Source organism: Tamandua tetradactyla, chromosome 4 (genome assembly GCF_023851605.1).
Source record: "Tamandua tetradactyla isolate mTamTet1 chromosome 4, mTamTet1.pri, whole genome shotgun sequence".
NCBI lineage: Eukaryota > Metazoa > Chordata > Mammalia > Pilosa > Myrmecophagidae > Tamandua > Tamandua tetradactyla.
Window position 1 is genome coordinate 86,542,220 of NC_135330.1, and position 58,970 is coordinate 86,601,189.

Here is a 58,970-nt window from a genome sequence, read left to right on the forward strand (position 1 = left end):
CCACAATACACTGGTACTACCACAAAGTGGACAGTCACAGCACTATGATCCCTTTCTAGGATGCCCCTGAAGGACAGTGGTGAAGGGAAATCCTTTCAGGGGGTAGAATTTGAGCAGTATACCTGGTTGCTAACTTTGCTTGGAAAGGAAGCTGGCTAAATTTGCAGTTGTATACTGACACATGGGCTGTTGCTAATGGTTTGGCTGGACAGTCAGTGACTTGGAAACAGCATGATTGGAAAATCAGTAACAAAGAATTCTGAAGAAGTGAAATGTGGATAAATGTTTCTAAGTGGTCTAAAAACATTAAGGTATTTGTGTCCCATTTGAATGTGCACCAGATGGTGACTTCAGCAGAGGAAGGTATTAATACTCAGATGGATAAGATGGCCTGTTATGTGGTTACCAGTCAACCTCTTTCCCAAACAACCCCTGTTATTGCTCAAAGGGCTCATGAACAGATTGGTCATGATGATAGGGATTGAGGTTATGTATGGGCTCAGCAAAATAGACTTCCACTCACCATGGCTGACCTGGCTACAGCCTCTGCTGAGTGTCCAACCTAGCAGCAACAGAGACCTACATTCAACCCCAAATATGGCACCACTCTCCAAGGTGACCAGTCAGCTACACAGTGACAGGTTGATTACATTGAACCACTCCCTTCATGAAAATGGCAGCAATTTGTTTTAACTGGATTAGACACATAATTTGCATGAGGATTTTCTTTCCCTGATGCAATCCTTCTGCCAGAACTACCATCTATAGACTTACAGGAAGTCTTGTCTACCAACATGCTCTTCCACACAGTATTGCTTCTGATCAAGGAACACACTTCACAGCAAAGGAAATGTAGGAATGGGGAAATACTCATGGAATTCTCTCATCTTACCATCTTTCTCATCATCCAGAAGCAGCTGGATTGATAGCATGGTGGAATGGCCTTTTGAAAACTCAATTATGGTGCCAAGTACGTGGCAATATCTTTCAGGATTGGGGTGATGTTCTCAGGAGGCTGTGTTGGTTCTAAATAGTGTCCACCATTTGGTGCTGTTTCTCCTATTGCCAAGATCCATGGGTCTAGGAACCAAGGGTTGGAAGTAGAAGTGGCACCACCTACTATTACCCCTAGTGATCAACTAGGATAATTTTTGTTTCCTGTCCTTGTGCCTTTGAGCTCTGTTGGTCTACAGGTTTTAGTTCCAAAAGTAGGAGTGCTTCCACCAGAGAATCAACAACAATTCCATTGAACTGGAATCTAAGACTGCCACCTGGTCATTTTGGGCTTCTCATGACCCTGAATCAAGAAGCCAAGAAGGGAATTACTTTTCTGGCTGGAGTGATTGACCCTGACTGTTGGGTTAAATAAGACTGCAACTACATAATTGAGATAAATAAGAGTTTTCCTGATATGTGGGAGATCCCCTAGGGCATCTTTTAGTACCACCATGCCTTGTGATTAAAATGGAAAACTGCAACAACCCAATCCAGGCAGGTCTATCAATGTGTCTGAAATTTCAGGAATGAATGTTTGGCTCACCACACCATGCAAAGAACCATGGCCAGTTGAAGTACCTTCTGAGAGTAAAGGGAACATGGAATGGGTAGTGGAAGTAGGTAGTGATAAACATGAACTATAACCACCTGATCAGTTACAGTAATGAAGACTGTAATGCTGTTTTGTTCATGTTATAGAATTTAAGTTGTAAGATATCAAGATTAAAAGCAAATATTACCCAAGGACTTGCACCCTATTCCAAAGAGATTTAATGCATTTCTGGTTGTACATGGGACAGTTGAGTATTTTTACGTAAGGAAAAAAATGTGTCTGTTATTGTTTTTTATTTAGAGTTAAGTATCATTTAAGGTTATGTGTATAGCTGCCAAGTTGAGAAAGGGTGGATTGTCCTTGGGGTCATGTGTCATCTTGGCTAGGTGGCAGTGCCTGATCATGTGATCAGGCAAGTGATGGCCTGTATCTTTCTATGAGGACATTTCATGGACTTTAATCATGATTACATTGACTGCATCCACAGCTGATTGCATTTGCAATCAGCTAAGGGGAGCGCCTTTTGCAATGTGATGTTTAATCTAATCACTGGAAAGCTTTTAAGGAGGATTCAGAAGAGATAATCTCTCTTCCAGCTTCAGCCAGTGAGCTCTCTATGGAGTTTGTATAGATCCTTCATCAGAATCAGCATCTTCATTGCCTGGACTTTTCCATTCCTGTAGTTTTCCAACCAGCCTCTTCTGAAAATTCATTGAGGAATGTAATCAGAGTAACCAGCTTGTGGCCTGCCCTACAGACCCTGGAATCTACATTCCTATGATTATGTGAGATAATATTATAAATTTTATATCTATGGATATCTCCTGCTGATTCTGTTTTTCTAGAGAACCCCAGCTAATACAATGTGCATGTCGGTTCTTGATATGATTGGACACTACAGGAAAAGTGCTATTGTTAGGTAGGGCATGAGACAAGCAAACTACTAATTATCTGGGTGTTTTGGCACAATGCTTTATACTGGTGTTGATTTTTCCATACATATAGTAAGTTGAAATTTCCATTTCCTAAATGGAAATTAAGTACAAATAGTGTGGGACACTGTAGAATTGTACCTACAGGAGATCCTTTTTAATCCTTACATTCATTCAGCAGATATTAATTAAGCACCTACTTTTATTCTAGGTGATAAAATTTAACAGTGAACAAATAGAAAGAAATCCACATCTTTATATTTCTTACTTCTAATGCATGTCATTCCTATGGCAGGTAATTATACTGCATAACAATTATGTGAATTATACATACATATACACATCTGTATGTTTACCTGTCCACCTTACCTATCTTTCATTTCTGTCTATCATCTACCTATCTAAATATTTAGTTTATAGGAACTGCAAACATTTTTCACTTCATTAGGCTTAAGAATTTCGCCAAAAATTACAATTGCAAAACTTCCAAGAATCAAGTGAATCTAGTTGACAGCGTGGTATATAATGTAGAGTACTGAGCTCTAGAAGTACATATATATCTGACACACCATCTTACTTAAACTCCTGACTATTAATATTGCCTAAGAATATTGCTGTTCTTCCTAACTTTGTCAGAAGAGAGTTTTGAGTTCTTAATGATATGTCGTTGTAAATATGCAATCATCTCAATTGCTAAGACTTAAAAAATCTTTATTCTTCAATGCAACACATAATGACATATTTTAAAATACAACCAAAAGGCACATCTTATAATGTAGGTCTTCTTCCCATTTATGATCCCTAGAAAACAGCTTCCATCCCCATACTAGAGCTATTAGGTACCCAGTTTTCTTCTGTGCTATTCTACACAAAATCCAGTTGTATAAACATGTGACATAATATGTATTATTTTGTTTTTAATGAAAATTTTACCATTCTAAACATACATTTCTATGCTTTCATTTTTCAGTTTATAATATATTTTAGAGTTCATTGTCTATGTAGCTCTTTTGTTTGTATCAATGTTTGGAGAAAAGAATCATCTCTGACAAATTCAGTCCCTTTTGATGGACATTTAAGTTGTTTCCCATCTTTTAATGTCATGGAAAGAGCTGCAGTGATTGCCTTTGCTCATGAGAGTAAGTGTATCTGTAGGAAAGGGGGTCATTGTTCTGATGTGTATGTGCAGTTGTAATATTACCAACTTAAGGGTTGAACAGCATGCCCTAATAGTCTGCATCCAATTAAACTCTTACAAAAATATATGAAACTGACCATTTCCCACATCTTTGCTGGCATTTCATGTTAACACTCATACATAAAAACATTTTACTAATATAATAGATGAAAAGAATTTATAACTGTGGTTTTTATTTCAATTTGTTTATTTATGAATATAATTTAGTTTCTTTTCAAGTGTGAAATTCTTTTGATAATAAGAAAGGTCTCATAAAATTGTTTTATTTGTTCGTTACTCATTTGTGTTGGCATTTTTAAACACTGATTTGTGAAATTGATTTATATTTTAAAGGATATATTTTGACTATTATACGTGTTGTAAATAAATTTTACCAGTTTCACACATTTTTACTTTTGATTATAGTCTTATTTAAATGAATAAATGTAGTAATATACATAAAACAATTTGTCCAGTTTCTGGCACATAGTTAGATACAAATACATATTAGTTTGCTTTTTCTTTCTGTCTTCTCGTCATTTAAGTCAATGTATGGGACACTCAAAAATACAGATGAAAGACATTCTATTGAAATGCTTCAGCTATGACTTTGAGATTTCAGACCACATTTTTAAAAATCCCTGGTACTTAAGCTGTAAACTGGAAATTTGAAAGACTGTTCTGATTTACGGAAAATGCCCCCTCTCTTTTTTTCTTAACTATAGATAGTCTTAGTGTCTGCTTGTACCTTAGAAAACAATACTGAGAGAACCATAAACTAAAAACTAAGGGGAAGAAATTAAATGTGGACAGCATAGTATGATTAAAAAGTACAAAGTTGAATGAGTGGTTGAATTTAGAACAAGAAACAACTAGCAATATATGAGAGGCAAAGTAAAAAGAAATATACTTACACTTAGGCAATAGGTACAAATAAATATTCATGTTGGACATGACTGACAAGCTTGTCAGATTGTTGCTCATTCATTGTGCTATTTTTCTGTCATTATCACAAAACAACTCTTTGGTAAGGTAAAGTGTTAGGTTTATTGTCTGTCTCTGTGTGTGTGTGCTTGTGTGTGCATGCATGTAGGTTTTATTAAGGATGATGTTATCAAATGTTTAAACCAATACTCACTGAATGTTCAGAATATGACAAGAAGAGTCTTTTATGAATGGATTATCAGTTTCAAGAAATGTGAAAGCTCATTGAATTAAATTATGCATATGTTTTCAATATTTTTATAAAGCATACTCCTAATATTGATAGGTCCTGGCTGAATACTAAGAAAGACATTCAGATCAGAAAACTATCTGCTAATGCCTAATTCACAAAATGAATGTTTAATATATCTGAAGAATCATGTACTTTTTCATTATTTTCCTAAGCACCCTCCTATGCAATCAGGTAAATAATTTGAATAGATATTATGCATTGCTTTACATTAAGAAAAAATCAATACACAGATAGATAAGTGATTACCGAGTTGTAAGGGGAAGTTCCATGATCAAGCATACACTCAAGCTCTAAATATGTTTATTTTATAAAATTATTTATTTTCTCCTTGCAGATTATTGCTTACCATTACTTTCCTCCCAAATTAACTGAAACAATCTAGCAAAATACTAGAATAATTAAATTCATACTGCTAGGATTGATAAATGATCTTATAGGCAGAATGTGGTGTTTTTATTCTTCCTATTTTATTATGCAGGAACTGTGGTGGGGAATTTCCTCATCATTGTGACCCTCAAGTTCAGCTGGACACATGGGAACACCATGTACTTACTCCTATTTTTTTCTTTAGCCAACTTCTGCTTTTCAACTTTCACAGCCCCTTGTCTACATGTGGATGTTCTCTCAGGAAAGAAAATCATATCTTATGATAAGTGCATGACACAAATCTTTGCACTGCATTTATTTGGTTGCAATGGGATCATTCTCATGGCTATTGGCTGATATGTGGCCATCTGTAAGCCCTTATATTACACAACCATCATGAGCTGGCAGGTCTGCATCAACTAGATTATTCTTTCCTGGATAGGGTCTTTCATACAATCTGTGGCTCAGATTGCCCTAGTCTTGAAATTGTCTTTCTGTGTACCCAGTTTTATTGATCATTCCTGCTGTGATTTACAGTCTTTGTTGAAACTTGCCTGCGTGGACACTTATATGATTAACCTACTCTTGGTATCCAATAGTGAGGCCATTTATTTTGGTAGTTTCATGATTCCGATGATCTCACGCTCTGTCATCTTGTATTCTCTGTGAAACCCCAGTGCAAAAGGGAAAAAAATCCCTCTTGACTTGCATATTACACATCACCACAGTCCCGTTATTCTTTGGACCATGTTATTCATGTATATGTATCCCACGGACACTTTGCCATGCACCAGATGGTGACAGTATGTTATAGCATTGGAATACCCTTTTTCAATACATGATGAAAAATGTATTAAAAACTTCCAGACTATTAGAATTACCTTAGAAGTAAAAAGATTACCCATGGGTCCAATGACTCATTCAGTCATTGCTTGCCTAAATCAGTACCTATATCAAATATGACAGCATTGGATTGTGTAAAGAGCATGCACTCATATGTAATGTTATGAGTTGCTACTTTTTTCTAGTTCACAAATAAGATTAATGCCAAGATATCCTGTCAGAGAAAGATGAGTTGCTAAAGGAAGTTCTTTAAAATGATAAAAGAAAGAGCTGTGGGATATCAGAAAAGAAGAAAGAACACAATAACAAAATTATAACTAAATACAATAATCTGCCTTCTCTTTAGTTTTCTAAATTATGTCTCACAGTTAAAACAAAAAATATGTCAACCTTATATGGTTCTAAATGCATATATAGGAAATATTTAAGAAAATTATATTATATAAATGGGGATTATGTGTAAAGGGATATAAAATAAGTTAAGGTTTTCATACATCACCAAAACTTGCAAAATGACCAAACCAGTAGAAAAATTATGTAGATAATAGATAACTTATGTATATATAATGTAATGTATTTAAATATCTCAATGAAGATTGGATTATTAAAAAAACTTACATAAATCTCTAAGTTACAGGAAAAATAACTGATCAAATCTAGTTTAAAATTTTACAGGAAAAAGAGACAGCACAGTAACTATCATTAACAATTTCATTTTCATGAATGGAAGATACATAAATATTTTATTAAAATTAGGATTAATAGTGCCTTTGAAAAGAAATATAGAACCCCATCAGTAATAAAACTTTGTACTGCAAACTACACCATTAAAAAAATGAAAAGCCAGTCCACATTGTGAGAAAAATATTGCAAATCAAATATATAATCATATATATGATAAATGAATTATTTCCAAGATGTATAAAGAATTCTCACCAGTCAATAACTAAAACACAAATATTTCAATTAAGAGTTGATGAAGCATCTGAATAAACATTAAAAAAAAGATGTACAAATGGCTCAAAGAAAATGATAAGATGCTCAACGTCATTATCCATTAGGAAATGCAAATCAATGTCACAGTGACTTGCCATTTCACACATACTAGGATGGCTGTAATAAGAATTTCACAATATATATAGAAAATAACAGGTGTTAAGAATTTCACAATATATATAGAAAATAACAGGTGTTGGTCAGAATGCAGAGAAATTAGGATGAGCATGCATATTTGGTGGGAATGCAAAATGGTGCAGCCACTCTGGAAAATAGCCTTGTAGTTCATAAAAAATAAAACATACAGTTATTATTTGAACCAGCAAATGATATATGCCTCCCCAAAATGAAAACATATGTCCATTCAAAAAGCTATACATGAAAATTTTAACATCATTCTTAATTGTGAAAGCAATCCACATGTTGACTAGCTGATAAGGGAATAATGATCCATAAAATGGAATATTATTCAACACTAAAAGAATTAAGTAATGATTAATTCTACAATATAGATGAACTTTGAATGTTGTCAGTCACGAAAGATCATATATTATGTGACTCCTTTGGTATGCAATGCCATGGTTTGGCAAATCTGAAGAAACAGAAAATAGGTTAGTGTTTACCTAGTAGTGTGGTAGAGAGAGGTAGAAAAGAGGAATGGGGTATGACTGCTAATGGGTATTGAGTTCTTTTAGAGATGAGAAATATGTTCTAAAATTAGTTTGTAGTGATGGTTTCATAACCCTATGAGTGGTTGTACATTTTGTATCAGTGAATTTTATAGCATGTAAATTATATCTCAATAAAACTGTCAAATGAATGCATATTAAATTGGGTGAGCATTTCTGCAGCATAAAGGGCAGAGCAGCAACTGGCATTTAGTATTCCATCCCCATGAATGTAAGGTATGTAAATAGTTTATTAAAATTTAGTAAATAATTGTGCTTTTAATTCCTAATTAACATGATTAATATTTCAAATTGCTTGCATTTATTTGATCATTCAATTCATTTAACTCATACAGAATGAATCATATATTTTATTATGAGAAGTAAATATTATGTAACCAAGGAAGTATCAGCTTACTCTAAACAGAAAATGGCACCACATGGGCTATATAATGGACATCTGCTTCACCAGCCAAATGTGGAGTACAATGTCACCCATCAAGAGCAACCCATTGTGTCAGAGAAGTTCATTTCTCAAGTACCTGAAGACCATGGCAAAAGTGGTCCCAACCACTTCCCTTATAGTAAATGTGAGGGACCATGCATTACAATCAGGGGATCCTGACAGGGTGAATTCCAACTAAACAGTTCCAAATTTAAACCTTTACATATATTAGACATTTTTCTCCATTGAGCTATTGTATTAAATTTTAATTTTCATGCTATCTACAAGATGATACTTAAATAAACCATGTTCAATCTACAAATTAGAGTTCCAGCATTGCTTTGAATGGTGTATGTTTGAGATAAAATAGAGAGATTTCTGTGAGTTACCCTGAAATCTGGACCTTCCAAAATCTCTGAATCTTTAGGCAATAAGTATCAACCCCCTACCCTAGCCCCCAAAGAATATCATGCCTTGGCAGGAGAATGTAAAATGACTTTACCTGAAACAGAAGCCTTGCATAATTGAGGTTTGTGAATCCTCAAATCAAATGACATCACCCCTAATTGCCTCCAGACCAATAAACATCATCAAATCTCAATTTAACACAAGTTAAGATCCTAATCTGAGGGAAGGTAGCCTACACTTGAAGTGAGTTTGCAGTATTTTAAAAATTCATGAACTGTGGCAATGCTTTTTTGGGATGGATCTTGAACATATTAGTCTTAAGGAATGCACAGAATTTAGTTCTGAAGGAGGAAGGATATATTAAATAAGGACTTCTGATTCAGTGCTCTGGTATGGTTATAACAGAAATTTCCTTGATGATTGAACAGGATAATGGGTTACAGCAAATGACATGAGGATATGTAAACTTCCTGTGGGAAAAGAAAGTTTAAAAAAGGGGATCATTTGCTGGAAGAATTATACACTGGGAGAAGGGGACAACTCAGAAATTTTTAGGATTGTTGGATATAAATTCTGGCCTGTCACTGATATGAGAGTTTGAAATACTATCATAATCATCCAGTTAGAGTGGAGGCTTATGAAAACCACATCATGGGTTGAGTTTTGATTCAGGACTGCTTCAGGGTAGGCTGACATCTTGTACCAGGAAGAAATATTTTACCTAGGTTATTATCATTTTGCATTATGCTCTTTAAATAGACCTTCTTAGAAGTAGATAAAAGAACACTTATTGCCAAAGATGTTATGAAATGGCAGATTTCAGTGGGGGACAGAACCAGGATTCTCTCTGACTCCTACCTGCAACTGGATTTCTGGGCACTAACTATTGACAAAGCAATTCTGAAAATTGTCCGGTGCTATTTACAAAGCAATTCCAAAGGTATCTTCCTACTTTATCTTCGTCAGCTGCTCTCAAATAACCTCAGAAGACATAGACAAATGAAGCAAGACTGAAGCCCTGGAACAAACTTGTGAGAATACTTTATTCTTAATCTTTATCTTCCAATCTATATAGAAATTTTGTTGTAAATATATATTCAATTAAATTGCTGTGTTTTCAGCACATGTAATGTATCTGCAAGACTCTGTTCTCAGAAGTAAAAGGAGCAATGGCCCCATATATATCCCAAGGTAATTTGCTCAGTGAATAAAGAAGCATTTGTAAAGTCCCCTTGGGGCATTTGGAAGAAAGGAGGAAATATTCAACTTCCCCATTTGGAGAATTCCTGATATTCTCCTAAGCAGTAGAGACAACCAAATCCATTGGTTGAATCCCCAATATTGGGGTTCACCCCTACGAAGCTTATTCCTACAAAGGAGAAACTAAGCCTACTTATAATTTATGCCTAAGTGTCACCCCCAGAGAACGTCTTTTGCTGTTCATATGTGTTCATAAGCCAACTCAGCAGGTAACCTCACCGCCCCCCTCCCACCTCCTACATGGGACATAACTCCCAAGGGTGTAAACCTCCCTGGAATTGCAGGACAAGACTCCAGGGATGAGTTGAGACCTGGCATCATGTGATTGAGAAAGCCTTCTTGACCAAGAAGAGGAAAAAAGAATGAGACAAAATAAAGTTTCAGTGGTTAAGAGATTTCAAACAGAGTCAAAAGGTTATCATGGAGGTTAGTTTTATGCATTATATAGGTATAACTTTCTAGTTGATGGTGTATCGGTGTGGCCAGAAGGAAGTACCTGAAACTGTTGAGCTGTGTACTATAGCCTTGATTCTTGAAGATAATTGTATCACTATAAAACTTTTACAGTGTGACAGTGTGATTATGAAAATTTTGCATATGATGCTCCTTTAATCCAGGGTATGGACAGATGAGTAAGAAAACTAAGGGAAAATAAATGAATAATAGGGGGGATAAGGGTAAAAAAAAGTGGGGGTGGTTGAAATATTCATCAATGAGAGGACAAGGTAAGGGGTATGGTGTGTATGATTTTTTCTTTTTTATTTCTTTTCCTGCAGTGATGCAAATATTCTAAAGATGATCATGAAATGATAAATACATGACTATGTGGTGATATTATGAGCCATTAATTGTATACTGTGGGTGGTTTGTATGTGCATGAGATTTCTCAATGAGAATATTAAAAAAAAACCTAATGTCACAAAATACATTTTCAAATGTATCTTATAAATATTTATTTTTCAATTAAAAAAAGAAATAAAAGAGAATAAAAAAGAAGATACTAATATGATAATGAAAGGTATCCATTCACAATTCTGAGAATGTATGAATATGAAGAAGAAAATGTCAAACAAATCTTTATCATTTCAAGAGATAGTGAGGCATTATCATATCCTAGAAAAAAGAGGAAGGAATCATTTGAGTTGGATCTTTATTCAAGGAGAAATCAGGGCTTCTCTCCTCTAGGACCTTGTGGTATAGATTATGGTGTCACAATTCAGACCAGTACATAAATGACCAGTGTCAGCTGGAATAAATTAAGTGAAAGAAATCATAGTTGTCAGAAACTGCTATAACTTGAGCTTCCTTAAAATGAAGGGCTTTCTTAATGGGGGAGTATTTGTTTTTTAATTCAGAAGGAAAAGCCATAGGGATTCAGCATGTATGCACAGGGATGTGCTTGTAGCTCAGATTTTGAATTATTATTAGATCATTATGGTTGTTTTTACTTTGCATCACATAAGAGAAGGCACATTGTAATGACTAATTCACCTCACTTTAATTTGTAGACGTGAAAATATGCAGCCATGCCATTTTTACCAAGGTAGAAGTTGAAATTTGTAGGCATAGGGTTGCTGTGAAAAGGGTAGCTGAGAGCACCGAGGTCAGTAATAGCTGTAGGCACTAAATCTGATAGGGTTTGAGGAGCTGTGGCCTCAAGTGGATAAAATTCCTAATGATAACAAAATAAAGGTGTACTCATAGCCTAAAATATAATTAGAGAAATCATTTACCACAATGTCTTCATGTGAGGAAGCACTATGAACTATTTCCACCCAAACATTCCAATGACCCAAATAGAGTACCTGAAATACCACTGCTGAATTTACTTAGGTCCATTTAAATTATCTTTCTATGATGACTCTTCTGGAAATACTTAATTTATCCAAACCTGGTGTTCTAGTTTGCTACCTGCCAGAATGCAACACACCAGAGATGGATTGGCTTTTAATAAAAGGGGATTTATTCTGTTAGTTCTTCAGAGGAAAGGCAGCTAACTTTCAGCTGAGCTACTTTCTTATGTGGTAAGGCACAGGATGGTCTCTGTTGGCCTTCTCTCCAGGCCTGTGGGTTACAACAACTTTCCCCAGAGTGATTTCTTTCTGTATATCCAAAGACCTGGGATGAGCTGCAAGTGCTAAGCTGAGGCATGTTAAGCTGCTTGGGCTGTGCTTCATTGAGTCTCTCATTTAAGCACCAGTCAATTAAATCAAACATCATTCATTGCAGCAGGCACACCTCGTAGCCAACTGCAGATGTAATCAGCAACAGATGAGGTTCATGTACCATTGACTCATGTCCACAGCAACAGAACTAGGTACCTTCACCTGGCCAAGTTGACAACTGATTATAACTACCACACCTGGAGAACTAAAGTAAGCTAGCACAAAACTTGAAAGGTTAGAACAATGAGTGAAGGATTGGTGAAATTTTAATTTTCAGTCAAACAGACAAATAATTGAAAGACCAAGACCCCTAAGGCAAACTAAAGTCTGCAGATTCTCAAACCCTCCTAGTTTAAAGAAGAAATTATGTAAGACTTCACTTTCCCACCTTTCAGATTAAACAGATCTTGCTTTGTCTCCAGCAGCTTTTCAAAAATTGCTTTGTCTTCTCTTACCTTTACATTATTATGAGAATTATGTGGCTATTTCAGGTGTCAAGTGCTTTTATGTGATGGTAGAAATAATTCTTAGAATGACAGAGATGATAATGAAATAAAAACTCTTTCATGGTGCAAATGGGGAAACAGAAGTTCCATGATGTTAAATGATTCAATCAAGATTATAGCCTAGTTAATCAAGTTTGTATAGTTCTGGTTCCCTTTAAAATGTACTCTATCAACTTCTGTCTGTAATAAAAAGCTTTATGGACTAAATTTACCATTAAAAGATATAAATTGGCAGAGTGGATTAAGAAATATAATCCAGCAATATGCTACTTACAAGAGACTTATCTTAGACACAAGGACACAATAGATTGAAAGTGAAAGGATAGAAAAAGATTTTACACACAAGTTGTAACCAAAAGAAAACAGGAGTAGCTATACTAATATCAGATAAAATGGACTTTAAATGTAAAGACATCATAAGAGACAAAGAAGGATACTATATAATAATTAAAGGGTCAAATCACAAAGAAGATATAACAATCTTAAATGTTTATGCTTCCAATCAAAGAGCTCCACAGTACATGCAACAGACATTGATAAATCTGAAGAGAGTGATAGATGTTTCAACAATAATTGTAGGAGAATTCAATACACCACTATCCTCTATAGATAGAACAACCAGATAATCAAAAAGGAAATAGAAAAGTTAAAGAACTTGATAAATGAATTAGACCTAACAGACATATATAGGTCATTGCACTCCAAAACACAAGGATATACATTCTTCTCTAGTGGTCATGGTACATTCTCCAGGATAGGTCATATGCTAAAGCACAAAACAGGTCTTTATACATTTAAAGACATTGAAATTATTCAAAGAACTTTCTCTGATTACAGTGAGATGAAACTGGAGCTCAATAACCACCAAAGAACAATACATGGAAACTAAATAACACACCTTTGAAAAACCAGTGGGTCAAAGAAGAAATACCTAGAGAAACCAGTCGCTATCTGGAGGTGAATGAAAATGAGAATACAACCTATCAGAACTTATAGGATGTGGCAAAGGCTGTGCTGAGAAGGAAATTTATTGTCCTAAATCCCTATATTAAAAAACAAGAAAGAGGAAAAATTGCGGACTTAACAGCACACCTGGAGGAACTTGAGAAAGAACAGCAAACTAGCCCCAAAGCAAATAAAAGAAGAGAAATAGCAAAGATTAAAGTAGAGGTAAATGAATGGGAGAACAAAAGAACAATAGAAAGAATCAATAAAACCAGAGTTGGTTCTTTGAGAAAAACAAAAAATTGATGGGCCATTAAGAAGACTGACAGAGAAAAAGAGAGGGAGGATACATAAAAACAAAATCAGAAATGAGAAGGGGTGCATAATCAGAGAATCTGAAGAAATAAAAGAAATCATAAGAGGATACTTTGAACAACTATATGCCAACAAACTAGACAACTTAGATGAAATGGACAAATTCCTGGAAAAAAGAAAAAGCTACACTGACTCAGGAGAAAATAGAAGATCTCAACAAACCAATCACAAGTAAAGAGATTCAATCATTCATCAAAAATCTTCCTACAAAGAAAAGCCCAGGGCCAGATGACTTCACAGGGGATTTTAACAAACTTTCCAAAAGAACACCAATCCCGACCAAACTTTTCCCAAAAAATGAGGAAAAAGGAACACTTTCTAACTCATTTTATGAAGCAAATATCCTTTTAATGCCAAAACCAGATAAAGATGCTATAAGAGAGGAAAACTATGGAAGAATTATGCACCACAGCCAAGTGGGGTTAATACCAGGAATGCAAAGATGGTTCAACCCAAGAAAATCAATTAATATAATCCAGTACATTAACAAATTGAAAGGGAACAATCTCAGGATCATTTTGATTGATTCTTAAAAAGCATTTGACAAAATTCAACATCCTTTTCTGATAAAAATGTTCCAAAAGATAGGAATCAAGGGTAACTACCTCAATATGATAAAAGAAATGTATGAAAAACTGATAGTCAGCATTGTACTCAATGGAAAGAGACTGAAATCATTTAACATCATGGAATTTCTGTTTCCGCATTTGTACCATGAATGAGGTAAGGATGCCCAGTGTCATCACTATTATACAACATTGTACTAGAGGTTCTAGATAGGGCAATCAGGCAGGACAAAGAAACAAAAGGCATCCAAATCGGAAAGCAAAAAGTAAAACTTTCATTATTTACAAATGACATGATACTATACTTGAAAGATCCTGAGAAATCTACAGCAAAGTTACTTGAGATAATAAACAACTTCAGCAAGGTGGTGGGATAAAGAAAAAAAGTGAGAGAGTTGGGAATCTTAGGTGAGTGACTTGGAGGTTTAGTTTTATCTCTCAGGGCTTTGTTTCTGACTCTGAAGTGAATGAATTGCTATTTGTATGGAGACAAGATGATAAGAATACATGAACTTCAAATTCTTTAAAAGTATTTGTGCCAAGCAGCAGTAAGTGCCTGTTTTCCATTATCCAGTACTGTGAGTATCTGTTTGTTCATCATTAGAAACATCGCTATTAGTCCTTTCATGTTTTTCTTTCAGATAATTGAATTGCCTCTTTGGAATTTGACCTGGTTGATTAATCCCATGGAAAAACAATAGTCAATGGAACTGGAACTGAACTGAACTCATCTTCAATTGCCTTTCTCAGAACCCAGAGATTGAAGTTTGTTTTGTGGTATTTTCTTTCTCCCATACAGTCATTCTTCTGAGAAACCTGATCCTCAGGATAACAGTTTGCACTGGTATCATTTTTAAGACTTGAAATAGTTCATAAGAGTGGCCCTATCAGGTAGAGGGACTGAAAAGTCCTGCCTTTTAGGCAGAAAAAGAGACTGATCACCTCCTAAATCTGGCCTAGTACCCTTCAGACAGAGGAAAAGCTGAAGAAGAAACCTCAGTAGTTACATACACTCTGGTTTAGGAAGGCAACATAACTTGTCAAGTTGTTGAGTGCCTGGTGTCAGAAAAAGTGTGAATGAGACCTGGCTTGGTCTTGAGGCTTCAGCATTGTGTTACCCATGAAATGAATTTTGTGTCCCAATCTGCAGTTCTGTAGGTCCTCATACAGCTTGAACAGTGGCCTTCTCAACAAGACATTCTGGATTGGGAGTATATACCAACACATCTCATGCTAAGAGTGCTCTAAATTGCCATGGGGGATGCAGTCAGAGACAGGAAAAGTGATTGTATTTTGCTTATTCTACTCTTTTGTTGTCTGGTGCCCTGGGAGGAGCACTGAGGGTGGTATTGAAAGCAAAACCCCCTTAGCCTGCCTTCTTAAGAATTTTTTAAAAAGGGTTTCCTGGAGATTATAGAGTGAATCTTAAGCCCCAAGAGTTGCACAAATTTTGCCAATTGGACTGGCCCACTCTTGAAGTTGGATGACCATCTGAGTGGTCATTCAACCCCCACCTGATCTAAGCAGTCTGGCAAGTTGTCATGGGGCAGCCTGGCCACCCTAATCAGTTCCTGTATGTTGATTCCTGGCTCCAATTCATTTGAAATTCACTACCATGGCTAAAAATGTGCATTAAAAACCATGCAAAAGTCCGGTTAGTACATGCTGACATAGGCATTTCATTCCCCAGAGTGGCTGCTGCAAAGCAATTAGCCCGAGCCACCACTAAACATCCAGTCCTGGAGAACACCTTGTAGCTGACAGAAAAAAAAAACTTTTCCCACCCTCAGGCCACCAACATAAAGGAACAAGAGGGCCACCCTCCCCACATTTGATAGAGACTTTACCCCACCCTTGCTAAATCTGCAAACCCAGAAAAACCTCCTGTCCTCCCTGTTGCTGGCAAAGACCTATTATCCCCATCTTACTCAGCTCAAGCTCCCCAAACCCTGCTTCAAAAACTGGCTGAGCTTCTAGAAGCTCCATCAGCTCCCCTGATGCCCTCTACTGGAAACTCCACCTCATCAGGGACTCCTACCAGTTCTCCACTATTACTTCCCATCACTCCTGGTCCCAGTCTGCCTGAACCCCTCCAGAAATCCCCAAAACCTGTAACCTCTGATCCTGAGTTGACAAAATGTACAACATCTCAGGAGCTCTGCAACTCCCCCTGCATGAAACTCTAGGGCCAGTTTACTATGATCCAAACAGCCAGTTTCAGGGATATCAGCCAATATTCACCTACCAGACTTTTTCAACCACTGACCTCATAAACTGGGAAAAACATGCTACTTCCTACACTGAGAAGCCTCAAGCTATGATTGACTTACTCCAGTCAATTATACAGCCCTATTGGCTAATGTGGCAAGATTGCCATCAGTTCTGTATCACCCTCTTTAAGACAGAAGAGCAGAGATGATTTCACAAACCACCCTGAAGTGGTTGAAAGAAAATGCTCCTCTAGGACAATGAATATATCCCAATATGCTCAAAATTCCTTCCCAGCTGTTGACCCAGGATGGATCCCAAACACCGAAGCAGGCAAAAATAAATTTAAAACTCTACCAAACTCTACTCATTCAAGGAATGCAAAAGGGGGCAGAAAGACAGTCAATATGTCAAAAACCACTGAAGTCTTCCAAAGGGTAGATTAAGTCCCTAGCCACTTTCACAAGCACCTCTCGAAGCCTTTAACCTGTATATTCCTTTTGATCCCGAGGTACCAGAAAACCAGAAACTTGTTAACTCCGAATTTGTTGGGCAAGCCCAACCCAACATCCAGAGAAAGCTGCAGAAATTAAAAGGTTTTCTTTAATGAATATATCCCAGTTTCTTGTGGTAGCTACCAAAGTTTACATGAACCAAGACCAGGAGGCATGGAGAGAAGCAGACTGCTGACTAAAGAAAAAAGCAGACCTGCTTGCTGCAGTACTCATGCAGGGCACTAGAAAGCCCCCATCCTCAAAACTCATAACCTTCAAGTGACCAGAGCCAGGAAATAAAGCCCACTTATTGGGGGCTGCGTGGAGAAGGTAGAAGAATATCTCCACTGGAAGGGAATCTGTGTGCTTACTGTAAAGAGGAAGGACACTAGAAGCAAAATGCCTCAACAAAAGATGGGAAAGGGGTGACAAAATACCCAGTAGCCATGAAGAACCCAGAGTTACTAATTTTGTAGGTCTAACAGGTATTGAAGACAACTCAGACTGAAACAGACCAAGCCCCTTCACACTTAGCCCCAAGGAGCCCATGGTCATGATGACAGTAGGGGAACAAAAGATGGATTTTATGGTAGACACAAGTGCAGAACATTCTGTTGTCATGCAACAAATTGGACCAAAAACAAAAAGGCAAATCACCATTATTGGATCCCCTTGTGTCTCGGCTCAGCATCCCTTCTTAACAGCCCATAAGTATCTGCTGGGATTCCATGAAGTTTCCCATTAATTTCTTTACCTTCCTCACTGCCTAGTACCCCTACTGGGGTTAAATCTTCTGGCAAATCTCCAGGCTCAAATAAACTTGAGTGTAGAAGGGGAGTATCTCCTGATGCTAAAGAACCCAGAAAAATTAGCACTGCAACCCTGACAACCTTCAAGATGGAAGAGTGGCACCTCTTTGTTGCCAAGGAAGACTGAAACCGACCTGACTACCGACAGGTGTCAGGAGTTTATCCTTCTGTTTGGGCAGAAAATAGTCCACTGGGGCTAGCAATGAATGCCCCCTCCAGTCCTCATGGAACTCTACCTGGGAGTTGCCTCAGTGTATCTTAAACAATATCCAGTCCCTTGAGAAACCCAGGTGTAAATTCAGGTACACATCAATCGCTTACTTGTCCATGATATACTGCAGGAATGTCAGTCCCCATGGAACACTTCTCTGCCACCAGTATGAAAACCTGGTACCAATGATCATTGTCCCATTTAAGATTTGCAGATAAGGTAAAGTGACTGCTACCTTACATCCCATAGTGCCAAACCCTTATACCCTTTTGAGCTTAATTCCTGCAATAGCATCATTTTTCACATGCCCTGACCTAAAAGACACTTTTTTCTGCGTTTGTCTGGCGCTGGTCAGTCAACCCATTTTTGCCTTTGAATGGGAACATCTGCACATTGGAAGAAAACAATTCACCTGGATGTGCCTGCCTTGAGGGTTCAAAAATTCTCCCACTATATTTAGCCAAACCCTATGGAAGGACTTGCAAGAATTTCAATGTAAAAAGTATAATAGTGTTTTGCTCCAATATGTGGGTAATCTACTCTTAGCCAGCACAACCTCACAGGACTATCTAGAAGGTACAAAGTCACTCCTGGCCCACCTGAATCAAAGAGGCTATAAGGTCTCTGGAAAAAAGGCCCAACTTTGCAAATAAAAATGTACAATTCCTTGGATTTCACATCACCCAAGGCACCCAGCACCTGAAGTTAAAAGAAAACAAACCATTTGTCAAATGCCTACACCCACATCTCTAAAACAAGTCCATAAATTCCTAATGGGCTGCAGGTCTCTGCTGCATTTGGATCCCTAACTTCACCACAGTCACTAAGCCCCTGTATGAAACTATGTGAGGAGCTGAAAATTTACCCCTGACCTGGGGAGATGAACAACAGATAGCCTTTGAAACTCTAAAGAAGGTAGTACTGCTTTTCCTGCTGAATGGATGGTGAAAATCCAAAAATGGTCAATTAGCAATCCCAGAAACACTTAACCCAGCAGTGGTCTCACAAGTTCATGAAAATAGTCACTATTTAAAAACAGCCCTGGAGCAGTTTCTTTAACCATACTTTTACATTTCTCAGCTGCATCAACTTTGCCTGTGAAATGAGTAACTTGTGCTCAAAACAACCCCTGAGAAGGGCCAAAACCTCCCACCCTTGGGGGGGGCATTTGTTGTGGAACAAGTGCCATTTGACAGCACCCAGGTAAACTTCACAGAGCTTCCCTGGGCAAGGGGCTATCACCACTTACTAGTAGGCATCTATACTTTCTTAAGACGGGTGTAAGCCATTCTGACTTGCTCAGAAAAGTCCCAGAAAGTACCTCGGTTCTTGTGTACAGAAATCATCCCATGGTATGACCTGTCAAGCTCCCTGGGCTCTGACAATGCGCCAGCATTTGTGGCCCAAATCATACAAAATCGCAACAAAACCCTCCTCATAAAGTGGAATCTCCACACAGCATATAAGCCACAGGGTTCAAGGAAAGTATAATGAATGAATGGCACCCTGAAATCACATCTGAAGAAACTCTGTCAGAAAGCCAATCTAAAATGAATTAATATTCTCCTTATAACGTTAAGAGTAAGATGCAGTCCCACAAAACAGATTGGATTTTTCCCTTTCAAAGGTTTGTTTGGATGGCCTCCACCACTGATTAAAAAATCCCAAGAAAATATAGCACAGTTCAGAGGACTAACTTTAAGAAAGCAACTGCAGGGCCATTCTGTCTCAACTGCACAACTGGGTAAATGAAAGATTCCCACTACAATTAACATCTCTTGTGCACTCTTTTTCCCCAGGATCATTAGTCTGGGTAAAACATTTTAAAAATCAGGCCTTAATACCCACCTATTTAGGGTTCTATAGGGTCCTTCTTTCTACCCCATAGTTGTTAAAGTTGCCAAGATTGTCCCCTGGATCCACCACTCCCAGTTGAAACCTGGCAATGGCTCAACCTCATCATCAAAGTACCAGACTAACCCAGAAACCCTGCTGCATCTGATCCTGCATAAAAAAACCACTTTCCCTGCCCCAGTCACTCTGGAGCTGGCTGGGTCTATACAAGGCTGAAACTTGAGGAAATCATCAGACTCTGAGCTTTGCTTCAGTCACTGCAAAACTGACTGATCTGGGTGGGCCACGGTGGCTCAACAGGCAAGGACACTTGCCTGCCATGCCAGAGGACTCAGGTTCATTTCCCGGTGCCTGCCCATGTAAAAAAAAAAATCTGACTGATCCACTCATGGCCAAAAATTAAGGAATCAACATATGGGCACCCCAGCTTGTCAGATTTGTGGCCTGACTTTCCTTATCCTCATCTCTGTGTTTGTTTTTCATTTGACTGTATTAGCTCTCCTAGAAGTAGGCCACCTGAAATTCTTCCTGGAAACTAATTTTACTTTAATTTGGTGTCATTATTCATATCCAGGTAACTTCTCCTTTCCTATATAAATCAAAAGATGCTGTTTTTGTCCCCAATTTACATGCTAAACTGAATCATTCAGCTCCAGGCAGTAGCTGAACTAATCACAGATGAAACTCCCTATGCTTTAAATGTGTTGGCACAGCAACAAACCAAATTTAGAATAGCCATCTATCAGAACCAACTGGCTCTTGACTACCTCTTAGCAAAAGAAGGTGGAATATGTGAAAAGTTCAACCTTCCCAACTGTTGCCTGCAGTTAGATGACCAAGGAAAGGTAATAAAGGAAATCACCAATCACATAAAAACCCTAGCTCATGTCCTGGCTCAGACCTGGAATGGCTAGAACCCAAAAAAAACTGTTCAGGGGATGTTTTTCAACATTTGGTGTGTTCAAAACTCTGATTGGAAGTGTTTTAGTGCTGCTTAGTATATGTCTTATTCTCCCCTGCCTCCTTTCTTGTTTACTAAAAAATGTAAGTCAAACTGTAGAAGCCTTAGTAGACAGGAAAACTGCCTCCCACCTACTTCATCTCAGTGGCCTGCACCCCTTGAACCATCATAAATATGAATTAGTTCCCACCAGTGAAAATAGTGCAACATCTATGAACTAAAATATGATGAATGATATAATCAAAGGGGGGAATGAAGTAGTTCATAAGAGTGGTCCCAGTGTTATTGCTGTATTTCTTTACTATAACTGTCTTTATGAATTTGTGTACTCTCAAGAATGTGTGAAAACGTGCTTTCTGTAAGAGGTAGTGAAACAAAACATCTGCTATATCTGGTAAGCATGCCCAGGCCCACCTGCATTCCAGACAAAAGAAATCAGCTATGGCCAGAGCTTACAGCATTGTCTCTGTCCATTCCCATAATAACTCTTTCTCTGCTTACTTTTTAATATAATCTGGATACAAAGGATATTCAGGGCTCAGACTTTGGACAGAAGACTTCTACACCTATGGGCAATAAAAAGCTTGTCCACTTCTCAAAGGCTCTGGTGCTTTCTTGTGTGGTGTTCAGAGTTTTCCCTGCTTCAGACTCATGCATTTTTTTCTCAACTATTTATCTTTTGTGGACATTTGTTACTCCTTCATGACTGTTTCCAAGATGATTGTGGACCAAGAGTAATGCTATCACCTATGTGGGGTGTATGCTGCACCTCTGTGGGGGTACATTTCTTTGGTTTTACTGAGATATTCATTCTTACTGTAATGACCTATAATTGTTATGTGGCCATCTGTAAACCCCTACACTATATGACCATCATGGACAGGAACAGATGTGATAGTAACAGTTGCTTGGGACCTGGATAGGTGGGTCTTACATTCCATTATCCAGGTGGCTTTAGTGGTCCAGCTACACTTTTGTGGATCCAATGAGGTTGACCAACACTTTGGTAATGCTCACCCTGTGCTGAAACTTGCTTGCATACACACATAGGTTGCTGGTGTTGTCATGACAGCCAACAGTGTGACCATTGCTCTGTGGAGTTTTGTTATCTGGCTAATCTCTTATGCTGTCATGCTGTTGTCTCTGAGAAAGCAGACAGCATAGGGCAGGCACAAAGATCTACCTGTTACTCACACATTGCTGTGGTTATTATCTATTGCTTTTCTTGTGTTTCATGTACCTATGCCCAGGTACCACCATTTTAGAAGATAAAAGGTTGCTGTCTTTTATGCTATTATGAACCTTACATCAAACCCCTGATTTATACACTGAGAGATGCATAACTGTAGAATCCAATGGAAAAAAATGTTGGCTAAGAAATTTTTATAGCAGGTTAATAGCAAATAGTTAGGAGGGGTGAGATTGTAAACTGATGACCTTGAAGTTTCTCAGCTTTGGTTACCTCATCTGCACAATGAAGGCAATGACAGTAACCTCACAGGGTCCTTGGAAGGAACAAATGAGACAATAATCCATTTTACAAATGTAAATAATGTTTATCATCATTGTCATTGCATAGATTCTACTATTTAATAATCAGACAATTTTCTGAAATATCCAGGACAGAGACATTTTATTAAACTAGGAATTCATCAAGACCTCATTCAGTATCATTGTTTTTTCCTTCCCATTCTGGCCTGTTTGCTATTTTCTTTAAAGAGTCAAAGTCTGCTGTGAAGTATTTAAGGCTGATTTCTAGCATTTATAACTGTGATTGGGATATTTTAATCTCTCAGTTTGTGTATGTTGCCAGAAAAAAAGAATACATAATAACTAGTGGATCTGAACTAAAGCCTTCTGATATAAGTGCTTTCAAACACAGATTCTGGCAGAAAAACAAACCTACTAAGCTTGAAATGAGAATGTAAGAGTGAGAAGATTATAAAAGAGGAGAAATAAGTTTAAAAGACAAAGACTTGTTATCTTCTGATCTTTGCAAAATCATTTTCCTTCTCTTGGACTTGTTTTCTTTGCCCACACAAGGATGCTGGATAAGTTTGCCTTGAAGATCCCTCTTTTAATTATAACTCTTATGACTATGCTTCTGCTACTTGGACTCTAAACTTTACCTGTACTTTGTAGCCAGAGTCCCTTTTAGAATAAAGTGATTAACTGAAAAAATTGAATAAACTGAATAAAAACTGTCACCTGTGAAGGATAGATGACTGCAACTCAAATCAACAGGGTAAATATATTTCACTGTAATGCATGATTGGGAAACTATACGCCATCCAATGCTTGAATCAAACAGCTTTAATGAATGCAGTGAGCCATTTCTCACTGCTTTCTTGAATTCCCTAACAGAAATCCAGCTGTGAATTCCAGAGAGACTTATTCTGGAAGCAAATTTATGCCTTTCTCATGTGAACTCACACTTGCCTCAGATCTATGTCTTTCCTTCACCAGGAGACACATTCTGAACTTAGGTCCTATAGCAGGTGAATGTATTACTGCAACCCTTCCTCCATTGTCCCATTGCCTTTCCATACATCACATTATCCAGTTATTATGCACGTGTTTATGACTGTGGTGTTAGTGTGGACACGTTTGTGTGTGTGTGTGTAAACTTTACTCACGTTGAGAGTTATGCATAGTTAAGCATTTTAAAACCTGCTTGCCGATGTTGCTTCAAAAGCAAAATAAAAGATTGGAAAGCTCAAAAACAGAAACATGTCTGGGATAGAAGGTATAACCAAGAAGTCAAGATCCTATGCCCTGGAATCACGCAATTAATGATTATTGTCCCAGCATGGGCACATACTCACTGGTGGCTCTGGGCCTCCACTTCCTCAATTTTAAATTGAAGACTTGATTAGTGCCTCTCAAGCTTAGCGGGTGGTTGGAGTCACCTTGAGAGATTTTTTTTAACCAAAAACAGAACCTAGTCCATGTGATTCTGATTCAGTAGACTAGGGTTAAGAAATAAATGTAAATCTATATGTTATCTGTTATGATTTTTATGCAGCCAGTAGTTACTGCTCAGGAAACTTGGACTTGACATCACTGGGGAAAGACTTTGCTGTCCTTAGAGTTTATGAGGTCTGTGAGTCAATAGAATCCAAAGATCCTTACTTTGGATATGTATCCCCGCCTGCTCTGCCTTCTAACAAAAAGAGACCTGAAACTGATTTGACCCAGAAAACAAAATTGAATGCATGTTACAGAATACTGTTTCCTTATGCTTTTGCACTAAGATGTTTGAAAATAAGGGGTTAATATTACTGATCTTGCAGGTCTGAGGTCCTTAAGAAAGTAAAAGCTAGCAGGTTCATGGTTCTCAAAAGCATGTGAAAGGGGAGCATGTGAAATCGTACTCATTTCCTCCAGTGAGTTTATAAACATTTTATCATTAACAAAAGTTTCTCAGAGTCAAGCCTCATCAGAGAAACTTAGAGAGCTGTCTCTTGGTTCTTTATAAGGAGAACTACAATGATGAGAACTCAGACTCTCCCAGTTTCTGGGGAGGAAGTAGAGCCACCAACAGCAATTTATTTCATAGCTGTGTGATTGCAACATTGTCTGCCAGGGATGTGACTTTGCATATAAGTCAAGTCACATTGACTTATAAGCATATACCTTCATAAATGAAAATTAAGGACATCACTTCTCATTTTCCAGATGAATAAATTTATTTCATAATACAAAACATGAAAAGATGCTCCTCTGTATCTTCTAACTAGTGGCTATACTTCTGTCACGTGGAGTATAAAACATTTTAAACACTTGTCCCCAAAATGCTCAATTACAAGTGTTAAAGGTAGATTTCATATTCCATCATATGGAATACCTTTTATTCATTTAAACATATTGAGGAGATTGATATTGCTCATGTGTCAGTGTCACTAGAAGTACACAATTTTTGTAGTGCACAAGTGGATATGTCTCATTTTTTCAGTGCTCTGAAGTGTTCAGTTGCTGCATGGCAACCAGCTTTCAATGCAATATGACCCATAAATAGTAAGATATGACTGCTTTTTTATGCATAAGAAAAGTGAGAGTTACATGGAATATACCTGAATCCAAACTTTGGGCTGTTGGTTAATTACAGCCATGCCCAATTTGCATCAGATGAACCCATAGGCACACGAGCAAGAATTAAATGTTGGTGGAATAAGTCATGAGTTTCAGAATGTCTAGCTGTATAACTAGATTCTGGATTCTATATAATCATTCTGGAATGATTCCAGAATGGCATGGTCAAACTTTCGAAGAGGGGATTTGGAGGTATGTTCTTGAATATATAAATTCTCCTATTTATTTAATGTGAGTTACTTTGCAAGGAAAATTAGGAGAGGGCAAGTTGGAGAGAATGGACATGAAGGATAGCACACTAGTTTGACTACACACTTAAAAGCCAAATTCTAAATATCACAGGATGCAGTGACCCTCCCTTCAGCTTTTTGGTCTATGGATAAAATATGGGAAGACATGGACATAATATTAACCATGCTCGGATAGATTCCCTTTCACCTCTTCTGTGTTAATATGTAATAGAAATTGTAAAAAAGTATAAGTGCAAACTAGATTCATACAGACTCCTGAAGGGCCTGTCTCCTATTCAGAGAAATCAAATAGGGAATTTTTCACAATCAGCTAATTTAATTCATTCTTGGAGAATGTGGTTTTCATATATATCAACAGGCTTCTTAAAATAAATGCCAAATTTAAACACTTTCCCATCTAGCTCTAGACATCTCTGTTGATCTTCACCTTCTTAAATTAAATAATCTCACCAGGAGTTTTTCACAATCAGTGAATTCAATTACATTAATTCAGGAGGTGATCACCACAAAACCAATGTCAAAACTAGAGTCTGACCTGATTCTTTATTATCTTACTTGTCTCACTTTCACTATACTTCATTTCTTGTGTGCCTCCCTTTGGGTTCTAAGTTGCTTGTTTTTTCAAACAGTATACTTGTAGACATTTAGAAAAGGAAAAACTGTTGAAACCTTCATCACCTAGAGTAATTTCTGCAAACCTATTCCTGACCTTAAACATGGCTGCATGTTACACATGGAACAACAATACATTAAATATATATAATTCATTTTCTTAATGGGAGCTGCAGTGTGGAGAAAGAAGCATCAGAATGTATCAGTTGTGGTTATCTCACATTTGCAAACTTAGTGACATTTTACCAATTTTCTGGTCCTCAATTTAATGTCCCCCCATGTGTTGTGGGAGAAGATGACACTAGAAGATCTTGGAGGTCCCTTCTAGTTCACACAGCTTGAGGATTCCTCATAGACCAAAGATTATGTTGGCCTAGGTCCCAGTTTCTTTCAATTTATTAGTCCAATATTATTTATTTCTCCCAAGTATGAGGGTCTTCCTGAGTGGGAAGAAAAGCAGTTTTACATAGTTTGAACGGTGAAAATAAACCTTAAATGATGCAACTTGTATTATGGGCAATTAACATTAACAAGTTGCAACCAGGAACATCTATTTCTTCAGCTATGCACCTTATTAAGCTCAAATGGTGGGAGATTTTCCATGCTGAATGATTCCAAGGATTGTCAACTATATACTCAAGAAGATATTTTAAGTGAGGTTACAATACAGTCATAATAGTACATTTATAGGACTGAAAGAAGTTCATCACCAATCATGAAATTTCCAGTTATTGGAGTATACCATTGATTTGTTACAGAAGGTTATTTACCACATGCATACATTCATATCTTCCAACTTTATAGTCTGAACAGTATGCTTTTATTGCATTGCATTATACACAAGCATAATTTGCTTAATGAAAATAATTAAAATATACAATAATGCTGGTAATGTTTTGGGGCATTGTTTTATTATTATCATCATAATAAAACCTTAAAAATTGGAAGTTGCCCTAGGACCTCCTTTATTATGAGAAGTCCTATCTATTTCCTAAAGCAGGGTATGACTGCCAAAGTATGCAGTCTTTAAAATTTGTCATATAAAAGTTCATTGTTTAGGGTGGTGCAAAAGTGGCTCAGCAGGCAGAGTTCTTGCCTGTCATTCTGGAGACCCTGGGTTGGATTCCTAATGCCTGCCCGTGCAAAAAACAAACAAAAACAAAGTTCATTGTTTTAATTTGTTAAAACTGTCAAAATGCAGTATACCAATAGATGGGCTGGTTTTTAGCAATGCAGATTCATTAGCTTATAAACTTACAATTCTGAGGTCATGAAAATGTCCACATCAAGGCATCACCAAACTATAGCTGAACTTCTCTGTCAGATGGCAAGTAACATGGCATCATATGTTGGTCCCTCCCTTCTCTTCTGTGCTTCATTGCTTTCAGCTTCTTGCTTGAGAGGCTTCCTCTCTGACTCTGTGGCTTCCTCTCTTAGATTCTCAGTCTTTGTCTCTGTTTTCATCTTTGTGTAGAGGAGTCCAGTATGAGGATTAAGATTCACTTTGAATGAGGTGTGTCAAATCTGCAATTAAGGTTTTTCTCACCAGAATGAGTCTACATCCACGGGACTAGTTTAAATTTAAGAACATAATTTTCTGGGGTCCATAAAACCTCCCAACTGTCACAGACATTAATGTCTACTGTGTGTGGGATCAATTAAGGACAAAATACATTCCAAAACTTCAGAACTGGAAGGGATGAGATCATATGACCTGTTGCCTCTGTACACAGGTTCAGAGAAGTAAAAAGGAACAGAAAGAGAGTGGGAGACAGGTCTTCTGTGCTTGTAGTTCATAACTTTAGATGACAGTACACCACCCTTCCTTACCAGCTGTACTTACTGACATTAGTGAGATTTGACAAGGGCTCAAACCCAGAGGCCTCATTTCCCTTCAAACAGCTTATCTTGGCACCACACTTTCTTCATGGCATTCTTCATATCAGCATTTCTCAGTGTGTAGATGAGGGGGTTGAACAAGGGGGCAATCACAGTGTAAAACAAAGCAAACACCTTGTTATTACTGACAGAATCAACCATGGGGACATAGGTGAAGATGAGGGGCAAGAAAAACATGAGCACCACGGTAATGTGTGAGCCACACGTGGAGAGGGCTTTGTGGTGGCTGTCAGATGAGTGGGTCCTCAGGACGGACAAGATGATGATGTAGGAAATCACCAAGGCAAGGAAGGTCAAAATGGATGATACTCCTGTGGTGGTTATAATTGCAATAACCAACAGACTGGTGTCAGTGCAAGCCAGCTTTAGCAAGGGAAATATGTCACAGAAATAGTGGTCTACCTGATTTGGGCCACAGAAGGGAAGTCCTATGACAATCAATACATGCACAATTGAATGGATAAATGCTCCAATACAGGAGGCCATCACCAAGACATAGCACATCTGTTTACTCATGATGATCATGTAATGAAGGGGTCTGCACATGGCTGCATAGTGGTCATAAGCCACGGCCACCAAGGTGAAAATCTCAGTGGCACCAAAGAAGTGAGCAAAAAACATCTGGGCCATGCAGCTGTTGTAGGAGATGGTCTTCCACTGGACCAGTAAGTCTTTGATCAGTTTGGGAGCCACAGTTGAGGTGAAGCAGACATCCATGAAAGACAGAATACTGAGGAAAAAATACATGGGTTGCTCACTGAGATGGCTGCCTCTTATGGTGAGCAGAATGAGCAGGTTTCCAAAAAGAATTGCAAGATAGCAAAGTGAGAACTGAACAAAGCAGGTAGCCTTCACATCCTCATCACTAAAAAGGCCTAAGAGGATAAATTCTGTGACATTTTCATGTCCCATGGTTTCTGTGGAGTTGATAACTTAAAAAGGAGATTAATCTACATGAAATGCTGGAAAATTTGGAGTTGTTAATTAATTAATCAGTTAATTAATTCATTTTGCATGGGCAGGCACCGGGAATCAAACTCGGGTCTCTAGCATGACAGGTGAGAACTCTGTCTGCTGAGCCACCATGGCCTACCCTGTTAATTTATTTTTAAAGTCATTCAGTCATTCAATAAATATGTACTGTCTTTTATTTTGACTCATTCACTGTACTTTTGGTAAGGGTTCAGAAATAAACAAATACATAGATTCTCCACCCACATGTACAGTGTATTTCATTAGTGTGGTCAGATAATATCAATAATAGTTCAAATAATTGCAATTGTAATTAATGTCAAAACTCATGCTCACCACAAATAACAAAGTGAGCATTAAAAGATGAAACATTCTAAAGTCAATTTTATGATGCAATTCAATCTTATGTCCTAAGAAAGGTTTTTAAATTCCAGGCTTCTATAAAGAACAACAAAATTATTTTTCAGAGCCAGGGAAGGTACTGTATTAAACCCTGAAAGTTTAGTAATGTCATTAGACTTCAATGGACTCATTATCTTAAGTATTGAACTCCTGGGTCACAATCTCAGATGGAGACATCAGAACCTCTTCACAGCATTAAAAATAATATGGGGGAGAAGAAGAAAGCAAAAAACAGATCTTTTGGGAAAAGGATTCCTCCACTGTTTGAGCTTCCAGTACAGTTATGGCTTCTTAGAATGTATCTGATCTTTCAGTTCACTTTCCAGCCTAAACTGGAGTTCTCATCATTGTTTTTTCTGTTTGTCCACTTTCTGGCACTTCTTGTCATGGTAGCAGTATTGGAGTGACAAACTGCATCCAGAGATAATCACTTACTTTAATTTGTTTCACCACCTTGTATCTTTGAATAGAACCACTGTTGTTCCTTACTAAGCTCACTGATGCAGTCGTGGGGCCATTTCCTACAATGTTCTAGTTAAAAAGAAAATTTTATTTGGTGCAAATTATTACAATACATCTCTTATTTCCTTTCTGCAATTAGAAGTTACCTGACCTAAAATGTAGAACACTGCTAAATTCAAATCTCAGGTTTATAAAAACTAAATTTTATCCTTTGATTAAAACTCATCAGCCACACTCCCAAAGATTTAAGTCAGCAATTTAACAATGCCATTTACTTTATGTGGGTTACCATGAAATAGTTTTAGAAAAATGAATATTTGCCCTATGCAGAGCTTTTAAGTATGATTTTAGGGAATTCGTGGACTTGTTACTTGAATTCTATCCATGGATGCCAAGTGAATATACTCTGTTTAGTTTCTTGTAAAATCTCTAGAAATATCACTATCACATAATCCAAAGTCCAATTGTAATGGTCCTGAGCTATGTCATAATATTTTCAAATAAAATACTAAAAATTAAAAATATTAAAAACTTTTAAACCTTTGAGTCCTGTCCTTAATAATGTATTCATTTCTTGAATTTTCCTAAAGATAAAAAATTGTTTGAACCATGCAAATATATTTATATATACCCTTTTATGTTTAAGAGAAATCAACATAATGAATATGTCAGTTATTCCAAAATTAATTCTTACATGCAATAATTAAAAATCAAATATCTGACAAAAAATTCACAACATTTTAAAGCTGATTGAAAAATTCAAGCACAGTCAATATCCAGATTACTTTAGCTAACTTTTAAAAAAGAAAAATTATGTTGACATACCTTTTCAGATATTGAAGCATATCACAAAGCTATGGCAATTAAATCAATGTTAGAATAGGCAGATTGGTAGACTTGGAGGTCATCAATAAACAAACACAATTATACTGGGAAAAAATGACATTTCAAATTGATATGAAATAGTCATTTCAGTAACTGAAATAAAGAAAACAGAAAACTTGATCTCACCAGTTATAAAAGTTTATTCCAGGTTGTTGAAAAATATAAATGTATCAAGTAAAATGAGAAAACTTTTGGAGGAACCATTAGTAGAATGTACTCATATTTTAGGGCATGGAAAAATTTAAAGCACATGAATAAAAGTTATAAATAAAAATCCAAAACATTCAACAGATCTGTATAACAAAATCAGTATGAACAAAGTATTTAGAAATTACAGAATGGGAGTAAATATTTTTAAATCCTGCAAGTCAATACTGTGAGAAGAAGAAATCCAGTTTTGTTAAAGAATAAAACATTAAAATAACCAATATACAGAAAGGAAATAAAAATTGCCCAATACACATATATAGAAAATTTAACCTCTTTATGATCAAGGAAATGCAACATAAACACTGAAATATCTTATTGTTTTTCAGTTTCATGAAGTGATATTTTAAACCTGTTCATATAAAATTTTATTGTTGATAAGGGGGATCAGGATGCCATCCAATGAAACTACCCAAGAAAGCATTAAAAGGGATATTCATTGCAGGTTTGTTAAATTTTTGAAAATATAAATGATATTAATACCTAATATAATAATAGAATGCAAATAACATGTGATAGGTTCTTATTATGGAAAATGAGGCAGAAATGTAAATGGTGATCTGCCTGGCACATCTAACATGGATAAATCACAAAAACATATTGCTGAGCAAAGACTGAAAGGATACAAAGATAATCATAGTATGATAACATGCACACTAAAAAAGCCACACCCAAAGAATGTCATGTAGTTTCTGTAACTGTGTTCTCATAAATGAATAGAAAAGATGTGCAAGGCATAGATACATTTGGGGAACAAATGGCCAAGGGAATTTTAGTATTATACACTATTCTGATTTCTTTATTAAAAGGATTGCATTTCAATATTATCCCTGAAATTAAGTTAATTAAAACTGCATTAATTGTTCAATATGACTAAAAAAGATTACAGTATATAATGAATGCAATTAAACAAAATAAAATAGAAACCACAATCAAGTGTCAGAATTCAGTGAATTTTCCATAACTTGTTTTTCAGTTATTAAGTGCAGATCTAGGTGTTTTCCCAGAATTATATTCAATGAATATCTGTTTTTGAAATCCACACGAATATAACTAGATAGATGAATTCTTCTCATCCCACAAGAAGATATTTGATGTAAAGGATCAAGAAATATCAATAGCTGTATATAGATATTTATGCATATCTGCATACAATTTATACTAATACCTGAATTTATTTTTACACCTATCTCTAGATTTAGTTTAAGTGTCAACATTAAGAATATGACTTTCTTTATACCTAAATAATCCTCATAGGGTTTAAATAAATTCCCAAATTATTCATTAAAACTCATACTTGTTATGTTTGAGTACTCAAAGTTACAATTTGCTCTTTTTCATGGCTCTTGTTTGGTGAACTAACATTGGTTCTTATAGTTTAAAGAGAAGCAAACAATACATTTCTAATAGAGCAGAGATGCTGAATAATCAAAGTGTGCTACACTTTTAGGGCTTTTGATGACCTGATGTGGTTGTTTCTGTGACAAAAAGTTAACGAAGAAAATGTATGTTGGACAGAAGCCTGAAAGACATGTTCAAGACTTTAGTGTTCACCCTGCTTCACCACAGCCACTAAAACAGAATACAAAAGGAAAATCAAATGCTCAACTCCTGATTTTCAATATCAACTTGATTTACTTAGCCAACAAAAATTTATCTTTGGATTCAGGATTCATCCATAAGTCCTAAAATAAAAGTTTCAATTTTATCTACAAGATCGCTTAAGTCAGATGTAATGGGTTCAAACATACTTACGTGTTGGATAGTATAGGCAAGTTTCATAAGTCTCTGTGCCTTGATTTTCTCATCTGAAAAATAGTGATAATAAAAATACTTACCATAAAGGATTTTTAAAATGAAAGGATCCATATGAAATGTTTTGTTACAGATACATGTATCTAAGACATAGCAGGAATTCACTAAATATTAGCACTTTTATTATTAATTTAAAAAGGACTTATATGCTGCACATGTTTCATCACCTGTAATGATAAAAAACTTGAGAAATAAATCTTGGTCAACATTTTAGAATCTCTTTTGTCACTCAGAATTTATATCTTCAGCAATTACAAGTTATTAAAAATCCTGCAGCTTCTCTCTGCTGAAAATACCAAACCAACTACCACAAAGTAAGGTGGGCAATATGAGTTCCAATTTTGTTACAGTCTTTCAGCAACCCCTGTGAAATAAAAAACATGGACGTGGACACTTCCTTCGGAATGAGTCACACAGACACACACAGAAGACAGAGAAGATGACTGCAGCCCTGAAGAGCTCCAGCTGCTTTATTTTATGTCATTTCTCATAGCTCTTTCGCTGACCAAGCCTGTGTTTTCAGTATAGTATTCCCTTGTTCTCTTGTTACTTTCGATCTAGCCTCCTGGATATCTGGGTAGCAAAAAGGGAGCATTCCATACTTCGTGTGCAAAAGTAGAAACAAAACAAGTCTGTTTGCAGACCATGTTCTTCCCCTTTGTCCCCAGATAAGGCTCATGGCTGGGAGCTCGCTGTTTGCAGCAGACTTCCTCAAGGCCACTTTGAAACCAGTCACTCTCAATAAATTTCACAGGTTTTCCATTAACCCTTTGGCTCCTACATTTCCCCCTTTTTTATTTTATAAGCCAGGGTGACTGTGCCTGTCTTAGGTTGCCCTTAGGCTCTGAAGTAAGGGTCTTACCCATCATTGGCTACCAGTCAAGCTCTCTGACTTTGGTTTTGGAGGGGAGCCAAGAGTTCTGCAAGAATCATACTGTTAGCATGGCTTTGCTCATTGACTGTGCCTGTCTTAGGTTGCCCTTAAGCTTTGAAGAAAGGGTCTTACCCATCATTGGCCACCAGTCAAGAGCTATAGTTTATTTAGGGGAGGAGGTCAAAGCCTGTACAAACAATACATTGGGAGCTTGTGTTTGTTTATGATTAGAAGATATGATAGATAGCAAACGGTGCTTCAGGACACTAAAGAGGAAAAAGAAATAGTAAGAAAAGTAAAATTCCCACTCCCAATATTGTTAGAAATGAGAAGTTTTCTACCAATCTATAGGATTAAGATTTTTTAGCTTTTGGGTAAATGATTGTATAATATAATTTCCATTAGATATATATAAATTATTCTGAGATATTTTTAATTTGTAATTTTAAAATATTGAGACTTAAACTATCTGAATGCCCCAAAAGATGCCTTTTTATCTTTTCCCATTCTATTTTAGAATGATTATATTTTAAAGGGTTAATATAAAATTGCTCTCATTTCAGTTACATTTTAAACTTCATAAGAAATTTAAATTATACATTTGATTTCCAATATGAACTAATGTCTCTATTATTAATTTGCTCATTGATGTGAGATAGACTATGCCACAGTTCACTGACATTTTTATGCCACTCTTTAACATAATACTGTGTTTGTATAGTTTGATGCAACACAGTTCCAGCAACTGCAGCCATTGTGATACTTTCAATGATTCCAATGACAGCTGCAGTAATGAGTCCAATTAGTCTCTTAGTTCTTTTCAGATATTCTTTTGCAAGTGGATCAGGACTTGTGTTTCTGGAGAGGATTGCCAGGATCTTGACATCTGCACCAACAGTGTACCTCTTCTTTTCCTTGCCGCTAAAATAGTTTTAATTTCCTTCAACATAAATGCTTGGATACAAGTGAATAGAAAACAATTGTCACAATTAAAAGTTTGATTTCTTATATGCATATGACTTTTAACAAATACATATGGATCTTTAGTACATATTTGTATATAATGTTTATGGCTGCTATTTAAAAGGAAGTTATAGTTACTAGAATTTGCTATAAAAATTAATCCCAATCTGAGGAAATTTTTCCACAAATTTTTTTGATTAATGTTATATTTATTATCCCATGGATTTGGCACAAATTGTCCTTTATGCATTAAACTTTGATTTAGCTTGCCTACCCATATAGTCTCAGTTATCTTCCACCCTGCAAGGGCTGCATCTCTTACAATTTCATAGGAATCATTAATTATGATAACAGCTAGATCTATATGTTATAACTGCCATCCATTCCAACTTTCTTTCCATTTAACAGTCCAGTATTATTTAATTTCATAGAGTTATGCATATGAGTCTTTTTTAAAAATGGAAGAGTTAAATTTGATATCATTTTTCTTTTTTTAAAGTAGTTTAGGAAGTCTTGAATTTATTGGACCTGGGAATCCTAAACTAGTATTTAGATATTTTGGTAAAGTTGGATTGGCCCATGTTAGGGCTAGTAGCAAAGGTGGGTTAGGAATATAAACCCAATAAGTATAATTATGTACCTGTCCCTCAGCAATTAAAGTCATATGTTTTATAATATACATTACCCATTTAGTTATTATTTTCATCTGGGTCGACATGTCTGGGTTTATTCTCTTCGAGGAAATCCAAATTGAGGTTCCATCACCTGTAATGATAAGAGGAAACCCCCTACCCACACATTTACCATGCCTGGTTTCCATAGATCATTTTTAATGTTTTTCTAATAGATCAGCTACAGCTGCAGTTCTGTTTGAGTTATATTGCTTTTCTTTTCCAAATTATTAAAATGTAGTTCTACAGGAGTGTGTGATGAATTATCATAAGTGTTTAAAGAATTTAAAGTAAACAGTGCTTTTGCTAATTGATATTTTGGTGTACTTATTTTTATAATATTACTTTGCTGATCTTCCCCTTTTTGTTTTATGAGCATAGACTTTAGTGAGGATTGGGAGGCAGGATCAGACTGCTCCCCACAGGAAAAATACATTTTTTAAAGGACTTTACCTTGTCCTTGCCCAGAAATGGGGGGTGCTTTTAGAGGGCTGAAGTACTTTTCCGGCCAGGAATCCAGCTCCAGGCCAGCTCAGTTATAGTTTGTCTGCCTCTCCAGCCTGGGAGGGCTTTGCTTGCAAAGTCCAGCTTAGCTAGGTCCCCAATTTCCAAGACCATGGGAGGCACTTCCATGACATTTCTATAGTAAAAAGTTAGTTGCTTAGGATACGGCCCTGGACAAAGGAAAACCACATTAATGCTTAGACCTTTTTCAGCATAGGTCTTAGGCCTGAGCTGGAGCTAACTGGAGAGTAGAGAGGCAGTGCCACATTCCAGCTGGGCTTCTAGACTCCAAGACTCTGACTGCACAGCAGGCAGAGCTCAGGATGTTAATTGCTTTTTGCTTAATAAATCAGAATGATCTTGCAAAATATTAAATAAGTTTTGCAACATATAATTAGGAATTTTTAAAGTGACAAGTAGCAAAATTGAAAGCAGAGTGTTAATAGTGATATACATTCATAGTAAATGATCAGATTTTGTAGAATGAATTTATTGGATTGATTGAAAAGGAATGCAGGGATGAGGATTCTTTATAATTGGTTGTGTGTTTTTGTTAATTGTAAATTGATTGCATGCAATTTGTATGATATATATATATATATATATCATACTATATATATATATATTTTATAACAGTGGTCAAATTCCAATTTACTTACGTGACTGGGCCCAGTTGGGTCCTCTGGGAACTGGCTAGGGACCAAGAGGAGCTTTCTGGGACCTAGACATCTTTATGAAAGTATATCTCTGTCCGGGAGGATAGCCAGTCCTCCCAGCTAGAGCGCACATTTTAATTGTTTCTTTTCAAGGTCATGTGATAGCAACATGAGCTGCATGTAATGGCAACATCAGGTGAATAGAACAGATGCCACAAGTATATTTTTTCTTGCATTTAGCTTTCAAATTTGATCTGTTCCCAACTTAAGTCAGGGTTGTTTTGGGATAAATTTAGTTTATACCTAAATAGCTTATATAAACACTGGATAAAGCATTAAAATATTTTGGCTTAAAGGAATTTAGGTATTTATATGATTAGAATATTATTTAATGAGTAATAGATGTATTTTTACAGTAATATTATTTAAATTAATAGAGTAAGTCACCTGGTTTGGGGCAAGAAAAGAAACAGTTTTTTGCCAGTATAAGGATACCCAGAAGAAAATCAATATTTTTTATACAGATAAGGACATGATAAATTAACATAAGCTATTTTGATAAAACACAGACTCTTTGCTTTTTACACTGATTATTTAAAAAAAATTTTTTATATCTTTTCATTAGAACAGGCTAAGAGTCCAAGAAAACATTGTTATTTTAGACTCATTAGCTCTTTCTTGATTTTGACCATAATTTTCATTTTTATAAACTCATAACAATTATTATATTAGTTCAAGCTTTGTTCTACATTTTTGTTTTCATTTTGTAAAAGTTATTCAGTTTATCTTAAGATAAAACTATTTTTTTCTATTAATAAAAATATGTCTTTTATATTTTTCATGTTTAAGTCATTATTTTAAACAAATATTTTACCACATATAATTACCATCAAAGTTAAATTTGTTAGAATAATGTTAAATACTTAAAATATTTCAGTTAATGCATATTTGAAACATTAATATATAGCTTTTAACAAGAATTTTTAGTTTTAAAGTTCTGATAATATATTTCCTTTTCAAAAATGAATAGGAACTAAATTCATGGCCAGTTTCCAAATTGCTGTTTGTTGAGGATTTAAGTTAACAAAAGGAGATGGGGCTGCCATTCCCATTCATTGTCATAAGATTTTATTTATAGCATTGGTATATATTTCAGTAGAATAATTATTTAGATTAAACCAAGGTAACTTAACAGAACACTTTGAGTCAGAACTATAATCCTGAATTGCATATCCCTTAGGGAACCAATCTGTTATAATTCCATAGGAATCATTAATGAGTACTGATTATGAATTTTTATAGAAAAGCAGCTTGTTAAGATTTTTCTTTGCTCTGCTAAAGGTATGGTAAAGAAGCAATCTTTTAAATCTATCATAATAATAGGAAACATTACAGCCTTTAGGCTGAAACCAATAACATTCTTGCATGACATGTTTAAAAAGTTTCTTAAGTAGAGCATCAGGCGCCTCCATACCCGTGGAGTGTAACAGTCCCTTAAGTAAATATAAATATTCCCGTTGTATCAATGGTGAGTTGCCCATTATAAAACATAAATCCGAAAGCCATCCCAAATTACAGGAGGCATGTACCCTTTCGGTTCCTCAGTAAAGGAATATTCCTATGCTGTGACATAAAACATAAATTCGAAAGTCCCTCTCAAATTCTGGAGGTGCCAAGTCCCTCTCCAATTCCAGGAGGTGCCTTACCCTTTTGATTCCACAGAGGTGAAGGCCTCCAGTAACCTTCACTGAATGTTCCAGGGAGCCGGGCCAGATCCCTGAGCAGGGCTGAATGTTGACAAGGAGCCAGGACAGCCGGGCCTTGTGAAGTGATGAGTGGTCCCTGTTCGGGCGCCACTTGTTGCAGTCTTTCAGCAACCCCTGTGAAATAAAAAACACGGATGCAGACACTTCCTGCAGAATGAGTCACACAGACACACACAGAAGACAGACAAGATGACTGCAGCCCCAAAGAGCTCCAGCTGCTTTATTTTATATCATTTCTCATAGCTCTTTTGCTGACCAAGCCTGTTTTTTCAGTATATTACTCCCTTGTTCTCTTGTTACTTTCAATCTAGCCTCCTGGATATCTGGGTAGCAAAAAGGGAACATTCCATACTTCGTGTGCAAAAGTAGAAACAAAACAAGTCTGTTTGCAGACCATGTTCTTCCCCTTCATCCCCATAAGGCTCACGGCTGGAGTTCGCTGTTTGCAGCAGACCTCCTCAAGGCCAATTTGAAGTCAGTCACTCCCAATAAATTCCACAGGTTTTCTATTAACCCTTTGGCTCCTACGTGTGCTTATTTGTTTTCATTTGGAGATTAAGTATGGTCTAAGGTGATATATATATAGGTGCCAAGTTGACAAGGGATGGACTGTCATAGTTAGGGACATGTGTCAACTTGGCCAAGTTGTGGTACCTGTTTATGTGATTGGGCAAGTACTGGCCTGTCTGTTGCAATGAGGACATTTCATAGGATTAGGTCATGATCATGTCAGCTGCATCCACAGCTGATTCCATTTGTAGTCAGTCAAAGGGCAGTGTCTTCTACAATTAGTGATGCTAAATCTGGTCATGGGAAGCCTTTTAAGGAGGACTCAGAGGAGACAGGACCCATTCCTGCTTCAGCTGGTGGGCCTCTCCTGTGGAGTTCATCCAGACCCTCCATCGGAGTCGTCAGCTTCATGGCCTACCCTGTGGATTTTGGACTCTGCATTCTTGCGGTCACAAGGGACACTTTTATAGGTTTTATATTTGCAAGTGTTCCCTGTTGGTTCTGTTTCTCTAGAGAACCCTAACTAATACAGAATATATGTTGAATCTGTCCAAGGGTTTTCAGCATCTATGGAGATAACAGTAAGGATGCCTCATCCTCTTATGTTTTGCCTCCCTTCTCCTCCCCCAACAGCCAGGGTCTGAGTACCCAGGGTTGGAAGGGAGCAGAGGGGAGGGAACAAAAAATATCTTAGCTGAGTCACTGCCTTCTCAAGCTTGCTTCATTCCCTTTCACTGTTTACTTTTGTGGTATTTTAAAAGAAATTCAAGGGCAGGTTTACTACAAATAGTTTTCTACGTTTGAGTTCTGAATTTAGAAACCAAGCACTTGTGTAAGATGTAACCAACATGCAGGTGCAGGAAACAAGATGGGAGAAACAGAAGCACATAAGGTGCTGTGCTGGCGTCCAGTAACCATCTGTGCTAACAGGAGCTGTGTTGTCACCCTAGAGGGGCCTCTCTGATGACACCCTCAGAAAGGACTATTTGTTCCTTGTGAGTGAAGAAGACCATGTGGCTGGGGGTGGGGGTGAAGAAGGTGGGTAACAGGACATGAGAGCCAGGTTACATGACAACTTAGATTGTGGTTAACAGTTTGGGATTTTAGGTAAGCAAAATGGGAAGACATTAGAGGGTTTTAAACAAGAGAGAGATGCAATCTGATTTATGCTCTAAATAGGTCACTCTGGCTGCTCTGGGCAGAATGGATTGTGAGATGTAATTATCAGTTGGCATATTGAGCCAGTAGAAGAATATAATTATGAAGTATTGACAGAATCTTATAATTCATTTTTGAACCACCAGCCCAGTGGAGTTGAACGAGCTCATCTTTACACATGCCTTGATTGCTTGAGAGAGATGTTGTGCCAGACAAAATATTAACTGAAGCAGTTCTGAACAAGTTTCTCAGTGGTTCTGGAAAAAGATCAAATGCAGAATTGGAGGTCAGGAATGAGGGGCCAGTCTTTACAGGAAAAATAATAAAAGTTAAGCTCTTTTTTGTTCTTCCTCTGAATTTCAGCTGATAATGTTCTTTGAATTGCAATAGCCCTCCCTTTGATATTTCTGACCCAGTAACAAAATGTATATATAGCATAATTCTTCAGCTGTACCAAGTCAGTGTTTATTCCATAAAACAAAGAAACTTGACAGGTCTAAATGTGAAAAGAAATAAGAATAATTTCTTATTTCTTAAGTTAACAGAAGAACTGGCACTATCTGATTTGATTAATGATATGCTAAGAAATTCATTTTATGAATTGTGTAAAAGTCAGTAGTCATCAGATTATTATCCACTCACAGCATAGAAACCCACCTTTCAAAGAGTCTAGGTGCTGATTTGTTAAAATTTCATCTGTCTGAATGTGTTTCCAATAATGATTCTGAGTTTAAAGAGATATCAGATTTAAAATCCTTAATGATGAAAAACCCACTTAGTAACTGTTTATGTGTTCAGAATAATCCACTACTTGATATCCAAAATATTCCAGTACAAACACATTCAGGAAGTTTAAGCCATCCTCTACACTTAACTAGCTCGTTGGAAAACATAACTCTTGATCATTTAAATACCGATAAAAAAAGGCTGAGTTTGGGAGTGTGTTTTAGTTGAAGAAAGGGCAAAAAAATTACATTTAACAAAATTACATTTTGCAGCTGTCTCAATGTGAAAGTTCAGCCTTAGCTGGACTCTTTCAGGAATACAAAGAAAATGATCCTAGTCAGTGCTTTAATTTATCTCATCCCTGTGACCAGCCATCTCCAGTTTCATAGATCTGCAAATTGGTGTCAGTCTTCAACTGGAATATCAGAATTAACAGGATCTCTTTCATCTTTGGCATTTTATAAAGCTTGTCCCACAAGGCACCTTGAGACTTTCTGACTTGATAGTAGAAATGATTAATGTAGACAAATCTCAGATTAATAAAGATTCCTTCCACCCAGTTTATCTGAAATGAGGTCACCTGGAATCAATTCAAGTATTGATCTTAGTGTTCTTATCAAAAACCTAGAGTCTGTTCCAAAACCTATAGTAGATAAATCAGTTGTGCCAATACCAGGAATGAACGTTCTAAATACAAAGTTAGGAAAACATTCCAATTTCACTAAAGACAATAAGAAAAACAGATGCTCACTGACTAAGAAGCTGCCTTTTCCTCTCTCCTGGACTGAGTTCCTTGCTGCTGGACCTTCAGCTTTTGCTTCAACACTGTGTCTTCATTACCCACCAAAAAGCTGCAAGGGACACACCTTTGAACTTTATCAAGACATAAAGGACAAAGAAATATGTCCTCTTATAACTATAACACCATTTGGCTTCAAATTAGTATCTCCTGATAACACTGTAAAAGCTAATGAGGACAGTTGTCCCGGCCCGCGGGACGATCAACCGAAGCTCGAACTCCTGTAAGGGAAGAATGGCATGGGACAAAGAGACGCGAAGAATGGCAGCAAGACAAATATTCTGATCAAGCTGCAAAATTTTATTGAGGAGGCTGAGTATATATACTCTAGAAGGAGAGGGGGTGGCTAGTAGGGGCGGTGGTGATCTGGGATTGGTGGCTGCTGTTGCTAGGGCAGAGGACAGATGTACGGTTAGTACTTTTGGCGCAAACTTTAGGCGCGAACTACTATTACTTCCGTGAAGAAGGCTGATTATAGTTTAGGCTGTTCTTTGTTTCAGCCCTGGCGGCCATGTTGCATGTTTCTGGCATCGCTGAGGGTGGATTTTATACATGCTACCTAATTGTCCCCAACAGGCAGTGCAATGGGGGATCTGGCAGAATTCTTTCATTCCATGCTGGAGACCTGGGTTTGATTCTTGGAGAATGTCCATGCAAAAAAAAAAAAAACAATAACAAAAAAGCTAATGAAAGGAAGGCTTTTTCTAGAGAATAGTGACAAAAGGAAAACATCCATTGTAGAACTTTCTACTTTTAATTTAGGTCATTATCTTTATTATGATCAGTTTATATTATGGGATTTGAGATGAGATTTTTATATTAAAATTCTTAAGTGTGTTGATAATATTAGTTATTTTAATGCAATAGCTGGCTTTATTATATTGATAACTTATAATGGGTGTTTACAAAGTTCAGACGATATTACACAATCAAACCTTAGATATTTTTCTTTGAAATACTCAACTTTATACATTTTTATGATGAGAAATTTTCTTTTATGAATATTTTACTGTTTTGTTTTCAAAGGAAAATGACACTACTTCAGATTATGATTCAATGATGAGTCTCTAATGACATGTGGCATAGGATGGCTAAGACATAATTATATTTTAAAGTATTGTTGATATCATTCCCAGTTTCATCATTTTTCTGGAGATGAACAGTAACATTTTTATATTAGAAATTTTTTAAATTTCTAACTTTTAAGAATACTGTAGGGAATTATTGAAATAAATTTTTCATGATTAAGTTTTTTTTAAATATTTTTATTGATAAAACAACACACAAATATACAAACATTCTTAATATAAAAATATTTCATACATGGTGTACAATCAATGGCTCACAATATCATCACATAACTGCGCATTCATCACCATGATCATTGTTTTGAATATTTTCATCACTCCAGAAAAAGATTTTAAAAAAACCCTCATACACCTTTACCCTTCCCTCATCAACCACTAGCATTTCCATCTGCCCAATTTATTTTAATCTTTGTTCCCCCATTTGCTTGTTTTTATCCATATTTTTTACTCATCTATCCACACCCTAAATAAAAGGAGCATCAGACAAAAGATTTTCACAATAGCACAGTCACATTGTAAAAACCCTACCATTATACAGTCCTCTTCACAAAACAAGGTTTGAACATAGCTCTACAGTTCCAGGTGCTTCCCTCCAGCCACTCCAGTGTACCATAAACTAAAAAGGAGATATTTATGTAATGCATAAGAATAACCTCCAGGATAACCTCTCAACCTTGTTTTAAATCTCTCAGCCATTGATGGTTTATTTTTTCTCATTTCTCTCTTCTCCCTTTTTGGTCAAGAAGGTTTTCTTAACCCCTTGATGCCAGGTCCTGTCTCATCTCAGAATTTCTGTCCCATGTGGCCATGGAGATTTATGCCCCCAAGAGTCATGTGCCATGTAGAATGGACACCCAACTAGGTACCTTCACCTGGCCAAGTTGACAACTGAATCTACCACACCAACAAAATCTCATGCCCTTTTCAAGAATCCATGTACTTATGGTATTAACTAAGCTGATCATGCAACTTAAATTAGAAAATGCACTACTCAAAATGTAAATTTTATACCAAATATCATCTCTCCCTTTAGTCTCACATAGAAGTTGATATTTTAAAATATGGATGATATCATCCTTTGCCCAGTCTTCTGATATACATTAGTCCTATACACATCAGCTTCTTTCACATCTCTCTGTGAGTCTGATCACTTTGTCAACTTTTGAAAACAGTTCCTGTATAGAGTACTGCTGACCTTCATAGCTTCAGAGCTCAAATTCTGAGTCTCAGGTGTCACACAAATTACCACAGTTTCTGGGAAAGACCATGTTATATACAAACTGTTAATTATCTGAAAATTTAGAATTGAAAGTTACACCTCCTGAATAATGATTTGCTGTAAGGTCTTATAATCTAGGACCTTTAACAAAATGCCAAAAACCTGATATTCCATGCTCTCAACTTTAGTTCACCAAATCTCTATATTATAGTTAGTCCATATGATTCAGGCATGATAATATTTGTCTTTTTATTCCTGACATTTCTTTCAACATACAGTTATTAATGCTCATTCATCTAGTCCTGGAGACTGAATCCAAACCAAACATGTGCCCTAGAGACTCTATCCAGGATGTGAGCCTTAGATTTTGTGTCCACAAGGACATGTTTCCTAGAGGCTGTGTTCAGGGAAGATATCTGCTTAGAGTAGTGATCTTACAGGATGTGTATCCTAGAGACTGTGTCCTGGAGGGTGTGCTTTCTAGAGACTTTGTCCAGGAGCACATGGGTCCTAGAGTGTGGGTCCAGGAAGAGGTATGTCTTGGAGTCCATGTCTAGGTGGACATGTATCCTTGAGTCTGTGTCCAGAACAATGTCTGTACTTAGTCTGTGTCCAGGTGGATGTGCATCCTAGAAACTGTGTCTGGGGGTGTGTGTCCTAGCAACTGTGTCTAGGCAGGATATGTATCTTAGACTCTGTGTCCAGACAGGACATTTGTCATAGAGGCTGTGTGTCCTCATGTGTGTCATTCATTCCAGGCCTCCACAGCCTGCACAGGTTGCAGTTCTCAGCTGTCCACCCCAGGTGGAAGGCTGTGCAATGAGAGTTGTTGATGAGCAGAATGGACAAGGGAAATCTGAGGTAATCATTGGTATGGCCAGAGGAAGTGGAAAGGCAAGAAAGGAAAGTGTTGGCTTCTGTGGAGCCTCAGAAGAATTAAAGCCTGGGGGCTGGCAGAGGATACACTATCCTGGAGAGAAGCAAACCTAACGACAACGTGGCTGTGGGGGGGGCTGCCACATTGGGGGTGACAGAAATGGGGTCAAGGGTACACAGGAGAGTGGCAGGATGTCCTGCAAGCTGATGGTGTGTGTCTACTACCAAGGAGGGCAGGGAGTGGAACTCCAGGGACTACCCTCTCCTTTAGCTGGCAAGCTCAGCACCCATACACTTATTGAATGCTATACCTCAAATCTTCAGGAGTAAATTGACCACTGGAAAAGTGGGCCCTGGTATTGTCCTCTCACTCCCCTCCCTATCCCTATCCATAGCTCTGAAAGTCAGTGGGTTTGATCATGAGGGGAACAGCCAGCTCCCACCCAGATTCACACCTCACACCAGTCATAACCCCCTCCCACACTCCAGGGTAGGACCCTCCCCTCACTCCAGGCCAAGCCAAGTCCTGCACTTCTTCACCCCTCATAGCAACACTCTTCCACCCCCAACCCTCACCCAATCCCCCCACCTACCAGTCCAACCCCCATCTGAGTCCAGGAGAACAAATCACTTTTTTGTTCCCTGGCCTGGCCCATTCAAGAGCCCAAAGTTCAGGTGGGAAAGAGCCCTGGTATGAACCAGAAACTCAGTTTCCACAGAAGAGCATGTCAGTACTGATACACATATTCTTCTCCTGTTTTCTCCAGGCAACTTGGTGAATCAGTAACCCTCTGTCTTTTTCCTACAGCAGCTGTAGAATGGGATGCCATGTGGAGAGGATACAGACAAAAACCAAGTACGTTCAAACTCCTTTTTCCTCAGTGTTCATGTTCACTCAGAGTCACCTCAGACTACAGCCTGGTGATCTTCCTGGGCCCCTGTCCCCCTCCCATTAAATGAGGGATATTATAGGTTAGGGGTGCTTGGAAAGCAGAAAACATCATGGGCTCTCCTCAGGTCAACACAGGGCCCCTGCTGGGTAAGCATACCTGTCATGAAGAGGATTTGTAACTAATACTCCTGTATTGATTGATTGATTTCATGAGTTGACTGGGTAAGCAGTTTGAAATGAAGTTGCTGGGCCCTACCTGGCTTTCTGACTGTCTTGGTGTGTTGTGAAGTTGGGGGGCCAGAATGGAGGTGTTGTTGCAAGTGAAAATTTACCAAAGCCTTCTTGTTCCTGGAGAGACAGAGAGATGCATCCTGAGAAGGAGAAAGCAAATGGTTATAGATATTGGGGAAAGTTAGTGGTCAGTTGCTTTTTAGTTGAGGTAAGGTGTGTCACTCAAATTCTCCCCAGGCTTGGGCAGTAAGGAACTGGAGCTCAGATCAGAAGAGAGAAAGGAGAGAAACACTGAAAAATCAGTCCTGGGTCTCCAGTTTACAAACTCCAGAACACTGTTGGCAGGAATTTGAGTGGGAGATCATTGCTTGATGAATGGATTTAGTAAAAACACAGTCTTTTGCTTGTAGAGGATCTTGGTAACTGCACTCTGACTTGCTTGGAAATGAGACATTGAGATGGTAGAAGACCCATGGAATGGAGTCTTTCAGGCACCAAAGCCAGTCTGAGTTGGGCCTGAGTGGGCTGAAAAGATTTTAAGGTAGGATAGCCCCCTAAACTGTGGTTCCCTCTGTCCTTGTCACAGAGGAGCTAGGCTGCATCTGCCTGTCAGGAAAAGAAGAAGCAGGTGTGTTTCTTATGATACCCCTTTACCAGAAGCAATCACAGTGTGTTAGGGAGTCCCTTCTGAAGCCCCTATCATGTTGAGAACTTCTGCTTGGAACGAAGGAGCAGAGTTGGTGCCAGAAACCAAAGACTTGACCTTATGTTTGGGGCCAAATCTTGGGGAGATGTGTGTGCTCAGGCAGAGTTTAGGCTCACCCTCCCCTCCCAATGGAGCCCAATGGGAATGTAGCTGTTTGCAAATTGAGCAGTGAGAAGGTGCAGTCTTGAACTGAAGCTCCTCCCAAGGTGGCCAGGGAAGCCAAGTTGCCAGACTTGGAGGGGGACATTCAAGTTGGGGACCCAAGGTCTGAGAAGAACCCTGTGCATGTGAGGCTTTGGAGCCAGCTCGTGGATGCTGCTCCACAGAGGAGATTGCATAAAGAAGTGCTATTAAGTGTTGCTGTCCCAGGAATAATCCCCAGAATGAAGCAGGCATGCCTACTGAAGGGCAAAAGTAATTACCAGAGAAATTGTAAGGCAAGAGTATTTCTGTCTTAAGATGATTTTCCCCCTTGTTGTGGTATCTACAGCACCTCATCCTGAGGTGATTCAGTTGCAGCCTAGAGCCTTGTGCCCTGAATGCAGTCAGCTTGCTATTTAGTGAAATACCTGTTGGCATTAAGTTGGGTAGCATTGGATTTGGAGCCCTTCGCATGTTATTTTTAAGTATGTCTTTGAATCTGTGATGAAATGAGTAAGTTGCAGGTTTTGTATTTCCTGATCCTTCATTGAGGAAAAACTCAGAGGTTGTGAAAATGGTTGTCAGGAATGAGGAGAAAAACAGGAGGAACCAGGACCTAGTCTGTGCAAAAGATAATGGTGATTTCTGCCAGCATAGGACCATGGAAATGAAGAGAAATCAAGAAATACATTGTCTCATTGATGTGATCACTCTTTTGGTGTGCTATATAAGAAATCTTTGCTTCACCCAGGATTGCAAAGGGTTCCACCTGTGTATTCATTTAAAAGTTGTATAAATTTCAACTTTTACATTAGGTCTCTGAATGACAGTTTCAGTGAAAGTACTCCTGTAACCAAAGGTCTGGACTGTAACTGGGTTCCCTTAGTTTGTTTTGTTTTGGTTTGGTTTTTGCATCTTTTTCATTTTTGCCTAAAGGTACCCAGTTGCTACAGCACCACCTGTTGGAAAGACTCCTCCTTTTCTCCTCTGGATTGCCTTTTCACTGTGGTTGAAAATGAATTGTGTATGTGTGAGTCTTCTTCTGGACTCTGTTCTGCTCCAGTGATGTTTTTGTTCATGTAGATGCAACACCACACTGTCTCTGTTTCTGTTGTCTGGTCACAAATTTTAGAGTCATCCAACTTTATTCTGATTTTGTGAGTTGTTTTGTCCATTCTTAAGTGCTCTACATTTCCATTATGACATGTAGATATGGTACATCAGTTTCTGATATACGTTGAATCTGCAGCTCATTTTGTGGTAGGACTGGCATCTCATCACTATTGAGTCCTTTGACCCCTGAGCAGTGTGTGTCTCTCCATTTGTTCAAAGTTTCCTTCGTTTCTCCCACCAGGATTCTGTAATTTTTAATACTGCAGCTTATATGAGTAGAGCCATAAAAATATCTGTCTTTGTTTAAAATTGAAGACTGCATCTTAATTTCAGTGTTCTAGAGAAGTGAGTAAAATGTGATTCTGCTGGAGTTTGTAGGATCCAAAGAAGAAATTAGTCTGGTAAAGATACTGAGAATGAAAAAAAGTGTCCGGGGTATCAGGGAACTCAAGGACAATATGAAGCGCACAAATATATGTGTTGTGGGTGTCCCAGAAGGAGAAGAGAAGGGAAAAGGAGGAGAAAAACTAATGGAAGAAATTATCACTGAAAATTTCCCAACTCTTATGAAAGACCTAAAATTACAGATCCAAGAAGTGCAGGGCACCCCAAAGAGATTAGACCCAAATAGGCATTCTCCAAGACACTTACTAGTTAGAATGTTAGAGGTCAAAGAGAAAAAGAGGATCTTGAAAGCAGCAAGAGAAAAACAATCCATCACATACAAGGGAAACCCAATAAGACTATGTGTAGATTTCTCAGCAGAAACCATGGAGGCTAGAAGACAGTGGGATGATATATTTAAATTACTAAAAGAGAAAAACTGCCAACCAAGACTCCTATATCCAGTAAAATTTTCCTTCAAAAATGAGGGAGAAATTAAAACATTCTCAGACAAAAAGTCACTGAGAGAATTTGTGACCAAGAGACCAGCTCTGCAAGAAATACTAAAGGGACTACTAGAGTCAGATACAAAAAGACAGAAGAGAGAGGTATGGAGAAGAGTGTAGAAAGAAGGAAAGTCAGATATGAAATATATAATACAAAAGGCAAAATGGTAGAGGAATATATTATCCAAACAGTAATAACACTAAATGTTAATGTACTGAATTCTGCAATCAAAAGACATAGACTGGCAGAATGAATTAAAACACAGGATCCTTCTATATGCTGTCTACAGGAAACACATCTTAGATCCAAAATTAAACATAGGTTGAAAGTGAAAGGTTGGGAAAAAATATTTCATGCAAATAACAACCAGAAAATAGCAGGAGTGGCTATACTAATATCCAACAAGTTAGACTTCAAATGTAAAACAGTTAAAAGAGACAAAGAAGGACACTATCTACTAATAAAAGGAAAAATTAAACAAGAAGACATAACAATCATAAATATTTATGCACCGATCCAGAATGCCCCAAAATACGTGAGGAATGCACTGCAATCACTGAAAAGGGAAATAGACACATATACCAGAATAGTTGGAGACTTCAATTCACCACTCTCATCAATGGACAGAACATCTACACAGAGGATCAACAAAGAAACAGAGAACTTGAATATTACAATAAATGAGCAAGCCTTAACAGACATTTATAGGACATTACATCCCACAACAGCAGGATACATCTTTTTCTCAAGTGCTCATGGATCATTCTCAAAGATAGACCATGTTCTGGGTCACAAAGCAAGTCTTAACAAATTTAAAAAGATTGAAATCAAACACAACACTTTCTCGGATCATAAAGGAATGAAGTTGGAAATCAATAATAGGCAGATTGCCAGAAAATTCACAAATACGTGGAGGCTCAACAACACACTCTTAAACAACGAGTGAGTCAAGGAAGAAATTGCAAGAGAAATTAGTAAATACCTCGCGGCGAATGAAAATGAAAACACAACATATCAAAACCTATGAGATGCAGCAAAGGCAGTACTAAGAGGGAAATTTATTGCCCTAAATGCCTATATCAGAAAAGAAGAAAAGGCAAAAATGCAGGAATTAACTGTCCACTTGGAAGAACTGGAGAAAGAACAGCAAACTAACCCCCAAAGCGAGTAAAAGGAAAGAAATAACAAAGATTACAGCAGAAATAAATGAAATTGAAAACATGAAAACAATAGAGAAAATCAATAAGACCAGAAGTTGGTTCTATGAGAAAATCAATAAGATTGATGGGTCCTTAGCAAGATTGACAAAAAGAAGAAGAGACAGGATGCAAATAAATAAGATCAGAAATGGAAGAGGGGACATAACTACTGACCTCACAGAAATAAGGAGGTAATAACAGGATACTATGAACAACTTTACGCTAATAAATACAACAATTTAGATGAAATGGACGGGTTCCTGGAAAGACATGAACAACCAACTTTGACTCAAGAAGAAATAGATGACCTCAACAAACCAATCACAAGTAAAGGAATTGAATTAGTCATTCAAAAGCTTCCTAAAAAAGAAAAGTCCAGGACCAGATGGCTTCACATGTGAATTCTACCAAACATTCCAGAAAGAATTAGTACCAACTCTCCTTAAACTCTTCGAAAAAATCGAAGTGGAGGGAAACTATCTAATTCATTCTACGAAGCCAACATCACCCTCATACCAAAACCAGGCAAAGATATTACAAAAAAAGAAAACTACAGGCCAATCTCTCTAATGAATATAGATGCAAAAATCCTCAATAAAATTCTAGCAAATTGTATCCAACAACACATTAAAAGACCAAGTAGGATTCATCCCAGGTATGCAAGGATGGTTCAACATAAGAAAATCAATTAATGTAATACACCATACCAACAAATCAAAGCAGAAGAATCACATGATCATCTCAATTGATGCAGAGAAGGCATTTGACAAGATTCAACATCCTTTCCTGTTGAAAACACTTCAAAGGATAGGAATACAAGGGAACTTCCTTAAAATGATAGAGGGAATATATGAAAAACCCACAGCTAATATCATCCTCAATGGGGAAAAATTGAAAACTTTCCCCCTAAGATCAGGAACAAGACAAGGATGTCCACTATCACCACTATTATTCAACATCGTGTTGGAGGTTCTAGCCAGAACAATTAGACAAGAAAAAGAAATACAAGGCATCAAAATTGGAAAGGAAGAAGTAAAACTATCACTGTTTGCAGGTGATATGATACTATATGTCGAAAACCTGGAAAAATCCACAACAAAACTACTAGAACTAATAAATGAGTACAGCAAAGTAGCAGGTTACAAGATCAACATTCAAAAATCTGTAGCATTTCTATACACTAGCAATGAACAAGCTGAGGGGGAAATCAAGAAACGAATCCCATTTACAACTGCAACTAAAAGAATAAAATACCTAGGAATAAATTTAACTAAAGAGACAAAAAACCTATATAAAGAAAACTACAAAAAACTGCTAAAAGAAATCACTGAAGACCTAAATAGATGGAAGGGCATACCGTGTTCATGGATTGGAAGACTAAATATAGTTAAGATGTCAATCCTACCTAAATTGATTTACAGATTCAATGCAATACCAATCAAAATCCCAACAACTTATTTTTCAGAAATAGAAAAACCAATAAGCAAATTTATCTGGAAGGGCAGGGTGCCCCGAATTGCTAAAAACATCTTGTGGAAAAAAAACGAAGCTGGAGGTCTCGCGTTGCCTGATTTTAAGGCATATTATGAAGCCACAGTGGTCAAAGCAGCATGGTATTGGCATAAAGATAGATATATCGACCAATGGAATCGAATAGAGTGCTCAGATATAGACCCTATCATCTGTGGACATTTGATCTTTGATAAGGCAGTCAAGCCAACTCACCTGGGACAGAACAGTCTCTTCAATAAATGGTGCCTAGAGAACTGGATATCCATATGCAAAAGAATGAAAGAAGACCCATGTCTCACACCCTATACAAAAGTTAACTCAAAATGGATCAAAGATCTAAACATTAGGTCTAAGACCATAAAACAGTTAGAGGAAAATGTTGGGAGATATCTTATGAATCTTACAACTGGAGGCGGTTTTATGGACCTTAAGCCTAAAGCAAGAGCACTGAAGAAGGAAATAAATAAATGGGAGCTCCTCAAAATTAAACACTTTTGTGCATCAAACAACTTCATCAAGAAAGTAGAAAGACAGCCTACACAATGGGAGACAATATTTGAAAATGACATATCAGATAAAGGTCTAGTATCCAGAATTTATAAAGAGTTTGTTCAACTCAACACCAAAAAGGCAGCCAACCCACTTACAAAATGGGAAAAAGACTTGAACAGAAACCTATCAGAAGAGGAAATACAAATGGCCAAAAGGCACATGAAGAGATGGTCAATGTGCCTGGCCATTAGAGAAATGCAAATCAAAACCACAATGAGATATCATCTCACACCCACCAGAATGGCCATTATCAACAAAACAGAAAATGACAAGTGCTGGAGAGGATGCGGTGAAAGAGGCACACTTATCCACTGTTGGTGGGAATGTCAAATGGTGCAACCACTGTGGAAGGCAGTTTGGCGGTTCCTCAAAAAGCTGAATATAGAGTTACCATACGACCCAGCAATACCATTGCTGGGAATCTACTCAAAGGACTTAAGGGCAAAGACACAAACGAACATTTGCACACCAATGTTTATAGCAGTGTTATTTACAATTGCAAAGAGATGGAAACAGCCAAAATGTCCATCAACAGAAGAGTGGCTAAACAAACTGTGGTATATACATACGATGGAATATTATGCAGCTTTAAGACAGGATAAACTTATGAAGCATGTAATAACATGGATGGACCTAAAGAACATTATGCTGAGTGAGTCTAGCCAAAAACTAAAGGACAAATACTGTACGGTCCCACTGATGTGAACCAACATTCGAGAATAAACTTGGAATATGTCATTGGTAACAGAAACAGGGTAAGATGATGGGCAATTGGAGCTGAAGGGATACAGACTGTGCAACAGGACTAGATACAAAAACTCAAAAATGGACAGCACAGTAATACCTAATTGTAAAGTAATCATGTTAAAACACTGAATGAAGCTGCATCTGAGCTATAGGTTTTTGTTTTGTTTTGTTTTATTTTGTTTTTACTATTATTACTTTTTTTTTCTCTATATTAACACTCTATATCTTTTTCGGTTGTGTTGCTAGCTCTTCTAAACCGATGCAAATGTACTAAGAAACGATGATCATGCATCTATGTGATGTTGTTAAGAATTACTGATTGCATATATAGAATGGTATGATTTCTAAATGTTGGGTTAATTTCATTTTTTCCGTTAATTTAAAAAAAAGAGAGAAGGGGTAATTGGAGCTGAAGGGATACAGACTGTGCAACAGGACTGGATATAAAAACTCAGAAATGGACAGCACAATACTACCTAATTGTAATGCAATTATGTTAAAACATTGAATGAAGCTGCATGTGAGGTATAGGTTTTTTTTCTCTCTATTATCGCTTTAATTCTTATTCTGTTGTCTTTTTATTTCTTTTTCTAAATCGATGCAAATGTACTAAGAAATGATGAATATGCAACTATATGATGATATTAAGAATTACTGATTGTACATGTAGAATGGAATGATTTCTAAATGTTTTGTTAATTTTTTTAATTAATAAAAAAAACTTAATTGACTTGCCCACAATAACAGAGAGTACATACCATTATGAGAATTAAATCAAATCTGATTCTAAAACCCAGTGCTCTTTTTTGCTACATGGAACTCCCCCCACATTCACCATCTGTAATTTTATACTTACTTAAATATTTCAGAGAGATTAGCATTGACTGCAAATTTGCCCTAAGGAGGCAACATGATGCTATGAAAAGGTCTCTGGTCTGGAACCCAGACACCCAATTCTAGTTCAAACTTAGTCACTAGTGGCTGGGTGACCTCCAGCACTTCCTCTATCTTTGATGCTCTATTTCCTCATTTATAAAAGATGAGGGTTGGACTAAGGGTTGTGAGTCCATATGTAAAAGTAGAAATACATAAAACAAATAATTTCACTGTAATTATATTTGCCAAATTTAAAAATAATAAGAAAGTAAGTGGCTTTAAACTTTTACTAATACCTTTGCTACTTTGTCTAAGAATTGGTAGGATTTTAAAGTTCATGCTGCACTTATGGCATGCCTTAAGCTGAATTTGATTGGTCACCAGTTTTCAAATTTATTCCTTATCTTAAAGAAGAAAGGGTATTTGTTATACAATTTTGAAACATTTCTACCTGAAATGCTTAAAATGTATAAAGTCTCTTAAGAGGAGTTTAAAGTTCAGGTGTGCTGATGAGTCATTTAGAAAGAGCATCTTGAAGTGGGAGAAACTGTTCAAAGCTGATTGGTTTAATTCCCAAGAAGTTAAGTTGATATCAGGGACCCTACTTCAGGGCAGCCCATGGAAAGACTGAGGCAATGAGCCTGCTCTGTAAAATCTGACCCCTCCTCTCTAGGCACCATCCTTCCCCACTCTTGTAGGTCTTCAGCAGTACACATCCACAGTATGAATACTTACCTAGCAGGCCTCTAAATAATAAACATCTTTGTTAACTCCAGAATAGATGGGATAATGACCATACCAGTATAACAATAATAGCATGCATTTACTAGCCATTTTGTGTATGCTAGGTTCTATGCAAAGCATTTTTGGGGGGGGTGCATGGTCTGGGAATTGAATCCATGTCTCCGGCATGGAAGGTGAGCATTCTACCACTGAACCAACTGTTCACCCCTTATGCAAAGCATTTTAAAAGCATTATTCCACTTAACCCAAACTTTAAAATCAGTCTGAGTAAGGTACTATGATTGTGCCTATTTTTCAGAGTAGGAAAATGAGGATCAGAGCAAAGGAGTGACATTCAGAAGTTCACGTAGCAAGTAAGGGTCAGAACCAGCATAGAAGCCCTGTGAACCTGGCTTCAGAAACTGTTTCCTTGGTCACCCTACAATGCTCCTGATCAGAGAAACAGGAGAATCTGAGCACCCAAAGAGGACATGTTTTCAGCAACTTATGGGTAAGCAAGAAAATACCTAAAGGAGAAATACCATCCAGAGATGGTACAGGAATCTTGGAAAGATTAACCCAGGTGTAAAATTCACACTTGCTACATGGGAAAGCATGTGCCTGAGAACCACTCAGACTCTGTGCAGCAAGACTTCCATGTGGGGGTTAAGGTCAAAACACAGGGAAACCAAAGCAAGTGAGGAAATCTATTTTTGATAAAGATCATTTTCCAGTTCAGGTTTATTATAGCCAGGCAGTCCCAGGAAGACTGAGCCCCCATGAGGACTGACCTGAGTAAGCTCCACCTTGCTCAGGTGAGAGACCAAAGAAAAGGAGTGTGGCCAGAGAATGAGGCAGTTGTAGTTCAGTTTTTAAACACAGAGGTTTCAGGGGAAGCTCATGTGTCATCACTCCAACCATAACCATTAGGAGACTTGAGCACCTCTGCTCTGGAAGTCATGGCACCTTCATTTTTTACAAAGGCAGTTTGAGGTTTACTAATGAGACCCCAATGACATTGAACCTCATTTAAAGGAGTGGGTCATGGACACAGTCCTGCTCCTTTGTCAAATTAACTTAAAGGTTCAGACAAACTTTAAGGTGGAAAAAGTCTCAGTTTTATACTTTCTTGGAACTTCTTCACTGAATTTTCTCAAATCCATTCATTCAACATGTAATTATTAAGCATCTAGTATGTGCTGGTGTTAAATATGAAGTGCTTTCTTTTGGTCAAAAGGATGACAAATTTGAATTAAACTAGTCCCTTGACTATACCTAATATTAATATGGTCCTCTGAAAAGCATTTTCACCCTTTAGGCAGGTAAGTCAGACAAGGGGTAGTAGAGCATGGTGTTTAAAACCATAGAAGAAGGAATTGAACTGTCTTGTTACAGATTGACTTTGCCACTTGCTAAATGTATAACCTTCAGCAAGTAACTTCATCTCTCTGAGATGCCATTTCCTTATCTGCGCTTTTCTTTCTCAGCTTTAAAGGAATAAATACACAACTAAACAATCAGAATTGGAGCTATTAACACCACTACTACCCCAGCAAATGGTTGTAAAATTAGAAAAAAAATCTGTAAAGATATAGAATGGAAAAACATAATGAGCTCCCTTGAACAAATTGATACTTATAGAGAAGTAAACTTTAAACAAAAAAGAACATCTTTTTTTTTAATCACACATGACACATTCACCAAGATTTTCCTTATGTTGGGCCATGAAACTAGTTTCAATAAAGGTAAAAAATGACATCATTCAATTTATGTTCTCAGTATGTAATGGAATTAAATAAGAAATCATTCACAATAAGATATCAAGGAGTAACTTCATATATTTGCAAATTAAATAACATAGGTTTAAAATAGTCCATTGGCCAAAAAAGAAATCATTTTAAAATTAGAATATATATTTATCCAAATAGTAAAGGAAATACATCATGTAATTTCTTATGTAATGCATATAAATTATTGCTTAGAGGAGATTTATAGTTTTAAATTCTTATATTAGAAAGGAAAGATGTTCTAATATCAGTGAATATTTTAAAAGCAAGAAAAAAGAAGAGGAAATTAAACAAAGTCTTAAGTAGAAGAAATGAAATAGGAAAGATAACACAGAAATTAATCATGGAAAAAACAAAAACAGAGAGCAAAATTTCAGACAAAAGCAAAACAATGGTTCTTTGAAAAGAGCAATAAAACCAATAAATCCCTAGGTAGACTGATGAAAAAAAGGGAGAGACAGAAAGTAGACATTTTTAATATTGGGAAGGAAAGAGGATGTCAATACAGATCTTACAAAAAATTAAAGCTAATGAGAGAGTATTACAAACATCTTTATGTTATCAATCCTACAATTTAGCTGAAATATGTAAATTCTTAGAAAAGCACAATTTATCTAATTGACCCAGATTATTGTCCTATAAGTGTTAAAGAAATGGCATTCACAGTTTACAGGTTTATACACATGTACAAACAAAAAAGAAGAAAAAATAATATCCCTGGCCAAGTGCTTTCACTGGTGGGTCCAGCAAATATTTAAAGCAGAAATAACAGTAAAATTATATGAAAATAGGATCTTTCTTTTCTATTTTCTTGAAATATCCATACAAATATATGTTATGACCACCATAATACTGCTACAAAATGACATTTTTTTAGAAAAAACAACTTACAGACCAATATCCCTCATGTGCTTGGATGCAATAAATCTTTTAAGAATATTTTTTAAATCAAATTCAGCACAAAAAATCCAATCGTGATGAACTGAGATATATCCAAGAAATATGAGGTGGGTTTAATATTCAAAAATCAATCAGCTAAACCCACCATATTAAAGCTCTCCTGTGGGAAGTTCTTTCTCAGTCTTCCATGAATTTGAATTTGAATTTTAGAAATATGTTTGGATCTACTGAACCACCTTAGAATGGAGAACAGTCCATAACCAAGATTCCTAGGGGTTCAAATGAAAAATAATTTGGGCACAATTGTTTTTGAGAATCCAAACAATGATTTAACCATTATCATGGAATAAACACAGGAATGAAAGTTAATGAATATTTCTATAAATGATTCAAAAATTGAAGTAAAATCTATATTTATTATGTAAGATATGAAGTTGAATTTCTGTGACAATTTTTCAGCCAAAATAATTTCTTCATTGAAATATTTGTATTAATGGATCCAAGGCTGATGGAATTTTCAACATGGGTCAATAAATTTCTATTATAGAAAACTACATCTCTTCAAATATTATATTAGCAAACTGTTCATCTAAAGTTGTAAATTCAGTTTGTCATAAGAGGTTGATTTTATTTCCTAACCATGTGTTTTTAGTTTGTAAGCTGCTGGATTGCAATATACCAGAAATGGAGAAGCTTTTAAAAAGATTTAAAATTTCCAAGTTTATATTTCTAAGTCTATTAAGATGTCCAAACTAAGGCATCCAGGTAAAGATACCTAAATCCAAGGAAGGTCGATGGGTCAGGAACACCTTTGTCAGCTAGATAGTCATAGAGATGGCATCTGCTGCACCATTGTTCTTGGGCTCCATAGCTTGCATCAATGTTTCTGTGGGGGTTCCACATTTTGCTTCTCTGGCAGTGGTTTTAATCTCCTGGCTTTCCTTTACTCTCCCAGGTTCTGGCTTGATTAACATCTCATGGTACAGATGCTGGGCTCCAAAGATCTCCAACATCTGCACCTCTTTTCTCCAAGTGTTCACATCTGTGTCAGTGCTGCTTCTATGTTTCTGTGGGTTCTGTCATTTCTGGCTCTCTCCCAAATTTTTCTTCTTTTAAAAGATTGCAGTAAGCTGATTAAGACCTATGTGAAATTGGTCACATCTCCATCCATTCTAAAAGTCACACCCACAATTGTGTGTGCCACATCTCCATGTAGCTAATCTAATCAAGAGCTTTCTCCTACAATATTGAATCAAGATTAATAGAAATGGCTGCCCCCACAAGACTGAATCACAGTTAAAACATGGGCATTTCTGGGGCATGTAATACTTTCAAACTGGCTTAATGTCAGGCAGCAGAAAGGACATATTAATACCCACGCCCATCAAAGCCTTTATAAAGAACTGTGATGGATATAGACTGAGTCTATTAAATATTAACCACTTTAACCCAATCCACTGACTTCTCCTCCCCTTTAACATACAGATTTATTAGTGCAACTCTAGTGAGTTTGTACTGAGTAAGAAGTAATTCCCAAACCACAGGACATTTGACAGGAGCATTTACCTTCATGCTCATACATCTTGCATTTCTATTAAGGCAACTCAGCTTTGAGCTCAGTTTGGTAGGTCACTGGGGAAGCACTGCTCTATGTTTGTTTGTCATGTAGCTCACACTAATGGGTAACAGCAAACCAGAGAAAATACTTGTGATGGCAGAGACACGGAAGGGCAAGTAGGAATACATGAATCTCTGAAGTCCTGAACATAAACTGCCATTTTATCATTTCCACCCACATTCCATTAGAGAAGTTCATCATGTGACTAAGCAAAAAGTCAAAATGTGGAAAAGCACAATTTACCTTTTGTGGAAAGAATGCAAATTTACATGGAAAGGGGCATGGGCACAAGGACAAGTAAATAATTGGGATAATAATTCAATCTGACACTAGAAGGCTTAGTTAACACATGTGAAAACATACCCAGACATAATTCCTCATCTTTGACCTATAACACTATACCTTTCTAGAGAAAGTAAATCTGAAAATGAAGAGAAGTAGGTAATGCAGTTAACTAGATGTAAAATACTTGACATGCATTATTTCCAAGAAAACTGAAATTCAAAATACATAAAAATTCTCTTCTATACATTGTTCATTGCAGACTCTGCAAAACATGAGTGTTATAAGTTTTATGCAAAGTTTAAAGAAATATGCATTTGGTGAATCAAAAGTACAGAAGTCAGTCACATACATAGTACTTCATTTAAATTAGAAAATTGTTATTTGGTGAACTTATTTGCAGTGAATTTGCCTAGCA

At 37.0% G+C, this 58,970-nt stretch overlaps 1 protein-coding gene and 1 pseudogene across 7 annotated transcripts; one reads left to right on the forward strand and one right to left on the reverse strand.

Annotated features, from left to right (window-relative positions):
* Window positions 1–26,516: 26,516 nt before the first annotated feature.
* Window positions 26,517–38,407, reverse strand: LOC143681174 (olfactory receptor 4P4-like). 7 transcript variants are annotated; one of them, XR_013174440.1, is made up of 5 exons: window positions 35,095–35,527; window positions 32,513–32,565; window positions 30,491–30,643; window positions 27,189–29,734; window positions 26,517–27,063 (listed from the first exon to the last, which is right to left on the reverse strand). XR_013174440.1 is itself a non-coding variant. In XM_077157989.1 (5 exons), the coding sequence occupies exon 5, from the start codon at window positions 28,739–28,741 to the stop codon at window positions 27,815–27,817; it is 927 nt and encodes a 308-aa protein (XP_077014104.1). In that variant the 5' UTR covers window positions 28,742–29,734; window positions 30,491–30,643; window positions 32,513–32,565; window positions 35,095–35,174; window positions 37,947–38,407; the 3' UTR covers window positions 26,517–27,814. The 7 variants fall into 7 exon arrangements, 6 of the variants coding, with proteins under 6 accessions (XP_077014104.1, XP_077014103.1, XP_077014108.1 ...); XM_077157989.1 differs by adding an exon at window positions 37,947–38,407 and having other exon boundaries at window positions 26,517–29,734; window positions 35,095–35,174; XM_077157988.1 differs by adding an exon at window positions 37,947–38,407 and having other exon boundaries at window positions 26,517–29,734; window positions 35,095–35,197.
* Window positions 38,408–39,527: 1,120 nt separating this feature from the next.
* On the forward strand, window positions 39,528–44,496 carry LOC143680334 (uncharacterized; annotated as a pseudogene).
* Window positions 44,497–58,970: the final 14,474 nt, after the last annotated feature.

What these genes read in the sequence shown, in the direction of transcription:
- LOC143681174 (XM_077157992.1), bottom strand. Translation starts at nt 28,741, where the DNA reads ATGGGACATGAAAATGTCACAGAATTTATCCTCTTAGGCCTTTTTAGT.